This window comes from Psammomys obesus, unplaced genomic scaffold, assembly GCF_907164565.1.
Source record: "Psammomys obesus unplaced genomic scaffold, mPsaObe1.curated_primary_1811, whole genome shotgun sequence".
Lineage (NCBI taxonomy): Eukaryota > Metazoa > Chordata > Mammalia > Rodentia > Muridae > Psammomys > Psammomys obesus.
The window spans coordinates 14,445,968-14,518,056 of record NW_026596109.1 but is presented as its reverse complement, the minus strand read 5'-3'; the positions used below and the strand labels follow the sequence as shown (position 1 = coordinate 14,518,056).

Genomic DNA, 72,089 nt, shown 5'->3' with positions numbered 1-72,089 from the left:
TCTGCACAGCTAAGTTGAGTTCAGAGACTGTCTCATAAACTGTGAGCCCCTGAGGCTGGCAGCTACTGCGGCTGTTCATATTAGTGGCCAAACACTAGACTCAGCCATTCTTGTAGACCCCTTTATTAAGCCCACAAAGCTTCTAGAATAACTGTTGACTGCTCTGATGAACGGGCTTGAGACTAAGGGGTTTGCTTAAGGTCATAAAAGGAAAGGCTTAGGATTTAACTGTGAAGGTCTGATCCCAGGGTCCCTGTTCTCAATCATTATATTCAACTACTTTCTGACATAAATGTGCACAGTGTTTAAGACCAAGAACATATGCGCACATTTCACAGGCACACACACAGAGACACACACACACATAGACACACACACAGAGGCATCCTGCAGGTGGCATAATGGGTGAAGTAGGTATAAAAGCTTCTAGAGAAGGAAGCAGTTTTAACAGAGGTTTAGTCTTCTGTTCAGATTTATAGAGTGAATGAAGGCTGAAGGGCTGTCAATGTTCTCAAGAGGTCAGGGCATCTTAGCAAGGAGCCTTCGGTGTTGGAGAAGAGAGTACAGAGAACCTTCCCTGTGTTCTGCTCACAGACCTTGCCAACTTCCAGGCCTGGCTTTGGAGAATCTATGTTCCTTTGTGCTCTGCTTTCCCCCAAGATTTCTTGTGGTTGACACCTGCAGAATTGTGGCCTGAGCATGGGTCCAGTTTTTCTTTAGACAGGCAGTGCTCCAGGGCAAAAGCCCCAGCCTACCCTTTCTTGTCAGGCCTGAGGCCTAGCAGGAGCTAGCACAAGTAGGTGCTTCTTGCTCAGCAGATGAAAAAAGAGAGCGGGCCAGAGAAAGCTTTGGAAGACCTTAGCCTTGAGCAACTCTTGTTCAATTCTCCTTGTTTCCTTATAATTAGAACAAATTCCCTGTTAGCTCAGTTTCCATTCCCGAAGGTGGGAGGAATGCAGGAAATGTCTCCCAAGATGCTGAGCGTCCTTCTCAGTCTGACTGTCTAGACATACGACCCATGGGCTCCCCTCGGCGTGATGTCGTGCTGAACTGGTAGGGGCTGCAGCTGCAGCTGGGGAGCATTACCTCTGGGGCTGGCAGGGCTTCCACTGTGGGCTGAAGATTCCTCGTACTGGAACACAACAGCCCCACTAAATGACTGTGACACACACCTGGCTGGCCGTTGCCTGTGCGAGTGAAGTTGGGCTCTGGTGCATTGCCAGTCTCACCAGGCACAATTGACATGGAAGGCACAGCAGATGGCATTTCCTTTAGCTGCACACCATGTGTACCAGGCAGAGTGAGTCTGTGTGTAGCTGGCTGTCCTTGAGGCCATCTCCCCCCAGCTTCATATGATCTTGATACTCTCCAGGCTTCATTGCCTGTCCATGACCTCTGCTCAGGGTCCTGGATCCCCCTCTGTCTATTCTGCATGTAATTTGACTTCATTTCCCTTTTGCCAAATAGATCAATGCAGGGTAGATAAAAGAGTTCTTATAACTCTTGCAGGTTTAGCCTCATTTAGAAATGGGGGTGGGAGAACCTACTTACAGATATTTTTGGAAAGGTTAAATGAGACAGTATTGACAGCATGCTTAGAATAGTGCCTAGTGCATAGTAAGAATTATGTTTTACATATTTATCTTCATATGCCATAGGCCAATCCCAGGACTTGGAAGGTGGTTAAACACACACACACACACAAAACAAAACAAAACAAAACAAAACAAAACAAAAACAAAAACAAAACTGAAACCTAGGTCCGAGTCTTGTCTTTACCTCAAACATGTGGTATTTGGAAAGATCTATTGCCTTTTCCCAACCTAATTTTTCTAGTTTTGCATCTGGGGTTTATGTCAAGTTAATCCTGAGGGTCTAGTCACACCTTCACACCTTGGCATCTTAGGACTCAAAAGGCTGACCACAAGATTCAACCTTCATTCTCACTCCAAGTCGTGGCCAAGCTCGTCCCCAGCTACCCTGAGTCTTAAGGTCCTTAGCCCGGGTGGCCTGTGCCTTCTGCACAGGACTTATCTCCCCTCCCCACTAGAAAATATCATGCTAGGGAATATCAACAGAGCTTAGTTCTGGGAAATAACATTTAGCTCAGTGTCCCAAGAGAGCGTGCTTACATAGACAGGGCATCGGGGGAGGGGAGACTGGACATTCCAAGTTTGCCTAAAGTGGCCTCAAGGGAGGACTTAGAGGAAAGGCAAAGCTGGTATGAGGTGAGGGGGTGAGGGTGGCTCTTAATCTTGGGGGATTAAGCTACTGCAGAGTGGACTCAGAAGTGAGTAGGGATTTACTTCTTCCAGCCTCTGCAGGCTGCTCTGTGGGAGGGAGGTTTTAAATAGCAAAGGTGACTTTGGCTTAACTTGGCCAAGCTCACAGTTGAATACATTCTTCATTTGGTTCCCAGGACTCAGAAATAGTCTGATGATAGGCAGGGAGAGTAATGGAGGTGCTCTGGGGGAAATAAGATGATGGTCTGTTCTGGTGGCCTTTACACGGTATTAGCCCTACCAAATAAATACAGGTGGGCCTCCTTGACCATCATGAAGAATTTTAGGGTTCAGTGTACCTCAGAATTCTTCTGTGCCCCTTAAATGGTGAAACCAAGTCTTGGAGACAAAAATAGATTGGCTCAGAATCATCCTAGAGTAGGTGAAATCAATGGCAGAGTGAGGACAAAGCCTGGGTCCTTGACTAAAGCAAGGCTGACCTCCTACTATTTATACATAGTTGTCTGGCTCCTACTCTTTAGATATGCAGCTTCTGCACCAGCCACAACCAGTATAAGCTTGTGTGACACACAGTCAGTCACATGTGAGGATAAGTCTTCAATATTTATTGCATGTAGGTTGTAGACAAGGCAAGATGGAGTTGGGAAGGCTCCAGTGAACCAAGTGTAAGCCCTGATCTCCATCAGCAAGGCTGAGAGCTGCCTTGAGGAAGAATTGGGTAGGAGGTACAAATTTACTTGGGGAGAAGACACAGGTCCAGGAGTTGGAAAAGTATTCCTATTTTCTGTTTGTTTGTTTTAATTTTCATTGGTCTTATCGCCACTCTTGGCCTAAGAGAGGAATCAACACTCTTAGTGTGGCAGCTCCCTTTCTCATACACCCTTGGTGAACCTTTCCTATTTCGACAGGCAGAATGAGCATTTATCAGTCTCCAAATATCCAGCATGGTCTCCTACAAGTCTTCTGTATCTGCCATGATCTTGTATTGTATCTCCACCATCCAGTATGACTTTCTATCCGTCTCTAGTATCCAATACCACCTTTCTTTGAGTGACCCTTTAGCTTGTTCTGGACTAACTACTGACTGGTCACACTATATCTTACCGGGTATGATACTAGGCTCCTAATCTACAACCTACAGTGCTTTTTGCCTTCTGAATGGTATTTCTAGAACAAGATAATATTTTGGAATTGAATTTTGTGGGTACTTGACATCACCACTAATTCTTGTCTGGGCTGTTCAGGGGCAAGTACAGCTAAAGTGGTTCTGTGCCATCACAAAGGCCAGAGCTAGGACCAGGGGGAGGAGCAGAGGAACAGGTTCCAGTTCTGAGGTTGGTGACACAATCTATTTACCAGAGGGTTCCATGTTATAGTGGGCTGTTTGAGACAGGGAGAGACATAAGTAGTGATTTCCCACATCTTGGAAAGCATACAGATAGGTGCACCAGGCCCCTCTGCTTGCTTAGACGTTGTCAAGGGTGTTCAGAGATCAAATACAGGCCTGGGATTCCAATTCAGGTCTACAGTCTGCAAACATTGCATTCAGCCTCTATCTCCATGTTATACTCTAGGGCAGGAACACTGTGGGAGTTTGAAGGAGTCTGATTTTTTTTTTCCCAGAGATGAATACTTGCTAGGGCCATGTAGTCTCTTCCTACTGAAGTAAGATTGGACTGTGGTCAGAAAAAGTTGCCCTCTGGCTGCCAGCCTCTGAGAGCCCCTCTCTCCTACTTCAAAGAACTTTCAGATAAGAGGGGCTTTGGGGCTAGGTGAGATCCTGCCCCAACCTTCCTGTCCCCCACCCCTAGCCAAATGAGCACAAAAAAATCAGCTTCCGTATCTGACTAGGATTAGATTTTGTCACCCTGAAGCTTGAAAGGCCACGGTAGGTGGGTGGGGGTGGGGTGGGGGTGGAAATGATGGTTCATCCAAATATCATTAAAGGCCTCTAGTGGTGGACCACAGTGCAGTATTCCTTCTGAGGTTCTAATCCCAACTCCTACCTGCACGGAGGTGTGAGGCTCTGCTTGGCTAGGAATGGAAAAGGATGCTTGGAAATTGGGAAGGCAGCTGGTACCACTAAAGGCAGAAGAGCTGTCTGCAAAGGATTCCAGGAGAGAAAAGAAGGCAAGAGACCAAATGAGGCAAAGGCTCTCAGGGAAATTCCCTTAGTTTAGAATCTTTATTTCACATATGATGAGTGATCAGATGGCTGGAAAAATGGAGGACTAAAACAAATCATAGTTCACTTAAAGACTTGGTGATGCTTCTTTAAATTCCAGGAGTTAGACCTAGCCTGTGTCCGCTGTGAGCTCACGGTAAAGGCATGGTGACACCACAGTTGTCATTCAGTTTGGGGCCAGGCCTCAAAAGATGGAAAGGGTGTGACTATAGGCTGGAGTCAAAATTGAGGTGAGGTCTCAAGGAGGGGTAAGGGCTTATTCCCTAGGAATTTGAGATTTTTCAGGACATTTTATGGACCACATTGAAATGAAATTCAAAATGACTTAATATGTTGGCTGAGCATTGAATTGCTGCTTCTTAAATTGGATTTTAGTATGGTTAAGATATAATAGGCATAAAAGTTCATGAAAAGCTTATAGAAGAAAATAAAGAAAACAGATTTCAGTGTAATCTATGTTTGTGAGTTAAAAGCTTGAAGAGGAGTGTACTCCATGCAATCTCTTATTGCACACAAGCCACAAGAGATAACACACACTCTTTTCATATATGCACACTTAGGTTCAAGGAGTTCAAGGTCACACAGCCAGAGTGGCAGGGCTGGGCTTTGGTGCCAAAGCTCTGATGTGGAAACCACCTGATCTCTATTGCATCACAGGGCACAGACTGTCTTGGCGAAGGACCCCTGGGTACTCCTACTGGAATTCAGAGACCATGGAAGCAGAGATTAAAAGCTTTCAGTCTGAACAAAAGTGCTGAGGCAGCAGCCCCGGAGTGAACACCGTGAAGAAGTGGGTATTGTTTGTGATGAGTAGAAAAAGTGTTTCTCAAGGGAGGAGAGGGAGAAGAAACTGGGAGGGGAGATGGGCCCATTCAAAAACTTTGATCACTGAACCTGAGGCTGACCATATTCTTGGGCTAGAGTTGACCCCAAGAGTTATTTGTGGAAAATATTGTAAACTAAGGAAATGAACAAAGCTGGAGCTAAAAGAGGAGCTGGGATTTGAGTTATTTCTATTTGCTGTGTTCCTACAAATAAATTTTTAACTGGCACATCAGCTGTGATTGAACACCTACTGACAACTTACTTTGTGGCAGGCGCCTTTCAAAGTTTTACATGAATTAACTCGTGTATCCGTATAACATCCCTGTGAGGTAAAGAGTGCTGAGAATGAGTTAGTGGAGGCTGTAATTGTGCACCTTGGAAGACTGGCATAGAATCCCTGGGTCCCAGTGTTTGTATCTATAACAAGGAACTGAATATGTCACACATATGGAAGAGATGCTTCTGTAATCCTTAATAGACACGAAGAATGAATGAGGCAGCACGCTGAAGTTTTCTGACTCCAGACATTACTTCCTTTGCTACCCCAAGCTTCCTCCCCCAAAACTGTGCACATGGTGGGTGAGCATCAAATGTCTGTGAAGGGGGTTGATGAAATCCTTGAGAATTTCAGAATCTGGGTCACATTGGCTACATACTGACGTTTCATTCACAGGAGGGAGAGGGTGGGTTTTCCTGAGCTGGGAAGTCCCCTCCTGACAATCCACAGTGCTTCCCTGGCTCGGAGGGTCTGATTTCCGAGTGGTAAGCTTTTAGGCAGCTTCTGAGGAGGAAAGGCATCCACTGGCGAGGGTATGATTCTCTTTATGCTAGTGTCAGCCCTTGGGCAGGGTGGATTCCTGACTTCCTGGGTGGTATGTGCAAGGCTGTGTCGGCTTGTCTAAGAGCCAAGCGTGGATGCTGAGCGCGTGTGCCTCATGGTGCTGGCTGGAGGGCCACAGCTTATGTTTGTGTTAGTGTGAACACAGCGGCCTTTGCGGCTGCTTGCTGGCCTTTGCGGCTGGTTGTTCTTACATGAGGATTATCTGGTCCTTCAGGAAAAATAATCACTAAGCTAAGGAAATGTATGCTGGGAAGTTCTGATTGTGAGTGTTAGGCAGTGGGTGCTCTGCAAGTGATCTCAGCAGGCTGGCCTCTGGCACCCACCCTGGTGTTGGGGACTTCTCCATAACCTTTGATAGGATCCTTCCGGTAATGTCTACTGAGGTTCTGGACTTGCACTTGGGCCTGCTAGCAGGGAAAGGCGTGTACAGAAGGGTGACTGACTCTGGAGCACAAAGGAAATGGAGGAAAAAGATGAGAATGGGTAGGCTGATGTGGTCCTCAGGCATTCTCTCTGGCGGTGGCACCAGAGACATGGTGCTGCAGTGGTTGTCCTCGTAGGTTCCGATATTACACACTCAGGGCTTACTGCAAGACCCTTGGGTTTGTGTTGCCAGGTCAGTGAAGAGCAGACCAAGCAACATCCCTATGAACCTGGAGCAGAGGCAGGTGGTGAGCAGCTACTTTTATTGTCAGGCTCTTGGCCGACTTGCAATCAGGGTCTCAGTTCTTCTAGGCTTCATTGGGGTTGGAACTATTCTCAGGAAATCAAGCTCACCCTGACCTGTCAGACCTGCTACATCCTCTGCCCCCACCCCAACCCTCAGTGGAACAGCCCAGTTGGAGTCTGTTTGCACAGCTGGGCTGGGCTAGCCCAGTGGGTGGGGAGGGGCTGCCCTCTGGATCTTGACTTTCCAGCCAAATATCTCTAGGCCAATTGGAAATCGCCCAGGAGGATGAAAGGAGCCTTGCATATCCACAAATGGGATGTGGAATCATAGATGGGAACCACAGGGCTACTCTCTTTCTGTTGCCTGTTTCTGTGTAGTCCAGGTCCTCTGTGAGCCCCATTTCCTCATCTGTGAAATGGAAAGAACACTATTCATCTCAGCCAATTGTGGAGAGTTGGAGAACTAATCATCCATGTAAGCAACCCGGCACAATAGGGCTCTACTTGTCAGTTCCCTTCTAATTGTTCTCTGCCTAAGCCATTTCTCCTGCTCTTTGCCATTCATTAGTTTTTCCCATGTACACAAGGGCCATGGAAAGCAGGCAATAAGGATGCTCCAGTGAGTGACACAGGCCCTCCCCTCACAGCAACCATACGGCTTCTCAGGAGAAGTCCTGACTGCATGGAGCTGAGGTCAGCTCAGCTCATCACACTCAGGCTTCCTGGCCTTCCCAATAGTGTTCTTATAGCCTCTTCTGTGAGCATCCCATGGGCCCCCAAGCATCCAGTCACACTCAAAGACACAATCATTGACCACTGCTCAGAGGACAATGACATTATCACCATGATCTGCAAGTCTCTTGAGCCACACCAGGGTGTTATGTGCATTAGGTCTGGGCCCAAGTCTCAGCTCTTTTCACCAGGCTAATTTCTTCCTTAACCCCCCTTATTTTACCTGGGCTTCTTCAGCATCCCAAGAGCACTTACCACTCTGGGTCCCCATGATTTTTTTTGCTGATCTGTCCCCACCCCACCCAGGAGCTCTTCAGGAGCTGAGATCTTATCTCATTCACGCCTGTGGCCATACTCTGGCAGAGTCCCACTCCCGAGTGACCATCAGTAGATGTCTCTCTACAGCAGCACTACTCAGCAATTTCCAGACTACGAGGACTGCTGCAAGGCTGATTTGCAGCAGAGGCTCTTTTCTTTGGATTTGACCTCTGCAGCATGATTCCACCCCCCACCCCCCCCACCCCCCAGGCCTGGGCCCTTCTCTCCCTCCTTTCTGCTAAATTTCTGTGTTCTGAGTCCAACAGGATTTGACAGGGCAGGTTATGTGGTGGTCACATATGTCTAGCCAAGAGGACAGAAAGAAGCTCCTGACTCAGCCCGAGATGAGGATGAGGCCAAAAGAGAAATGCTGACCAGTCTTTATATCCCATACACTCAGTAACACTTTAGAAGTAGCAAGACTTTAGAAGCAGTTTTGGGAATTTAGGGTGGAGATTCAGAACTGCAAGAGAGATGTGGCTTCAAAAATGAAGCAGGCATGAATAGTCCTTTCAATGTCAACACATAGATCTGTCCGACATCTGCCTCTAAGTTTCTGCTTCTTCTCCTTGTCAGAACAGGCTATGTGCTGTCTGTTTGCCTGGGGCTCAGGAGGCTCTGAGGCCAGAGGAGCCTGGGAAGTAGCTCACCCCAGAGAATGACTGACATGTTGTCGGCAAGACAGATTTTCAGATGAGAACTTGGTCCAGAAATGGGATCCCAGAGTGAATTGGCCCTGGTGATGGATGCTGAGATGTTCTCATCTGCCTCTGCTCTCTCTCCCACTCACCCTATCCTCCACTCAGCTTTCTTGTTCTCTCTTTGGTCTCTGGCCAGTGATGTTGGGGGTATAAGAGTCAGCTAATCCATCAGGCAGGAGTTGCAGGGAGGTTGGGGCCATCAGTTCATGAATCAGCTCAGCTCTGGTGCTCTGTCAGATACAGAGCAGCGGCATCTGGAATATGCACCCCAGGGATGCTGACAGAGAAAGAAGATCCTGGCCCTGACAGACTTGGGCTCAAATCCCTGCGCCACCACCCACCAGCTTGTGACCTTGAATACACTACTTGCCTTCTTCAGGCTCCAGTGCTCCACTGTCAAATAGGGACAGCAGAAACCCCTTTGCTTAAATTGTAGGTTACTGAGTAGATAGACAGACAGATGGAGATAGATAGATAGATAGATAGATAGATAGATAGATAGAGAACATGGGGAGAGAGTTTCCAGGTAGTGGAAATGACCATGACTGTATGCTAGTGGGTTGATTGCAGGTCCAGCCATATCCAGGCTTTCTAACTTGTACATTTTTGTTATATCTATGCAAGCGACTCATACTGACCAGCCCTAGCCTATAGTCTGGAGGCAGAGGGATAAACCTGAAAAACTTAGACCGACACCTCTGGGTCTATGTGATTAAGCCGCAGGGTTAAAAACACAATCAAGTCAGTTTATAGTTATCTAAGTGCTTAAATGATTGGGCTATGAATGTGGCTGGCAGTGATACAGTGCAGCTTTATAAAGACCACTAGAGACCCACTCAGTGTGAAAGGTGTATTGTTTATTATGGAGCAGAAGTGAGCAGGTGTTGGGGATCAAGCAAGAAACAGAACTAAGCCCCAGTCCTCAAAGAACTTATAAGCTCTTGGAAGATAGGAGATACTCATTTAAGAGATCTTAGCCAAACATATACACAAGAATATTCAAGACACCAAGTCTAGTCAGTTCACAATAGAAATCCCAGTGCCTTATATATGCAGTCAACGTTTAACACACGTCCCATGAAGGAATAAGGAGATGAACCATTTACAAATCCTCCTGTACTGTCAGTGTACCCTTTGGGCTTTTCACACTCCTTGTACCTTTGGTAAGACCCCTACTGAGTCATAGACCGTTCAGCTGCTCTGCAGTTGGTGGCCATGTGTGTCTACTGGCCCTGATGGTGAGGGTCTGTAGCCCCTCTCCCTTTAGTCAAACCATCAGACTCAGATGGGAGACTTGGCCCTTCTCCTTTTCCCACGAAAATTAAATTACACAGAGATTTTTTTTTTCCTGAGTTTTGTCCCTCTACTGAAGATTTAATGGTGTCCTTGAGGAGGCATCACAGGTCCTGCCAACTGCATAGGTTGGAGCTAGGGAAGACTTCCCACTTCCTCAGCTCTAAGCTCCTAGCCTGGGACACTCTCCACAGCCTCTAGAGAAGTTCAGGCCAGGAACTTCCCACCAGCTCTCTTTCCACTCCAGACCGTAGCTCTTTTCTCACAGGAGGACTTGCTGGTATGCTTTCTGTTATCCAAAAGAATTCTAAGAGAAACAGTAGTCTTCATTTTTCCTCCCATAATAATTTCCTCACAAGTGTTCTAGCCCTCGGGGTTCCCAGATGAGTCCACAGAGGGCAGAGAGGGATGGAGAAGTCCTATTCAACACTGAGATCTACCCAGATGTTTTGTGCTCTCTCTGTTCTAGGAGGTGCGTTGCTACAGTGAGGCTGACAGGAAGTTTTCAGTGCAAATATGGAATCTCATTCATCCATTCATTCATCCATCCATCCATCCATCCATCCATCCATCCAATAGGTATCTCCAGTCTCCAAAGAGCATAGAATTTCTTTACGGACTGGAGCTCTATGAGCCTGACACAAGGTAGGAGAGAAAGAAGGTTAGAGGAAAATGGGGGCATAGACCTTTTTAGACTACTTTGTGCTGTTTCTTTGGGTTAAGTCCAATCTTCATAGTCAGGATATCCAGCAGTCCAGCAGTCCAGCAAATAGCAAATAGAGCAGCAAGATGAGCCAGCAGCAGAGGGCAGCAGTAGGGAGAGTAGCCTCTGCCCTCTTCCTTCAAGTGCCCCTGTCCCTTTCTGAGATCTAGCATTTATACCCTCTCAGAGTCCTCAGAATTAAACTCTCTGCACTGGCAAAGATCATGTTCCTCTCAGAGCAGGAGACAATCATAGTTAATAGCTGTGGACAAACTAAAGCAGCCCCACACCCCACGCCTGGGATTAAAACAAAAACATGTTTACCTAACATAACTGAGTTTTTAAAGAAATCAAAATGTCCACTACATTAGTCTGCTTAAAATTAAATTGCTAAGAAAAATGCCTAAGTTTGGGTACATTTTTGGTGGGGGGAAGACATTTGGCTATTTCTGGTGATGAAAAGTCCAAAGAGTATAGTGCCAACATCCCAGTAAAAGCTCCTTTGTTGGACCAGAAACATGGTGGAAAAATGGGAAGGAAACAGCTACATGCATGAGTGACTGCTTTACAGTAGTGTGCATTGGTGAGAGCTAATTGGGGTCCACACAGAACATCAGCTTTTTTTTTTTTTTTTTTTTTTTTTGAAAGCAGCATTCTCATGACCTAACTACCTTGCCCTAGGCTCCAGCTCTTCCACCTCGACATTATTTCACTGGGGACCAACTTTCAAATACATAACTGTAGGTTAACACTCAAACTGTATCCAAACCATAGCAGTCTCCAAAAACTTTTCACTAGTAGTAATTTGAGGGTCTACCATTGTTGGAGGTTGTGTGCTTGGCGCTAAGCCATAGCAGAGAATAAAAGAGACACGATAGCACTGAGTGGTATCTTCCATAACAGGAAGTTATGTGATACTTGGATGTAGTTGGGCCAGACAAGGATTCTGATGCTTAAGTAGGGATTTGCTTAATGCCAGGGACTGTAGAGCAGAGCTGGCAGTTTCCACTGAAAGGGCTGAAGCCTGTAACAGGGAGGGAGTAGCAGTCACCTAGAGGCCTCAAGCACTTTCTCTGGAATGTGAACAGCTAGCGGAGAGCAATAGGTGGGATAGAGAAGTGAGTGTGGTGTGTGAGGCTGTCAGGATGGGAAAGGCTGGCGTGGGCTGAAGCACTGGCTGACACTGTCCAAGATTTCCTTCCTTCCCAGTGCTGACTTGGTGATTCAAAGGTTCTTCAGAAATAAGAGAGATCAGTGGATGAAGAGAAGCTCAGGCAAATAAGCTTGTTTCTCTGGGTCCCGTGGCATGCCCCTCCTTCCTGTGAATACTCCCTCAGCAACTCTCTGTTGTTTGTCCTAAAAGTCTTTCATGCACCTCCTCTTCACTCAGCCTTTCCTTTTCATGTAGGATCAATTTGGTTTGACGCCAACAGTATTCCTTTTATAAAAAGAGTTATTTTATTTTTATTTTTTAATTATAGGTACACATGTGTGTCCACGCATGTTTATGTGCTTACAAAAGCAGGTGCCCATGAAGGCCAGTAGTGGATGTCAAATGTCCAGGATCTAGAGTTACAAGTAGTTATGAGCCATGTGACTTGAGCGCTAGGAACTGAACTCAGGCCCTCTGCAAGGAACAGTATGTGCTCTTAACCACTGAGCTTTTCTTCAAGAGCTGGGATAAAAAAGTGTTTTTACCTGTGGCCTAGAGTTCTTGTTCAAATACTTCATTCACTCATTTGTTCAATAGATCATTCTCATTTCTTTTCAGTCTGTGTTGGCTGTTGAGGGCACAGACTAAATATACTCTGATGTGGTTGCTGCCCTGCCTCACTACATGTGGAGAGAGACAGCCACACCCTAGGTCAACAGATAAAGGAGAGGCAGCCAGGGAACCTTCAGTGGAAGTGGCACCTCAGATTACACCTGAGAATCATTAGATTCAGGTAGGCTGGAGAAAGGGAAGGCCACCCAAGGAGAGAACAGCAAATGAGGCCCTGAAGCCAAGGAGAAGGGCCTGTTCTGGATTCTAGAGTGGTACAGAATGATCTGAGTGTGTAGTTAACAGGACATCAGGTTTACAGGCTGGTGGAGACCACATTACAAGGCAACTAGGAAGTCAGAATAACTTAACCTTCATCCAGAGGGCAGTGGAGAGCCATGGAGGATCTTGGACTACCTTACTGTAGAGCAAACATGACCATCTTTGTTTTCATCTTGCTAGCTCATCCTACAACCCTGGACCTGTCTATTGTTCCTATCCTTCTCAACACCCTCTGTCTTCCTCAAGCCCTCTCTAGCCTCAAGCCTTAGGCCTCTGAATCTCCAAAAGAAGGTGTTTACACTAGGTAAGCATTTAAAGGAGCCACTTCCATTCGAGGATATTCTATTGGATTCATTTACAAACCTGTGCCTAACATTTGATGAGATAATGTGGATACATCTTGCTGGCTAGCTAGAGCTCACTCTGGGTAGACAGATACAAAAATCTGTGTCCACAGCACAAAGAAGAATGAGCTCAGAACTGTGGGAGCACAATAGAGCAAGTGATTCATTCTCCCTCGGGGATCTGGAGGCGGCAGATGATCTAGGTCTTGAAGGATGTACTGGAGCCTGAAGATAGGCCTGCTTTGTTCAGGGGTAGTGAGTCACCTGGGCCTAGAGACCAGACCTGGGTACCCAAGAAGCCCTTGAATTCCAGGCTAAGGGGGTGCGCTCCATCCTCTGCAGGGTGTAGGGAGCACTAGAGAGTGCTGGGAAAGCACGGTAGGCCTACTCACTCTGTTGTTGGGGGCTTCAGCCGAGGTTTTGGTTTCATTCACTGTAGGTAGTCAAATTCATGTGGTGTAAGCAGGAAAGGAGGGGTAATTTCTTAACCCCAGCTATTGGCCTGATCCAGGGCTGAGTTACTGAATACTTGATTGATGATGATGTATTTATTTTATGTGTATGAGTGTTTTCTCTGCACAGCTCTCTGTGCACCACACACATATGTTGGTTTCCCAAAAGGCCAAAAGAGGGCAAAAGATATCCAGAAACAGATATCCAGTTACAGACGATTACAATACTTTGTGTAGGTGCTGGGAATTGAACCCAGGTTCTCTGAAAGAACAGCCAGCACTCTTAACTGCTGAGCTATCTCTCCAGTCCCTACTTTATCTTTCTTGTCTTAGCCCTGGTAGCAACTTCCCAAGATGGGAGTTATAATAAAGTGGAATTTAATAATAGCTTAACCAGACACAGCTGGAAGGTGGAGGAGCCGAGAAAGCATGCTGGTTTAGGCCATTCCAGAGCTGTGATATTCCTACCGACTGGCTGCCTTGCTGGCCAGAGTTCTGAGCTCAGGGTGGTTATTTTCCACTGGACCTGGTGCCTGTGTAGATGATCTGCATCCAAGATGTTTCCTGCTGGTGACAGTAGGGTGTGGAGACAAGCACGTGCAAGAGAGAAGGATAGGCAGTGCCTCACATTTGTCCTACTGCTGGACACCTTCCAAGAGCGGGCACCAGGCACCCCACTGCCCTGGGTGGGAATAAACTATTGAACCCTCTGCAGAGATAAAAAGGAGTTATCTCCTCCCAGCCCTGAGTGTTGGTAGATGGGGCCTTTCAGGCCAATCTGGAGCTGTGAGGAAAAGCTGTCTGAGCAGAGTGGGATGAGACTGACTCTCAGTCCTGTCTTTCTCTGGGGGATGCCCCAACACATCCATTCAGCTCTTCAGTATGGAAGACCTAGAGGTGACCTGGAAGAGAGATAGGTCTGCCTGCCGGCCCCTGCCAGTTCTCTGTAATGCAACTGTGGACATACCACGTCTTTGAGTCTCAGCTTCTTTTACACAATGGGCATAAGCTGTTTGAGGTAGAAGAACAGTGCTTCTAAAGGTGCTTGTGCTGATCTTGCAGAAAGAGCCCCTTGCAAGTGGAACTCACTGTAGTGATGTGATGAAGTCAGACTGCCTGTATCTACATGCCAGCTCCATCCCCTGTAGTTTTGACTCTGGGAGAATTGCCTTTACTTCAAAGCTTTGGCCTCCTCTGGTTTAAAGTGAGGGTGGTCATGAGGATGACGCTGATTACTTCATGTGAAACACACAGGATGATGCCCAGCCGAGTGAACAGCACGATATAAGAATCAGTGATTTATTACTGGGCACTTAATTCCCCCTCTGATTTCTCATCTGGGCATCTTTGGCCTCTCGTGTTCCTACCCTACTGTGGGAACCCCAGTGTTTCTCACTGTTCTACTCTTCTCCTGGCAAACCTCCTCTCCTACACTCTTTTCTGTCTTATGTCTCTAGAGAAGGGCTATCCTGGGACCTTTTCCCAGAAAGTATGATAGGGGCCAAGCCTTTCTGCCCATGCTTTAATGAGACAATGTAGGCATTTCTGTCTTCCTCACTAACTCTTGAGTGCTGTGAAGGAACCATTCTTTTCCTAATGCCATAAATACACAAAAGACACACACATGCAATTCCTGGTCCTCAGATGGCTAGGGCCTCGGAGAGCATCTTGCTTTATAATCTTTTGAGCCTCCACCTCAGTCAAGACTGAATTAGTTTCCCCCTGTTGGTAGGAATAAAACTCAAGGACCTTGAATCTGGGCCTCATGGCTCAGGCCTGTGGAAGGGCTGGCTTGTCCCTCTGCACACAGATCACAGCTGAGCTGGCTGGCGCTGAACCTTTGCTATTTGAAGGGATGTTTTGATAACCTCTAACCACACTGCCCTCAGCCTGCAAAGCCCCACCCGATCACCCCACACTGGGTCCCCTCTTATCTCCTCACCCTAAGCTTCTCATCCATTACTGTCGGCTGGCAACATGAGCTTTATCTGAGCCTCTGTGGAATGAAATTGATTTCTATGAATAATTGGAATAGCTGGCTGGTAACCCAGCCCTGTTGACACCGGGGTGGGTGGGGCTTCAAAGCTCATGTCCTCTGTTGCTATTCTCATGACTGTTTCTTGATCCAGACCACCTAACCTTCTGCTGGGATTGGGGTTATTATTTCTGTCTCTCTGCCTGGCTTATCTACCCCAACCTCTGCCAATCATTCTCTGCCACCCATCCTCTCTGTGACCCCAGAATTGATTAGGAAAAGCTCACGTTTTCTTACAGAATAGTTGATTCTTTCCTTAGCCTGTCATTTAGAGCCTTTGTGATTTAATTTCAACCCTTCAGTCCTTGTGTTTCTGAGTCCCCCAAGTTCCAGGTTGTTCTCTGGGTGTCTTGAGAAAGGGTCAGGTAGTCTGGAGTTGATTATGAGAGTCTGGAGGGTCTAGACTGGCCCTGGAAGAGATATAGAATAGATGTTGTGTGAAGGATGAGAACAACAGCCCAAAAGGCAGAGACCTTGATAGTACGACTGCTGGAAGCCTCCTCTAAGAATTTCTTCTTCATTGTTAAAACGCACACTACTCCACATGACTTTTGTTTTCACTAAGCCCCTCCTAACAAGCAGATAATCCTGCCTCACGGACTAGATTCTTATCTTTTTCTTGGGGTCCTTGCAGTTCCAGGTGGCTCTACCTCATCTCTGTCCAGAGTCAGGCATAAGCAGCACTTGGGACATTAGGAGTGGATGCAGTGAGACCTTGCTAGCACACAGTGGTTTAATCAAAGCCAGCACAGCTCCCAGAAGAAAGGGGTGTAGCCCAGCCCGCACCCACTGTAGAAATTCAGGGATGAGAGAGGGCTATGGGCAGGGGAGGCAAAAAGTCTTCTTAGAAGTCCCTCAGTTACTGTCCATTGATGATCCTACTGGCTCAATCTACTTTCTGATATCTAGCCTGCATTCAGTTTGCTGCACTGATCCCCACCTCTCTGAGCCTCCCCCAAAGCCTCTGGGCAGACGAGAGAAGCTGGGAGGTAGAATGACAGCATCTTCATTTCCCTGCTAATTGCAAGTGCTGGGAAGAAGGGTGCTAAATGCCAGATAATTACCCAGCAGGGGATGTGAGCCAGACTTCTGACTGCTCCTGGCCTCAGGAATTTTACTTTTATGTTTTTTTTTTTCCTTAGAAAATAAATAAATACACAAAATTTTAAAAAAAAAATTAAAGTTTGGAAAGAGTTAAGTCCATAGCCTTTCTGAGTTTTTATTCAGTTCTTTTTTTTTTTAATTATTTATTTATTACGTATACAGTGTTCTGCCTGCATGTGTGCCTGTGTACCAGGATAGGCCACCAGATCTCATTATAGATGGTTGTGAGCCACCATGTGGTTGCTGGGAATTGAACTCAGGACCTTTGGAAGAACAGCCAGTGTTCTTAACCTCTGAGCCATCTCTCCAGTCCCTTTTATTCAGTTCTTTTCTACTCTCTCCTAATCAGGCATCCAAATCTAGAGTTCTACGGTGGGTCCGGGGAGAGTTTGAGCAGCAAACTCCTTCATATATGGCTTAGGCTAAGGTAGAGAATGGATGAGGAGGAGGCCTATTTCTCTATACTGTTCAACATACCTACCCACTCACAATTGAAAGCATTTGTGCACATGCACCTACACACACCCACACACACACACACACACACATATGCCACCCACAGCTTCACTTCTGAGAACTGAGCTATGTATGTCTTGCTTAGGACTATAGGACATGTGGATGCAGTGAAGAGGTATTTTTTGGTCTTCTCTCTGGTCCAAGAGCAGTGGGGAAAAGAGCAATGCCACCTGGCTGCTTCATCTCATTTTGATCCTCTATCCCCCACGCTATGCCCACCAGCTTCAGACAAGGCTTGCAAGGTACCCAGCAGGAAGCTCCAGAGCTGATGAACATTCTTGTGGTCATACATGGGTACAATGATGCTCTCTTCTTGAAGCTATTGTAATCTCCATAATAACATTCTCCTCTTAAGTAAACTTGGAGTCTAGCCCAAGGAATGTGCCTGGTTTTGCCTGGGGGATTCAGAACTGGAGGCTGAAGAGGGACAAGGTGGCAAGAGGAAGGAGTAGTCAAGGCTGGGATACAAAGTGAAGACTGTGTACATCCCAATAGCACTAGTCCATGGGAGGTTTCTGTCACCACCCATAGCTTGAGTTGAGGGCAGGGGTATCCCTGCCCTCAGGGTTGGGTGGGACTCTCAGGATGATTCTAAAACAAAGTCGCTCTGGTCTACCCGGGCACCTTTACCTCCCGGAAGTTTCAGTTATGGGCCACTGAGTACTGCTTGTGTTGCCTTAAGAAAGCCACTTCACTTCTTCATGCCTCAGACCCTCATCTGAAAAACAGGGATAATAAAAATCTATGAGAGGTTTACAGGAGATAAACACAGGCAGAAGGACTCAACACATCTTTAAAAGAAATGCACAGGGATGATCATGTCTTGGGAAATGTAACAATTCTAAGCATCTTAGGCTCACAAGAAAGGAGTATTTTGAGTCACTGAGTTAAAATAGCCTTGGGATCATGGAGTAATAAATTTAAATGATAATTAGCATCCCGGATTCTCAGGTTCACAGAACTGACTATGAAACAAAATGGTAGCCACATATTCAAGCCTCAACGGCCAGACACATACTGGTTGTGAGTGCCTGCTGTCTCTCTCTCTCTCTCTCTCTCTCAATCTCTCTCTCTCTCTCTCCTCTAAGCCCCAATATCTCAGTTTGGTTTCAATTTTGATAAAACTTCATAACTAAAAGCAACATGGGAAAGAAAGGGTTTATTTGGCTTACATATTCTGGTCACACTCCATTGAGAGAAAGCCATTACAGGAACTGAAGCTAACACCATGGAGGAATGCTTTTTATTGGCTTGCTCCCCCTGCTTACTCAGTTTATTTTCTAATATGACCCAGGGATGCACTGCTCTTCCACAATAATTATCAATCAACAATCAAGAAAATGCCTACAGGCCAATCTGATAGGGGCATTTTCTCAATTGAGGCTCTTCTCAAATGACCCTATCTTATGTCAACATGACAAAAACCAACCTACACACTCAGAGTCTACTGCTATGTGGACTCAGAGACATTCCCCTGGGACATTCTTGGACCCTAAGTCTAGATCTGTCTACCTTGACCAAAGTTGGCTCTACTTCTATCTGAGACACCAGAACACATTGCTTTCTTGCTTTGGCCAAACTCTGTCTAAAATACTTCAGAGCAAAGAATAGGGGTTTATCAGAGCTTAGCTCAGAGGGAATTCTGTCATCTTTCACAGCTTGGAGGTGGCCAAGACATTGCTCTTTCCAGAGCTCCATTGCTATATTTTTTTTGTAGTGAGTACAAAGGAGTGAGTTGTATGTGCCTGTGTGTGTCTATGTGTGGGCAGAGGCTGGAAAGGAAGTTTTGAGGCTGGCTTTCAGAAGCTGAGAATACTAAGACTAACAAGAAAGGAAGGGAAGTAGCTGGCACACTCCCAATGGACACAGCCCAGGCCTTGCTACAAACAGCAAACTCTGAGGTTGGGGGGCGGGGTATGCAGCTAATGATGAGAACCACTCAATCTGTCAGTGAGTCAAATGGACATCCAGAGTCCCCCAATCCTGTCTCTTCATTTTTCTATCCCATTGTATGATAGAAGCAGCTAATAGTAGTCCTATTATGTCTCAATACAAATGTGACTATAAATTAAAGGAATGTCCTCCAAATTGAGCTATCTGGGCATCTTGGCAAGGGTTGAGCATGATGCTTGAGGCTGTGTATGTGTATCCTGCACAAGATACCCAGCTAAGGTGCCTGTGGGGGCTGAAATCCAAATCCACCTAAAGAACCTTGTTCACAGCCTTATATCTGACCTAAGGCTGTCTCCAACCAAGGGAATGGGCTCCTGCTCTTTTTAAATTTTTTTCACTTTTAAAAATTTATTTATATTTTTGTAAATTATAGTTTATTCACTTTGTATCCCAACTGTAGCCCCCTCCCTGATCCCCTCCAGATCCCATTTCCCTCCTTTGTCTCCTCCCATGCCCCTCCCCAAGTCCACTGTTAGGGGAGGTCCTTCCCTCTGACCCCAGCCTACCAGGTCTCAGGACTGGCTGCATTGTCTTCCTCTAGCCTGGTAAGGCTGCTCCCCTATCAGGGGGAGGTGATCAAAGAGCCAGCCACTGAGTTCATGTCAGAGACAGTTCTTGTTCCCATTACTAGGAACCCCACTTGAAGACTGAACTGCCATGGGCTACATCTGTGCAGGGATTCTAGGGGTTTTAAGTTATCTCCATGCATGGTCTTTTTAAAAATTAATTAAATAAATAAATAAATAATTGCAGTTTATTCACTTTGTATCCCAGCTGTAGCCCCCTCCCTCGTTCCCTCCCAATCCTACTCTCCCTCCTTCTTCTTCTCCTATCCCCTCCCCCAGTCCAGTAAAAGGGGAGGTCCTCCTTCCCTTCCATCTGACATGGTCCTTTTTTTTTTTAATTTTAAGTTTTATTGATTTTTTGTGAGTTTTACTTCATGCATCCCTGTCCTGCTCATCTCATCTCCCCAGCCCCTCATATCTGCCCTGAACCCACACCACCTCATGGCAGACGAGTGGAGTCAGCCATCTGTCCTGTGCCCTCACCCTTGGGCCCACTCACCTGGCTCCACCAGGACTAGCCTTACTTAGTGCTGCCCAGGGAAAATGCAGGCTGTGCTCTCCTGCTCTCCTGCCCCTGGGGCCAGCTCTCCTGACTGCCATAGGTAGTGAGGGTCGAGGAGGGGCAGACGTCACCCCTGCATGCATGCCACTTCAGGGCAGATGAGTAGGAGGGACGGCTCTCCTGCACTTCATGGTTCAAAACTGTGAAGTCCTTCAGATACAAGATCCGGAGGATCAGCTGAAGTAATATGGTGGTGCCGCAGAAAAGTCAGTGGTCCTCGGCACCAAGCGCGAGTCTGGAGAAGAAAAGACTTCAGTGCACTGATGTGTGACTGCAGGAGATCCTGTAGGGAGGTCACATTGAGGAGGTGGTGGAGCCTGGACGTGGAGGCCCCTGTATGTGAAGATGGTAGATGGATTACTTGTCTTGCTGGGGATGGGAACTCCTGACAAATCTGTTTTTAGAATGACCTCTCTGGCAGAGGTATGAAAGTGGTTTGGAGGGATGGATGGGTGGCACTTAGCCTTATGTGTTGTCACAGCTCTGTGACAAAGTACTCCGAGGAACCTGGCAGAAGCCTTTGAACTCTGAGGAAAGCAGAGCTGTGTGAGTAGCTGAGCTGGCAAAGCAGCTGGAGGAATGCAGAAGGAAGAAGAACCAGTGTTTCCTCCAGAAAGCAACCCTGGAAGGCACAGGGTCCTCTCTACACCACCAGCAGCATTACCTGCCCAGAACCTGAGCTTACGGGTCAGAAGCAGCTTGGGACACTTCTGGGGATCAACAGGAACCTGGAACCCAGGGCCTGCCTAAGCTGCACATCAGAGGTCTGGACCCAACTCCTTTCTCCTTTCTCCAGATGCTGCAAAGGAAAGCAATGCCACAGCTGCTGGGTTCTGAGAAGTGGCAGTGATGGCGCACCAGGACAGACGGTAGATATCAGGGCTTGGCAGGGTGCACACTGGGCATGAGGAATACAGGAGCCTGGAGGAGATAATTGTTGTCTTGAACCTCAGCTCCACCAAGTGTCTGGAGCCAGGCCACTATCAGCCCAAATCCACAGAAGCTACACACCTACAGAAGGGGCCCCCAGCTGGATAGGACTTTCACTGTTGGGATGGACAGGAAGTACCATTTTGGAAAGGTTTCTGGGAAGATTCCTAAAGCCTCTCAAGTGAATTGGAGTCTTACATAGAGCAAAGTACTGCTTTCTGTACTCTGTCCCTCCAGCGCCCTTTCTTTATCTGCCTTTAGGCTTCCTAGCTGCCTTTAGCTCAAACCTTTCTTGGACCAGGATCCCTTAGCTCTTAGTGACCTCTCTCTTGTCTTCCACCACCAGCCTGGAGCCCTACCCCTGGTTTCTCCTGACAGGAAGCATGGTTTCATGTTACATCATAAACAGTTTGCCTATGTGATTGGAGTCAGAGACTTGAAATCCTGCATTAAAAACAGAGAAAATCTGGGTGTGGTTCCTCTCTTTCAAATGGCTCTCCACCCTCACCTCTAAAATAACGCTGTGCTGGGTGGTGTTATGTCAACTTGACACAAGCTAGAGTCATCAGGGAGGAGGGAGCCTCACTTGAGAAAATGCCTCCATAAGATCTTTCTGTAGGCAAGCCTGTAGGGCATTTTCTTAATCAGTAATTCATGTAGGAAGCCTACCGAATTATGGTTCTGGGTTTTATAAGAAAGCACGGAGAGCAATCCAGTAAGCAGCACCTCTCCATGGCCTCTGAATCAGCTCCTGCCTCTAGGTCCTGCCCTGTTTAAGTTCCTGTCCTGACTTCCTGCAAAGATTAACAGTGATGTGGAAACATAAGACAAATAAACTCTCCCTTCTCTAAGCTGATTGGGTTATGGTGTTTCATTCCAACAACCCTAACTAAGAAAAAGGCCAGCTACTTTTTCTATAGAGTTCTATCTGTTCTGCCTTGCCTGAAAATGTTCTGGTTTTTCCTCTTGTCCCTGTGTAGTTATTACTACTGCTAAGTTTACTCTAGAAGAGTCCCAGTTTGTGTGATGAACTATATATTTGGTTCAACCTAAAGGCCTTCTGACTTTAGGTGATCCCATGAAATAATTTATGTAAAACTTTTCAATGGAGTATCTGGCCTAGAGTAAGCGCACATCAAATACTCACTGTTCTTACCTGACTCCCACTCCCAAACTGAGCTCAGCAAGGAAAGGACTATGTCTCTTTCAGTTACCAGAGAAGAACAGCTCATTGTGAGAAAGTTGAGAGTACTGTTGAATCCAAATATGCTGTGAGATGCTGAGGGTGCCTCTCTTCCATGACTCAAGTGCATGTCAGCAATGCCTTTAGTCCCGCCTTGCAGCACAATCTTGTGGCCCAACAGTAAGGGTGAATAGGTGGGGAGCTATGTGTCTCTTGTACCTGCTGAGTTAATTGATAGGGTCTCACACTGGTCCAGAGAGGCAGGACCAAGGCTACAGAATTGCAGCCAGTAATGAATCCTTTGTTGGGATTTAAAAAATGTTGGACCAGTGTGAGGAAGGAGACTCAGTTTTCTTCAGGGTTGCAGGTACTGAGAAGCAGACAGGCAGCACTAAATGGATTCAGTAGGTATTATGAAAGGAAAACATGAGCTGTGAGGGAAAAGTATTGGGGAATAGGGGAGGATCTGGAAGGAAGGGGATCTGGGCTAGATTTGATCAAAACACTTTATAGCAGGTTTGAACATTAAATTGTAAAAAATCAGAGTTACAAAACAAAGAAATAGGGCCAGGCTTGGTGAGAGATGGGCCTAGAAAGATAGTAAGGAACATATAACTAATAGTTTGTGAGCTATGGGAAATGAGTTTTCACTAGGATTAAAACACTGTAGGGGCCCCATCCAGGCTGCACCATTGCAGGAGCTTCACTGAGGCAGCCACGTGGGCAGAGTCCCATCTTCCTTTTAGAAAGGTCTCTTTTGACAAGTCTTGGGGCAGAGGAAACAACTGAGGTCTGAATATGTCTACCACGGATGGCACACAGTTCAGAATTAAGGCAGGTGTTCTTAGCACAGTTCCAGAAGGTTGAAGGTGCCCAAACATTCAGGAAATGGAGTGCTCCTGAAGTGGCTCTCACAGCACCCGCGAAGATATGGGCCGCCATCTTGCAAGCATGGAGGCCGCCATCTTGCAAGCTGCCACCTGACTTATGGGCATACTGCAACAGTCCTTAATACAGTGTCTGCATTTGTTCCCAGTGTCCTGAAGCAGCCGGTCAGAATTGTAGAACTACAGCGCATGGAAAGGCAAGAGAAAGACAGTAAAATCTGCCTTTGGCTAAGGAGAAAGGCTGGCTATAAGAAAACATTATGGAAAAAGTCAACTGCAAGAAAGAAGCACTTGAGGGGATCTGTGTTCTGCAGCAAGACCCAGAGCAAACTCCTAGATAAAATGACAACAGCTTTCTGGAAGAGGTATAACTGGTACGCCGGTGACCATATGTACCATGATCGAACAAACCTTCAAGTACAGTTCAGAGCTTTCACAGGTTCCCAGCTATGGACTGTGGATCTTTGTGTAAAAGTGAGTATGTGTTAAACTGTAAACTGTACCAACTGATAGGCAAGCTTTAAAACTCAAGGCATTAAACATTCCTAGAGTTGGTCATGGAACTAAAAATTAAAAAAAAAAAAGTGTTTGGCATGAGGATGAGCTTGAGTGGTATAAGGCCAGATACCCAATGATGACAATGGTCATTCAGGTGGCAGGAAATGGGGCCAGGCCAGCAACTAGAGGACTATCAGAGTTGGTGGTTCTCATACAGTTCAGTCCTACTGTTGACATGTATTTGCTATTCATACTGATTAATAATAATAGTACTTACCCATTGCGCATTACTTCATAAGGTATGAAACATCACAGCAGTCCATGTAATCTTTATCACAGGTGATATTATTATTTCTAGTTTATAAATGAGCTGGGGTAATAAAGCTTGTTACGTGGGTGCTGGAATCCCAACTCTGGTCCTTGTAATTGTGGAGAGAATACCCTTAACTGAGCCATCTGTCCGGCCTACAAATTCAGATTTTTTTAAGGCACAACATTCCGACTCCAGCATGAATCAGGCCACCACATTAGCGGTCTTGGAGGAATTCCATGGCTGTCACTTGGGGCACTGTGGAGAGAAGCCGGGTAGCCACCCTTGCTTATCTGGCCCTGGAAGAGAGAAGAGAGGCAGATGGGCCCCAAGGAGATTCCAGTATAGTTGCCATCCCCAGAAACTTCCTCACAGGGATTCAGGCCGAGACTGGCTTGGGGGAGGAGAAGAAGGTGGGAGAGACCCAGTGCCCTTCACTCTCAGGCTTTGGCTTGTGTGCTGTTAGCATCTTCTTTCTCCCAGCCCAGCTTCTTGTGCTGGAACCATCTCCTTTCCTCCAGAGACCACCATCTCTCAGCTAATTGGTGGAAAATTGGTTGCTAACTGTCAGGAAATCGCCTATTTTCCATCCATTACTGGGGGGACCAGGCCCCGTAGCTTAGGCCGACTCTGGGTGGGAAGCAGATGCTGATTAGGCCTCAGAGTTAACGATTAGGTTCGTGGACCTCCTCAGGCCGTCCTCCCAGACTGCTTATTAAATCCTTGAGAAGACCCGCTGGTAGGAGATATTGGTTACACGGCGCACAGAACTGCCTGAGTGACTATTCATTAGGCCTCGGCTGTGGCGAGGGAGGAGACCAAGGAAAAGCTGTGGCCTCCATCCAGGAATGTTAAACAGCCCCAGAAGTTGGCAGAGAACTTTATAATTGCTGCTATTAAAATATATGTATTTATATAGGTGATTTGTAGGAGGAAAGAATTTCGGTATTCTGGTGAGATCCTTGCTATGATTTCACCCAGGATTAAGTTGTTAGGGACTAGATATTAATTAAGGCTGAGGGTCACAATCCCTTCCTAATTAGCTCATGGAGTATAATTTGCTGGGCAAATGCTACTGTTACAATCACCCCAAATTTGTCTGGAGTTCTCCATTTTCCAGATGGACTGGGTGGGCTAATTTATCCAGTTGTATGAGCAGCAGGGGAGGAAAAGAGAGAAGGCTGGTGGGCTGGGGTTCATCCCATCCCTGCTTCCGATTGGTAAGGTAAGTTTCTCTCAACTGTCATGGAAGGATAGTCAAAAGAAAGAGGTAGGCTGAGGTGTCTGAGGAGACTTGTGCAGTGGGGGCTGTACTGGGACCCATGGCATTGATGATTAGTCAGCACTAATCTAAAGATGGAATAAAATGATGCTCAGACCCTGTGTGTTCTTGAGGAGAAACCTGACAGCCTTGTCTAAGGAAGCCAGAGTGTTCTTTAGATGCCCCAATCAGAGTTGTCAGTAGGCTGCTTTCTGAAGAACAGGACATAAAGGGGGCTGTCAGTGCTTTCTAAGGGCAGATCAAGCCCAGCAGAGCTTCCCTGTAGGTAGAACGTAGGTGGTCCCCTTTGTTCTCTGACCTGTCCATCCATGAATACTCCATGCCTGTCAGTATTTGCTCATGGTCTGCCTGATTCAGAAGTCCTTCTCTGATACTCACCGCCTTTATGCTTACCAAGCTCCTCTCCATTGCCTAGCATCCCTTTGTGTATATGTGTGTGTGTATGTATGTGTGTCTTCCTTAATGACTTTCTACCTTATTTTCTGAAGCAGTGGTTTCATTGAACTTAGAGCTTACTACTTGGCTAGAGTGGCTGCCTTGGACAAAGCCCCATGGATCTACCCATCTCTACCTTTCCAGTCCTGGGGTCATAGACTTCCTGCACACATGGCTTCTCCCCTGCCAGGTGCTGGACATTAAACACTGCATCAAATGAGTCATCTCCCCAGCCTTTAGGTCTTCCCAGGTTGTCCCAGGCAAGGACAGTCAGGATCTTTCCTTAATTTCTGCTTTTCATAAATTTTCTATTCAAGACTTTGGCCAATTTCACTGTGTGCAGTGTTTGTTTACACTTTGGCTTCATTTATCGGTGAACTTCATGAAAGGGGGATCGTACGTACTTTCTAACTGAACCTGAGATCTGTAGATCATAGACCAGAGTAGATGCTGAGTCCTTTGCACTCTCTCCTTGTTTGGGGCTTGTATAGAAAGGTTTTCTGGTCCCTTGCTTCTTGTGTGAAGAGGACACTAGGATTGGAGAATATCATTTGCTATCCTGAGCCTTGAGTGCTCTTCAGGGAAATAGGGTCTGGATGCTGGTCTCAGCCTTAGCTGGGATGGTTAAGGAGCCCTACCTAGTCTCTTCCCACCTCTGCCTTCTGGGCTTGGAGGTCATGGATTGGGATCTTCCTTTTTCTCCTTGGGATCTTTCTCCCAGCCTAGAGAAGGAGATAAAACTGTATTGCAATGAGTTCATCTGGTTATGATGGAACTCAAAAAAGAAACTGGAAAATCCATTCAAAGCTGAGGAGCTAGCCTGTAGAAATGTGGGCTGGGCTGGGGACTCAAACCCTAGGGAGGATAAACAAGTCCATGAAGGGTGTAAAGGGATTTCTAAATGACAGATCCTTAGTGGGTAACAGGTGGTTAATAACCATGAAAGTTGATGGGTATTATAGTAATAATAATAATAATAATAATAATGAATAATAAAGTCTAACTGCAAGACAACAGTTAGACTTTTAAAAACATTTTTTTTTCTGTTACTGTCTCAACAAATTGTTTCCACCCACCTGGGGAATGCTAGGGAAAATGAAGGGACTTGATCAATCCAAATGGCTTGCTCGGTGCAGAGCTTACAATGGCTGCAAGGCATGCCTAACTCCTTCCCCAAGACTTTCTTAGAGAGTAGGCACAGTATTCAAAGGGGCTTTTGGGTATGAGTCTAATCTGGTCCTATCTCTGAGTCCTGCACTGGCTTGCTGCCTCTCTAAATTCTTCCTTCAGTGGCCAGCAGGAGAGCAGGCTCCTTGCCCTGTTCATGTAACTCCTTCCATGTGACCTTGAACGGGAGGCTCTACCCTGTTCAGTTTCCCACTTGTGTAAGGCTGGCTAGCCTGAAAAGTTGACACGTCTTGTAGTTATTGCTTGTTTGAGACAGAGTCTCATATATTTGAGGCCTGCCTAGAACTTTCTAGGCAGCCCAGGATGACCTTGAACTTTCAGTCCTCTTTCCTCAACCTCGTGAGTGTTGGGGTTAGAAGTTTCCACTACCATGCCTACATACCAGGTTTATGTGATTCTCAGGGTCAAAAGCAAAGCTTCCTATATGTGAGGCAAGTACTCTACTAACAAAGCTGCATTCTCAGTCCAAGGTTAACTCATCTATCCATTGTTTTCTCACGGTAAAGTCAGACATCAGGGGCATGGGTAAAAAAAACAAGGTGTAGGCAACCAGCTTAGCAGTGTTCAGGGCACATACTGAGGACTCAGCATGTGTGAGCTGAAGGCAATGTCTGTGAAAAGCCCCAAGGTAAGACACTGGTGCAAAATGGCTGGGGAGAAGGTTGCTGTTTTAGGATTACATGCAGTGCCTCTGTCGCTCAGGAGTTTCCAAGCCGGGCTCTGTAGGTGCTGACCTCTCCACGGATAATAGTTCTTTAGGAAATGTTTGGTGATTTCTGGAATCTTGCTAGATTCTTGGGAGGGCTGTTTTACAAGTAGAGGGAGGCTTCCGAAGTTCAGTGAATTCACATTTGTTACATTGCACACGTGTGAGGATGTTTGCTCGGGGGCAAATTTATCTGCACTTTACCCCCTGGAGGCACTTGTTCTCAACCGAAAATCAAGGTTCCTCTTGGAGAGAGAAAGGGGACAGTGCTGCCATCTACAGGCAAAGAGGTGATTAGATTCATTTTGTGAAATGGTTAAAGAGCAAGAGGTTACCAAGCTCATTGTCTCCCTTACTTTGCTTCACACATCCCACCTTAAAAAAAAAAAAAAAAATCTACTTGCTATAATCCTAGTTCCATGTAGGGCTATCACCTGACATAATTACAGCCCATGATGGTCAGTATCAGTCATTGATTACTTCACTCTGTATTACACCATTACTTCAACATTGGATCTTGATTTGTGAAGGTCCAGTGTCTTCACTAGGTTTGTAAAGTTTTGGTTTGGCAGACCCAACAAGAATGGCATAATCCAAAGGGAGGTTCCAGGAATAGATCAGATGGGGAATTTTTTTCTTGTAGATGAATGAACTTAGAGGACTTTGCTAAAGACTTGTCTCTGGCTAGTTCCCAGAAAATGAAGCCGGCATGCTTTTAGGGTGAGCAATGCAGTCTGGTTTTTTTTTTTTTTTTTTAATGGGGAGCAAGGAGGAAAGGTCGGAGACCCTGCCCTCTTTACCTCAGGGTGGAGTGGTGACTCATTGCCAACTCTCCATGGTTTTAATATTGCAATTGCAGCTGGACAAATGAGACCTTCAGAGTGAGAAGGCAAGCAAAGGTACTGCCTCCAGGATGGCAAAACCAGTGAAGTTTTCTCCATTTACCTAGGGAGGTAATTTACCTAGGGAGAAAATTAGAACTCTGAATGAAGAACTGGCATGATCAGTGTTCCCTGGTAAGTTGAAAGTGTAGTCATGGGGGCTGGAGAGATGGCTCAGAGGTTAAGAGCACTTGGCTGTTCTTCCAAAGGTCCTGAGTTCAGTTCCCAGCAACCACATGGTGGTTCACAACCATCAATAGTGAGATCTGGTGCCCTCTTCTGGCTTGCAGGTGTACATGCAGGTAGTATACTGTATAAATAATCAATCAATCAATCAATCAGTCAATCAATCTAAAAAAAGAAAAACTAAGGAACCCTGAAAAAATTAAAGAAAGAAGGTAAAAAACAAAGAAAGAAAGGAAGAGGAGTCATGATTGGAACTCAGTCCACACTGAGGCTCTCGCTGGAGGCTCTCTGAGAAAACTTTCACAGTCAATGACCTCCCAGAGCAGGACATGGCTACCGAGCCACAGCTCCCTTCCCTGAGGGGTATGGGGGTGAAGCTTAATCTTTAATGAACTGGATGTTAGTTTAACTGGTCTTTAGTCAATGATTAATACCAGGTGACCTAGTCTGGCATGGGTGATCCTGACCAGGACTGACCTATGTGGGCCTATGTGTGGCTTGTGGAGGTTTAATAAGGTGCCAGGATGGCCTTCTACCAGGACATATACTCAGTCCTGTGTCTGTGGTTATGTCATTAGATTGTCACTCTTCAGAAGGAAAACATCCCAAATGACCCTGGCAGAAGCAGCTGGTAATGTAAGTCATGTTGAGAATACCCCTTGGGTTGTTGACGTGACAGCTCTGATGTCTAACAGTTCAAGGCATTACAGAAGTTGTGGCTTTTAACCAAAGCTCATCCACTAATGACTGGATCCACAGCAAAACCAGAAAGTATGTATCCACAGGGCCAAGACAGGGTCCAAATGGCAGGCCTGTGTGGGGCAAAGGGGCAGGGATTTGGATCCTAGTGCAGAAGCTAGCACTGGCAACTTATCTGCTGTGAGTCTTAGGAAGCCTCTTTGAGGGTCAGTTTCTTAGTCTCTCTGTGCTCCTCTGAGGAGGAAATGAGGATGGGTATATAAAGTATGTGATCTTTACAGAGACATCAACTAGAAGGAGTTTCCCTATATGCTAATGCTTCCCTATACTCTCCCATTCCCAATCTGGCCAGAGGAGACCCTTTGAGGGGCAGTAGAGGAGGTCTCACGACTGCCTAATGGCCATCACTGGAGCAGTGGAGACCCATGGGCAGGGCTTGTGGTCTACACTAAGATCACGGCATTTCTTCTAAGAGTCAGTGCTGCAAACTGGCCAATGTCTTAGTCTTGTCTCCAGACAGTCTGTTTGTGTCTCAGAACTGGCTGGCACCAGCAACAGACCTGGCAGCAGCTTCCCCCATGACTGCTAATCAGTGCTTGTGCATGTTGGCCCTCGGACTTGGCATGGGGTGGGGGCTAACACTGCACTTCGGCGTCTTGGGATACAGTGCTTGTACTCTTTGTCTTGAGGCAGGTGTATGACCAGAAGAAGCTATATTGGAGTAGTGTTGTCCCTTTCTCTCTGCTTCTATGCAGATCTGTGCCCCTTTCATGCCAGTGTCTTCATCTTCTTTCCCCTTGCCCAGAAAGCCCTGCTCAGAAGCTGTCTAGAGAACAACTCATCATCACTGGGAGTAGGGATTGCTGCTCTAAATCTCAGGAACTGAAGACCGCTCAGCCTTGTCTTCCTATCCCAGCTTTCATGCTCTGCATGTTGTCTTTCCACCTGCACATCTCTTAACTCCCTAGCCTGGGACTGGGTGCTCAGGATCATTCTTTTGAGGTCACTGAGCATTGGGAAGACAGGAATGACTTTTGTGACCTTTCCTGTAAGGATAGATTGATCTCTGGGTCAGACAGGCTGGAGCAGGTGACCATGAAGCCTCCAGCGGAAGCCATGGTCGCTTTTTCTGTTTTGGTTTTGCTTCTCTGTTTTGCTTTTGCTTTTGTGGGCTTTTCATTTCAGACGTTAATCTACTTAATGCCAGCAATGTCATTTTGGCAAGCCAGCAATTTCCTTTTGCCCTTTATTTAACGAGCCCCACCCCCACCCCAATCTCTATAATAAAAGGCATGCAGGTGGGTAATTATAGAGGTGTGAAATAGGGGTGCTGGGTCACCGCCAACTGAGCATTCTGGAGCATCCGTTGGAGAGGCTTTTGGAGAATTACCCGGCCCCACTATTCAGTTCCAGTGGGGAAATGGAATGTCAGATAGGCTGAGGAACGCACAAAAGTAATGCAATTGGACGGCATAACCAGACACTAGCCCAGGCTCCTAATTCCCAGCGGAGATCCTTTGCACTGCTTGATGTCAACCTTATCCCCTTACAGGTATTGTGCTGAGTGTTTCACAGGAATGTCATCAGTCTTTGCACGCATCTTTTGATCCATCCATTCATCTGCACACCCATCTATGTGTCGGTCCATGCATCTACATATTGATAAATATTTAGTAAGGGTCTACTATACACAAGGCACTGTGACTATATAGTCACCAGACCAGGGCTGTTGCAGCTATGTTCTCACAGAGCTTACCATAACAGAGCTTGCAATCTGATGGCAGCACAGCATGAGGACACATGACTTCAGGGCTGAGTGGCAAATGCCACAGCCGGCCTCTGCTGGGTCAAAGAGAATTCACTGAGGAGAGAATTCAGTGTCATAATGAACCATCACAAATTCTTTTTATCATTATTTTAGTGTGTGTGTGTGTGTTGCAGGTCAGCCAACTTACAGGAATAGATTCTCACCTTTTCTCCTGTAGGTCCCTGGGATGAAACTCAGATCATTAGGCTTGGTGGCAAGTGTTTTAACCCATAGGTCATCTTCCTGGCTAAATAATGCAGTGGTTCTCAATCTTCCTAATGCTGTGACCCTTTAATACTGTTCCTCATGTGTGGTGACTCCAACCATAAAATTATCTTAATTGCTACTTTATAACTGTAATTTTGCTACTGTTATGAATCACAGTGTAAACATCTGATACGCAGGATTTCTGGTTTGTGACCTCCAAAGGGGTCACAACTCACAGCTTGAGAACTGCGACTATGAGTCCTGAAGAACAGGTAAGAATTTACAAAAGGCAGAGAAAGCACTTAAAAGAATCTAGAAGGGTATTTCTAGTGTTATTTCTGGGGAATAGAGTTTATGAGATTGTCAGAGGGAATCCAAGAAGAAAAATTTTATCCCCCCCAACTTCTAAGTTTGCGACTGCTTGAATTAGAATGTGAGTATTAGCATTCTGATAAAAAAAAAAGACATTTCCATTTTGAGAACAAATACTACTGGGTGTTTAAGGGATAGTAAGTACCTTGAGGTAGAGTTAATAAATGGAAAGGAAAGAGTATGAGGCCACGGAGGTCAGCTAGGGGCCATCTGTGAAACGCTGTGTGTTTGTGCTTGAAATCATGGTGGTAAGGCAGAGGTTGCCTCCACAGGGCATAGCAATGCAAACCAGCCCTAGATGCTCAGCCGCCTGACCCATACCTAGTTTTGAATGGAAAAGGAAGTCATGTCTTCTGGAGCTAGCTAAGGTTAGCAATAGAAGGACTCTCTCCATATGTGTTGGGGATAGGAGGGCTTTCCATCGTCAAAAAAAATGTGTTGTAAAGAGTGGGGGAAGTTTATAAGAGAGGGCAGAATATTACAGTTTATTCACCCATCAGAGGAGGGTGGAATTAGCCCACATTCAGGAGACTTGGCATCAGCTGACAACCACAGGGCCTGCTGTTTTTCCAATGAGAAAAGCCCTAAGACAGACTTTCCCAGACCAGACAAAACTTTGGTGTCTTTCGTGGTCAAAGTGACAAAGTCAGGTCACCGCTATCTCTTGCCACCCAAATGCTGTCTGGTTCATTCTCTTTCCTCTTCAGCACATGCTCAGCCAGCAGGGAAAGTTTCCTCAGGTGCAATCCTAACCATGTTGTTTCCTCACCGACTCCCTCGGGATAAATCTCAGGCCCCTTGTCCCAACTAGAATGTCTCTAGACTCATCTCCCATGGTGTGTATTAGCATGCCCCAGGCTGTCCTCAGACTCCTGATCCCCTTGCCTATCCCTGCCAGCTGCTGGGGTTACAACGTGGGCCAGTAGGGCTCATGCTCCAATCCTGCTCTGCAGACAACCCCATGGCTTTTGTCTGAAGCTTCTTTCATCTCTCCGTTACTACCTGCACCCTTGGTTTTGAGTGAAATTGCTCATTTCTGCCTTGATACTCTGTGCCCAACATGCTCTGGTGTGTTCAATATACCAACCTGATTGACTCTCTAAGGACTCCTGATGTGCTAATGAGCAGAGTTCGCATATCAGTTTCCTCTACTACACTAAGCTTTTCCCTGTGCCCTGACTATCAATAGGTTCGTGATGTCAGGTCTATGTTTTGCCATCCTCAACACCTGCTACAGCCTCTGGAATATAGTAATATGCATTCAGCTTTCATTAAACATATGTGTGAATAACAGAGCACCTCTGTCACGATTTCTCTTGTAAAATACAAATCAAGTCACACGTCTTTCTTCTGTCACCTCGAGGAGGGTCCCAACACACCTGAAAGAGGTGTTGTGCTGCTGAGAAGATAAAATGTGAGTTCTGGTAGTCACTGTTTTCTACCTGAGCTGACCTCTGTCCACTCTTGACATTATTTTCCTCAGTGAGGGTACAAGTCATCATGCATCATCCCTCTAAAAGCTTAATGACACTCAGAGGTGAGACCCCAGTCACCCAATGTACAGCACCCAAGTGGGCTCAATGTGTTGGCTGGTGGGCAGGGTGGTCTGCTGGGCGCTATGCTTACGCTTTGGGGTTTCCACTCCTTTCACCTATTCAGAGACTGTCTCCTCTCCCAGGCCGTTCATGTGGTAGGGCTCAGGGGTTGTTAATTATTAGAATGCAGCCCACCTGGAGCGCCTCAGCTGAAAGCAGACTTAAGAGTATAAAGTCGAATCGATGCCCCGTGCCTGGCGTCAGCGCTTCGGCTAGCTCTCCTGGGGATGGATCATTAATCCAGACACTTAGACTTGGAACACTGGGCCCAGGAAGTCCTGAGACATTCCTGACCACCCACGGCTCAGCGCATCAGCCCCAGCAGGCAGCCAGCCTTGCTGCTGAGTTGCAGGATTTTACAATCTCGAAGTGAGATGAGACTGAGCAGCTGCTTCAGACTCCCACCCAGGCCAGAAATCCAGGCTCAGCTTTTCCAGCCCGTGCTGGCCTAGAGCTCAGGATCTGGATGGCTGTTCTTGAGAATCAGTCCTGGGCTAGAGGGACAGTCAGAAGACTCTAGACCCAATAAGCTTATCTCACCCACAGGACTGATGTTCAGGGTTAAAATCAATTTGATATTTACCCCTGAAACATAAGGGCCTATGTTATTATTAGTAAGAATAATACTGTAAGTTATAAAGGGTGCATGTGAATTTCTCCATACTTAGAAATACATTGACTTATAAGATGTTGTTTTTCTAAGTGAAACTTTTTATGATGCCTGCACTTTAAGTATAAAGCAAGGGCCTCCTTCCTTTCCCCTAACACCCTTCAGCTTTCTATCTGCATCTTGTCAATTTTCCCTATCAACCAGCTGTCTCCCAAACAGCAAAACAATCTTTCACAGCCCTTTAGCTTGGGACATCTGTGGAGACCCTCTTTTCTTCTGGGTAAATTTCTTCCCAGCTTTCAAGGGCCTGTTCCTGTGTTTCCTCTCTGGGAAGCATCCGTGTTTCCCCATTAGAAACCTCTTATGAGGTCAGCTGTGCCTCTTTGACTTCTGCTCAGGCACACCATTTGAGTTTTAGCTATTTTCCTTCTAGAATGAGTAAAGAGTATTAACATGCAACTTCCGTGGGGTGAGTGACATTCTAATCAGGGCTAATCACAATGCTACCCAGTAGGAGTCATTGGCTGAGTACCTGAAAGGTGACTATAGAATTAAAATGATCTGAATATGATTCTACATTCAACCAATTCAAGGCTGTGGCCATAGAGGTTATTTTGTGTTTCTCATTTCCTTGTTGGAACAACAGAGAATTTAACCCAGCTGATCTCTTAGCATTTTGGACAGGATTCTAGAGACAATGATATTAACTAGTACAATGTGGCTCAGACAATTACTCTTGTCTTGTTTGTTTGTTTTTGTCTTTTGGGACAGGATTTCTCTGTGTAGCCTTGGCTGTCCTAGAACTCACTTTGGCTGGCCTTGAGCTCAGAGATCTACCTGTCTCTGCCTCCTGAGTGCTGAGGTTAAAGGTGAGTGCCACTACAGTCCTGCCAGAACTACTATTTTTTGTATATGAGTTCAGCTTTGCCTCCCTTTGGTTATCTGGCTGTAAGATAATAGGGTCCAGTATCAGATTGTCTCAAGATGTGATTCTAGGTCACATGGCCTCATCACAGAGCATGGCATTCCGGGGGGGGGGGACTTTAGTGAAACACCCCATTCCAATTTTATACCTGTCTGGTTTTAAAGGCTTTTTAGGTTCTGATTTCTTGTAATGAAATTCCACAGTTTCATAAGTGAGGCAGTGACTAGGAGAAAGTGTGAGGACTAGACAGGGCAGAAGGGGCAGGTCATGTCTTGAGCTACTATTTGAGGACCTTAGGTACCTGGGGGAGGTGGAGTTTATCTTCTTTCCATACTGTCTCACAGATTATTTGCATAATATTTAGCATAGAGTAGGTGTTTGCTGTTCATCCACTGAGTGGATCAAAGGAATGTGCTTAGAATAGTTCTTCAGATAAGATATGTTGACATGATATGTTGACAGGCTAGGCCTGTCCTTAATTTATGGAAGAAACATTAATTGAAGGCACTTATCTAGTAGAGAAGATTACCAGATTTTTACTCTTCAATGGCTACCAAATCATACCTTCAGAGGAGTACAGGTCTGACAGGGTAGGAAGGCTGGAAGTGCCTCCTGCTCAGAAAAGCCATCAGAACTAGATGGCATGAAGCATCTCTGAAAGTGGTCAGGAATCTTTGAATTTAGAAAATGGTTGTAAGAACTTGAGTTTTTGAACTGCTTCCTGTATCTGTAATCCATCATTGGTGTTTTAGGTGATTCAACCTTTGAAGGGACCTGTGAGGCAAGGTTGTTTGCAGGGAATGGGGACATGGGGAGGACAGAAGTTTTTTAAGAAAGGGGCATAAAGTGATTGTGGACAAGGACAGAACTCCATGGCTGAGGAAAGTGATAGGCAGAGAAGGGGTAGGAAACACAGGAAGCAGCTCAGGAGCATTGTAGGCTACCTGCAGTTGCCTTATGGTGACTTCTGGGGGAGAGGGTGGGTCTCAGGGTGACTTTGAGGACAAGCCACAGGACATCTCACTATGGCTCCGTATCCAGCTTTGCTTTATTATGGAACACACAATTAACACTGCTTAAACTCACCCCCACGTCTCTTTTACCCTTTCATTTTAAGCTCAGACCTTCCTCTCCCAGATAGAGTTCTCCCATCTGGTTACAGAAACTGGATCAGTGGAAAGAAAAATCCTAGGATGCTGGAATTTCAGGAACGCTTCCAGGATGCCAAGAAAAACAGCTCCGTGATGAACCAATGGCATCATGATGGCAGATCTGCAGAATCCATTTGATTCTGTCTGAGTTGCAATCTCATAGTATCACAAAATCCTTGAGGTTGTCTGGCCTCTGCCATGATGGCACAGACCCAGGATCTCAGACCCTGGGAGGGCAACTCTAGCTGGTAGCAAAGACCGGCCTTGGAACCAAGTGCTGTAGGCACATACCCCATTCTGATCAGATGCCAGAACTTTCTGCCCAGCTTTTCTATGAGCTGTCTGACATGTAACTTTGCCTTATCAGCAGGAAGAAAGGATGACAGCGGGCAGTCTTCCTGGCCAAACATCCATCAGGACCCACATAAATATTTTCTCAGTATCTTCGTGGCCAGAATCTGCTGGCTGGCTTCCATGGGACAGTAAATAATTCAGATTGGTTGCTTCCTGACCACTTTCTTGGGTGTGTTTTCTGACGACTGTGTTTTCTGGAGTAAACTTTGGGGAGACCTTGATGAGGACAGTGAGCCAAGCCCTTACTGGACTCTGATGATGGCATTTTGTGGTCAGGAAGGAAGTACCCATAGGTCTTGATATCTGTGCACTTGGGACAGAAGATGGCTTTTACTCAGTCTTAAAGACCTTTCAAGTGGGGCCAAGAATGAGTTTCAGGCATTTGGGTGGGGTGAGGTTAGAGATTCTGGGACCAAAAAGTCAGAATTCAGCTCATGTGGTAAGTTGGGTAAACTTGACCAAAGGCATGCTGGGGTTTTGGCAGATAAGCCGGTGGGAAAGGGAGAGGTAGTATAGATTATTAGTTTGGGAATTCTAGGTTCAAAGAGAGAGTGGGTACACAAGCCATATCTATTCTTTTGAGTTACCCAAGGCTTCTAAGGAGATGCAGTGGGAGTCTTGGGGATAGACATGGGGGTTCTGGAAGTCAGGCTCTAGATGTCCTGCCTGGTTTAGAGCAGGACTTCAGCTGACAGTGGGAAGAAATGACAATGGAGGAGAGAGCATGGGATGTGTAGAAAAGCGTCAGGGCCAGAGTGTTTGTGCTGCTGGACCTGACCTACCAGTGATGGTGGGAATCTAATCAAATTCTAGGTCTTATTTTCTGGTCAGAGGGCTCTTAATTTTCTGTCTCAGACACTTTAGTTTCTGGATTCTGCAGAGATCTGAGTATGCAGCAGGAATGCCTTAGAACCTGTATTAGGTTGACCTTGAGGTAAAAGCACAGGTCCCTGATAGGTGTGAGGATGCAGAATTCCAGATAGTTGGAACAGAGACGACTCCTAATCACCAGGTCTTTCCTGAATCTCACAATGGGAATATTTGGGCCGTGTGTCTTGTTTGTCTTGTCTCCAGCCCCATGTGGCTGCTCAGTAGAGTTCACAGTTGCTACATCCCTGGAGTGGGTAGGGAATGAGACTTTTGAGGTCAAATATTACTTTTTTATATATAGTTGTTGATGACAGGATGGAGGTCCTTTAGTCTCCAGTGAGGATTTGACACTCGAGCATTTTCTCAAAAATCAGTGTATTTTAGTTGTACAATACAGTGAGTTTCATTATGACATTTTGGCACTTTCATTGGATGAACTTATTGCTCCATTACCCACAACTGTCCTTCCTTCTTATCGGTCCACTTCTTTTTTTTTTTTTCATAATATTCTTGTACTTGTCATCTTTTACTCTCATTCAACATCTGAAGGAAGACATGTGAGTGACATGCTTATGTTAATTACTTTTGTATTGCTGTAAAAATATACATAGCAAGAGCACCTTTAACCTTTCTTTTGGTTCACAGTTTGAAGGTACAGTCCATGGCAACAGAAGATTGAGACAGCTGTCACATTATGCCCATAGTTAGAAAGTAGAGACTGAGGAAAGATGGTAGTCATCTGGCTTCCTTATTTTTACTTTTTCATTCAGTCAAGGACCCTAGCTCATGGGAAGCCGCTGCCCATATTAAAGGTGGGTTTCCCTCTCAGTTAAACTTCTCTGGAAACACCATCATAGACATACCCAGAGCTGTGTCTTGTAGGTGATTATATTTCAAGTAAAAGTCCACAATGAAGATTAACTATCACAAGTCCACTCCTTGCCATGTTGACATTCAAACACACCAGTTTTAAGTCATGATGTTTCACCTCTAAGGCCTATGGCCACTTTGTAATGCAAAATGCTCTTAGGTCATTTGTAAGAGTACCCAAGAATCTTAACAGTTCTAACATTATTCGAAAACCCCAAGTCAAAAGTCTTTTTTGAAACTAAAGGTAATTTTTTAACTACAAGAGCCTGTTAAAAAACAATCCATGTACTCACAATAAACAAGGGTAAAAAGTAAAGATTCCTATTCTAAGAGAATGGGAAGGACTGAATCAAACAGTAAATCATAAAAGTTTTTTTATTTTTAATTTTATTTTGTCTGGAATCTGGGACTTGTGGCATCATCTGGGCTCTAGTGGGCTGCAGTAGCCTTGTCTCTCTAGCTTTGCTGGAGCTTCTCTTCTGGGACAGCTCTACTTAGTACCTTCAGCTTTCCTCAGTGGATGTCCTAGTATTGCCAACATCTTACAGTCTTCATTACAACTTCGGTCTCACCTTTACAAGTTTACACAACGTCCCTCTGGGCCTTCCTGCAGGAAATCTGACCCTTCCACCATTGGAAGCTTTCTAAAAGCTTGGTGCAAGCCTCCACACGTTTATGATGTTGCATTTTGCGTGCCTAAAAAACCATGTGGGCAGTGTTGCTGCCAGTTCAAGGTGTCACCTAGCTTCCCTCTGGCACAGCAGTAGTGATTGTGACCTGATGCCTGAGTCTGGGAGAACACTTTCCTAGGCACTTTGTTTTCAAGCAGGAAACCTCTTGGTTTCTCTGTAATGGTGCCAACCAGTGTCTTTAACAATCAGAGCTGTTTTCTCAGCATTCACCTTGTTTGTAAACTTTAAACTTGCTCACACAACTTTTTTTTTTTTTTTTTTTTTACCAAATTGCACTTTCTTGTGTATTTCTGATTTCTTTTGTCATAAAAGCCATAGCATCAACTATGCAAAAGCCTAGACATTATGCTGTCTTTAAATTTCCTCCACTGTAGAGGAATTTTAATTCAGAACATTGCTGCTCTGGCAAGAGATCACAGCCAAAGATCTTCTGGGTCTGTGTGATCCAGCTGGAATACAAACATGCCTTTAATCCAGGAGACAGAGGCAAGAAGATCTGAGTTCAAGGCCAGCTTGGTATAGTACTCTATACCAGGTTTCAGGTAAAGAGAAACTTAGGTCCAGGCATGATGATACACACCTTTAATCCCAAACCATGAAGGTAAAGATAGTCTGTAGAAGAAGGCTCCCATGTTTGAAAGTGATGTCTAATTGAGTGGCAGAAAAAGTGATGAATCATAGAAAGATTTGACAGAATAGGCTAGGCTCAACTCTCATGTGAAGAAAGAGGAAAGGGAAGCTACTTAAGGGACAATGCAGAGAGGAAGTTTTTACCCGGACAGTAATAGAGAGGTTATAGAGAGAGAACTCCAGTGAAGCAGCACGAGCCAGAAAATGAGAAGGTGCCAGAAGATTAGAAAATATTGCTGGGGTTATTTTGAGGCCAAGCAGAGAGAGAAATTCAGGGACCAAGAGAGAAGCCAGATTAAATCAGTCAGCCTGGAGAAGAGTTTGAGCCAGAACAGCTGAATTGATCCAGCCAGCCCAGCATTCAGAAAGGACAAGAAAAGGGCCAGGTTATAAAGCATTAAATCTCAGAGGCTGAAAACATTCTAGGCCTAGGTTAGCCTCTAGCATTCATCCTACAAAATAATTCAGAAGGCTTTAAAAACAAAACAATCAGGTCTTTCTAAGCAGCAACCCTACTCCAGTACCAGTTTTCTACATTAGTTTTAAAAATATTTGTTTTTTTGTTTATTTATTTATTTGCTACTGTGAAAAATACTCTGTAAAGATACTTCAGGAGAGAGAGATATGTTTGGCTCAGTTTGACAGTAGAGTCTTTATGGAGTGTTGCGGCAGGAGCTTGAGGTAGCTGGTCACTTTGCATATGTGACCAGGAAGCACTGAGAGGTGAATGTTGGCACTCTACTAGCTTTCTTTAAAAAACAAAGAAAGAAAGAAAAAACAACTTTCCAGTCAATCTAGCACCCCAGCCCGTATGACAGTGATGCTCACGATCAAGGTACGTCTTTCTTTCCCAGTTAGATCTCTTTGGAAATCCCCTCAGACATGCCTTGAGATGGGATATCTTCTAGGTGATTTTCAGTGAAGTTGAATTGACAGTGAAGGTTAACTGTCTGAAGCTTTTCTGGGTCTAGCTTGCTTTGATCACCAAGAAAAGGGACAGACCTGAAGATGAACCTTTTTGAAGCAGATAACAATCTAAGCCTTGTATACTATCAAGCCACAGGAGTTCTTAAGTTTCTCTTATTCTGTATCGTACTGCAACACATTTTTTCCTGATTTTGGAAAGAAATGCAGAATTGTTGAAAGATTATGGGCATTAGAATGAGATGGGTTGACCAAATTTGCCAGCATTTCTAAATCTCATTTTCTTCTAAAAAATGGAGCACTGACCACTGAAAGGCTACATGGAGACTGTGCATGAAGTCCTAAGCTGTCAAAGAGACAAAAACAGGTACTTGAGAAATGCTATTAATGTACTGCTCTGTTTGAAGCAAATGCAATTTAAGCCTTAGATCTACCAGGCAGCTGTGTGTACTTCAAAAGTTATCTCCTCCAATGGGCCTCAGCTGCTTCACAAGCGATCTAGAAAAAATTGTATCTGCTTTATAGTGTTGTTGTGAGTTTTTATTAGATGGTCGTAATAATATTTACCTTGTATTTATTTCTAGGTTTCAGGTAAACTACATCATTGTGTAAAATATTAAAAATTTGTGAGCTCAGTCTCCACATTCTGATGGGCGCAAGAGGCTCAGGTGATGAGATGGACATATAGTCCACTCCTTCCTTTCTTTACTCTCCCCTAAGTGAAGACTGATCGCCTCTCAGATATGAATTGATATACCTCATAGCAGGTTCCTGTAGTGTTTCTTGTCCCAGTTGATTTTCTCTTCAAAGGAAAGTTCACATAAAACAGAAGCCCAACATTCTGCTTACCTGCTCAAATTCTCTTAGACACAGCATTGTATTGGTCAGCCTAGTCTCTTTATCCTGTGTCCAGGTTCTTTCCTATAGCCCTCTAAGTGAAATTTGAAATGTACTCATCCATCATTAGGCAAGATCCTAAGACTCAGAAGCAGCTGGTGTAAACACTATTCTGGCTTTTTATTTGTCTGTTGGCTTGTCTTATGGACCTTTCCTTGAAACCAGGGTTCCTTATCTGGGACATTGGAGAATGAACTAGACTGATATTCCAGGGGGTTTTATGGCTTTAAGGATGATGTACCCTGTGAAATTCCCATTGGACTCAGTCCCCAGGGCATCATTGAGAGGTGTGGCCTTTGAAAGGTGATTAAGAAATGAGGGTCTGACTTTATGAATGGGATTAGCTTCTTTATAGCTGGACTTTTACCTTTGTGCCTTCTGCTATGTGAGGATTCAACATGGTGCCATCTTGGAAACAGAGAATGGTTCTCACTAGACTTCAGAGTTGGTGCCTTGTTGTGGGACTCTAGCTTCTTGAACTGTAAGAAAATGACTTATGTTTTTAATGTATTACTCAGTTTGTGGTATTTTGTTTTGAGCAGTACATATGGCTAAGCTAGAGTCTTTTAGCTCAAAGGCATTTTAACAGATTTAACACCCTGCACTGTAACCGGGGGTTCTTTTACTCTTCTCTTTCTCTCACACCCAGAAGCACTCAGAAACCTACCAATTTACATTCAGTTTCCAACACATGTACATGCCTCTTCATATATCTGGGCATGCATGTTCACAAGCACACTCACCTATACACGTATAAACACTTACAGATCCTTGTGTTTCCATGAACACCCTTGCATTTAGGCAAACTCAAGTCTTCCTTGTTCTCAACTGGAATCCCAGCATTTAGAGAGCAAGGAACATCTTCAATACTCTTCTGTAGAATGAGGAATAAATGAGCTCTTCCCTCTTCTATTAATGCACACCAATCTATAAAGTTCTCAAGTGTACACACTCCAGAATATTTGGCACATGCTGAAAGACATTAGACACAGTATACTCATTCCCACCACATTTCAGATGTCCTCAAAGTCCCTTCTGGCAGCTAAGGGAAGTCATTTGCTGAATGGAACCTTGCAGGCTCCCTTGCGGTCTTGTTTGGGCTCCAGGGATATCCAAGGGCCTTGGGACAGGTGCAGGATTAGCTCCACAGCCTTAAGTTTGGACAGCACTTCATGAAGGTCAAATCACTTTACCAGAGGATATCCCACTTGAGTCTGTGATCAGTGTTTACTTTCTCTATGCTCTGCCTAGAGAACAAAGACCTGGATAGTTCAGGCTATCTACCCAAGGTCAAAAAGCCAGTTGTTTGTTTCTTTCTTTCTTTTTCTTTCTTTCTTTCTTTCTTTCTTTCTTTCTTTCTTTCTTTCTTTCTTTCTTTCTTTCTTTCTTTCTTTCTTTCTTTCTTTCTTCTCTTTCTTGGTTCTCTTAGAACCAAGTGAACTAGCAAAATGGGGGAATGAATGAAGTTAATATCTCCTTCAGAGAGCAGAGTAAGGCCTCTCTGATGATATAATCTGCCAACTGATTAAAACATTATTGGCACTGCTTTATGGTCCCCAAAGCTATGTCATTTTTGGCTGATTTGGAAAGAGCTGGTAATGTGTGATACTATTTCAGTTTTCTTGGTTTGAGGTGGCTGGTAAGCATATGGGTCAGCAGAAACTGGTTCTTTTCTACAAAAATGGTACTTTGAGAAGGTTGGGGATCTCTTTAGCATTCTGAGCACCTAAGCTGGGTTCTTCTTGACTACAGCCTATGTTAGAAAGATGGTAGCATGACAGGACTATTGACTTTGGAATCAGACTGACTGGGTTAATCCCAGCTTTGTCCCCATACTGTCATAAGACTATAGGAAAATCACTTAACCTCATAGTCTCAATGTTTTCATTTCATCCTACTTTGAAAAGTTTAGTTAATATTAGAACAAGCTAATCCTTACGTGGGGACTGACACATAGTAGAAGATTATTAAATAATAGATATATCATTGGTCAGCTTACCACTAGTTTCTAGCCGGTCTTAGGTTTGGAGATTGAGGCTGTATAAAATAATGGGATAGGTAGGAAGAGAGAGAAAGAATGGAACTTTTCCTCTGTCTGGGTCATTCTCTTTCTTCCTATTCATTCCATATCCCCAGCCATCATTTTCTTTCTTTTTGTTTTTTAAATTTGGGAAGCTCTTGCTCTGAGGAGCAAGGTCTTTGCTCCTCATCTAGATGTATCTAAAGGGGTTTCCAGTCCTGAAGATTGTGTGGACCAAAATTTAAAACCAAGTTTACTCCCATCTCTGCCAATGGATGGGTGCATAGGTGAGACACATTAGCTGCTCAAAGATACCTCAGCTGATTGGCTTTGTTGACTGATGGTCAACAAAGGCTCAGAAAAACAATGGAGGCTAGTTTGTGGTACTCAAGGCCAGTTGGAGGCAAAGGATGATGACATTTCATGTAACTGCTATGCAGAATAAGCTAGATGCATAGGAATATAATCAAGACAAATCTTCAACCTGTTATTCTGCTCAATTGCTTCTTGCCTTCTTTCATGAAAACTGGGACTTATCTTACAAACCTTTCATTTTCTCTTGGGCAACAAGAGATATTTTATATCATTTATATCCATTTATTTTATAAATTTTCTATTCAATATTCAACCCATTTCCTTTAGAATGCTATGATTACTGTTTGTCCTAGTTTGTTTTCTGCTGCTGTAACAGAATACCTAATATTGGATAAAGTGTAAGGAATAAAAATTTATTCCTTACAGTTCTGCAGTTCATGAACTCCAAGATTCAGTAGGTGAGCCCTGGTAAGCACTATTCTGTAGCATCTTTTGTGGCAGAAGTCAAAGAGGGAGCAGAAATGGGCAAGAGATTAAATCTATAGCCCTGAGCTATTTTATTTGTTTATTTTCTAGTGTTGGGAGTTGAACACGCATGCTTATACATACTAGGCAAGTGATCTTTTAAAGAGCTATCCGCAGATAAAATACTTTTGTAATAAGTATTCTTGAGGTCGAACCCTCATTGCCTAATCATTTAATTATGGTTATTCTTTATTCTTAAAAATTTCATATATACGTACAATGAAACATAATATAACATTCATTTTCTCCTCTATCCCACCCAGTGTTTCCCCAAAGTGTTCCCCTTCAAACTTTATGCCATTTGATTTTGATAACCCACATAGCTACCCGTATGTGCATGAGTGTGGGGCCATACACCCATGTGACAAAACTTTTGCTGGCTTGCTATTCTGTGGGTCTTGTGCAGGTGACCACAGCAGTTGTGTGTTCATGAGGGCAATGGCCCTGTAATGTCCAGAAGACACAGAGCTGCAGTGCTCCTCCCCATCTTTTGGCTCTTAAATTCTATCTATGTCCTCTTTCTTGATGCTCCCTGAGTTTTGGCATGAAATGAGTTGAACACTCTGTCTCTTACTCTCGGCACTCTGGCCAATGCACATGTCAGCAATGACTGCTTTTCAATGCAGAGAGGAGTTTCTCCGTTCACAGCAGCGAGCAGACCAGGTCTATAGGTATAAACACAACTATCTAGAAGGGATTTTGACAACATGACCTTCTAGCAAAATAACAATAGCTGGTTATACTCTAGGACCTATGACACCCCAGTCATGGGCTTTGGAGCAGAATTACTAAACTAGGCATTCATTAAATTCCATACTATGGAGAAGGTCTCAAATTCTATTAGAAAGTGATTAGTTAACCTGTAATAGGCTTGGCACTATTGTACCAGTGGGCACATCTTGTTTGACAGGTAGGTATTTTGACATTTAAGGACCAGCTCTGGGTAAGACTATTGATGTCTTTTCTCTCCCACCAGCATGCAGAGTACTTTCTGGCATGATGAAAGCTAGTTAATAATGGGGACCTTTCCCATTTGGTTTGAGATTGATGTTCTATGTCTTGCAGACAAAAATGTATGGTGTCTTAAGCAATAAGTTCTTACCATGTAGTTACAGTAGGCGACCAAAGTCAGTGACAACAGTCTGTGTTGTTTTGAGACCTCTCAGGCCTTTTTGATTTATTACTTAGGAAATATTCCACACCTTGCCTGGGATTTTTATTTAACAATCCATGTCTTCCAGAAGCAGAATTGTCTACCCATGTAGGAAAATTCAATTGAAACTTTTTTTTAAAGCTGTATTTTGAAAACAGCTCACCAACAAGTGGGTTTCCACAATACTTTTTCACATGCGTCTATTGTGATTAACCCACTATACTCTCCCTGAATCTCCTCCCCCCATTCCTGATTACTCCGTTAATCTCCAGAATTTCAACCTCTTCTTTAAGATCATGTGTGTTCTATTAGTCCTCCAATTATACTTTTAGTTGGATTGTGACATAGTAAGCTTTCCTATGTCTTTGCAAGTACCCCTCCTTTGGGTTAGCCCTTCCCCATACCTCCTGGTTCCCCCACCCCCACATTACGCCCCCATGCGTAAGTTTTTTCATGCCCAGTATTTCACCTCTCTGCTTTAGTTTTCATATAATCTACTATCTGTCCCTTAGCTATCCTTCATTTTTGTTGGTGGGTGAGGGAGTGGTTAGGCTCCATCATGCAACAATGTTGAGGTACAAACAAAGAGTTTAGCCTGTGTATCTGGGGGACACAATCAAATAAAATAACATTACTACCCCCAGTAATAACAATAGTGAACTCCAGAATTCATTTGAATGCTATGGTTTTCCTTGCTACTTACCTGGACCCAGAACTGCCACTGATCAGTCTCCTGTGGTGAAAAGTGTGTGTGTGGGGTCAATTTCTTCTTGTTCTCTTAGAGCATTTCCTTATATATTTTTAGACCACAGTGGATTTAAAACAAAACCTTTTTTTTTTTTTTTTGCATTGGCAGAGGTGGTGGGAGAAGGTAAGGGAGGGCAGGTAGGAGAGCGCATATAAATCAGTGTAGACTTTGTAGATCCAAGGTCTGTCTGTGCCTGGCAGGCATTGACTTTTACTTGTTCTTTCTCAGGGTGCTTTTGCTATTTTGGAGTACTATATCCCCAGCCTGTGCAAGAGTTCTCCTGATGTGGGCATGCTGAGTGTTTCAGACTCCTTCCCATTGGCTAGGCCTCTGCTAGCACCTCCAGACCTTTTCATCCAAGGACTCGGCTTCTCATGGTCCTTTGTCAGGGCCTCGCAGGTCTTAGACCATCTCCCTTTCTGTGTGGTCCAGATCTGGAGTTGAGAAAAACACTTCTGCATTCTCTGCCTTGATGAACTCTGAGAGTGCAGGTTGTCCCTTATGCAGCAACCTCCTTTTACTCTGAAGTTAGAACATCTGGCCAGCTACCCTCTAACCTCTCCTATTTATCAGCGGGAGTCAGATTCCTGCTCACCATATCTCCTGAATGGAGAGAAAACATCAAGCCTTCCAAAGATCCCATTACAGCCACTTTCCTCAGGCTGGAGTTAAGGGAGGGAGAGGATGAAGATGCACAAAGCACAGCTCTTTCCAGAAATCCCCTGTCTAACTCTCCACGCAGTGTTGGCCTGTTCCCCCTCCTTTATATGCCAGAGGTGGGTGGTCAGCAAAGAACCGCAAAAGCAGTTTTCAACACCACCTTTGGCATTCCTTGCATGGTGGTCTTCTATTGTGCTAGTGGATGTGTTATCTATTATCTTGGGACCTTGCATGAAATCTAGACTAATGTGGTTACATTTTAAAGTTATCTTTGTTTTTTTTTTTTTTTTTTTTTTTTTGTCTTCAAGAAAAAATGTTGAGGCTGGTGTTACTGTTTCTGTTTAATGGATGAGAAAACAGGTCCAGAGAGGCTAAGAAGTCAACTCTAGGAGTCCAGTTAAGATTAGATACCTGGTTAATCGGATTCTCAAACTTCTGGCTTCTTTCTTTCTTTTTTTTTAATCCTACTATACAGACCGAGGCTTTGCTCTTGAAGTTGGTAGATAATATTCACAGGCTGATCACACAGCTGAGTATGGACGTTAATGTTCAGTCTGTGTTTTGGATGCTTATTGGGACATATTTCTATCCAAGAGCTCATTTGCTAGGTTGCTATCCAGAACAAGAGCAGTCCTTGTGAGCTGTGAATTGCTTTCGAAGAACCTAGCAACTAGATCTACTCCTTTGTGCTTGACCTCAGCATTGTCTTTGCTCTCCCTCTCCATTTCTTCCCAAAGCTTTTATTTATTTATTTTATGTCTTTGTTTGGTCATGCTGATTATTATATTGGATAGAGATCTTTATCATCACCAACAACACACATTTTAAAAGAGTATATTTGTTTTGGGCATGTGCCTTTATTATGTTCATTTCTGTGTTTGCAGCAGTTCTTAGTAAATACTGTTTTGCAGCAGAGGTTAGTTGAATTGACTCATTGGCTGAGAAAAGTTAATTTGAGGGTAGGTTAGGCGCCAAGGGAGGGAATGAGAAGGGAAATGTGTACCTATAGGAGCTGTAACATCAGCCAACAATGGCTCATTCTCTCCATTCCCTGGGTGATCCTGCATGAGTCACTCTCTGTCAGCTTCAATTTTCTCCTCTGGCCAATGAGGATGAGGGTCCCCATCCTGCCAGCCTCACCGGGAGTGTAAGACGAACCTCTGACAAGATCTTAGATGTGGAGAGAATTGACAAAGTATCAAACATGTGGGTTTGGTGTGGGAAAACAAAACTTGTGAGTCAGTCTGGGTCCCCGCAGACAGTAGGCTTGGAGGACCCAGGGAGCCACCCAGCCTGTGTAAGTGGCAAACAGAGGTCTCTACTTTCTGGGATAAATTATCAACCAGGCAGAGGCGTCAGGGCTGCTGCACTCTGTCTGGCCTCTTTGGCCATCTCGCTCCATGAGACATAAATCCCCCAGACTCCCTAGTCACTTCCAATCTTCATCAGTGTTTAGTTTTTAGCTTTGTCCCCCCTTTTTCTTTCCTGCTTGCTATTTTATAGGGCTGTAGGTCATGAGGGCAGGATCCAGCTACAAATCTCACATATCTACCTCTCCCTGAGACTGAGGGTGTGAGTTGCAGTGGTCTGAGGCAGAGAGCCCTGAGGCAGGGCCACAAGGATTACTTTGGAAGCCCTTGGGAAGACAGGATCAGGAATTTGCTATCCTGATGTGCCCAGAATTGAGAAAGACCAAGGAAGATGTCAACTTAAAGAGAATCTGAGGAGTGACAGAGGACTAATTTCCATCACATTGATCTGGGTGCCAATGACTAGGCTTGCTAATGGCACCTACTTTCACTTTTCTGTTCTTTCTTTTTCTTTCTTTCTTTCCTTCCTTCCTTCCTTCCTTCCTTCCTTCCTTCCTTCCTTCCTTCTTTCTTTCTTTCTTCCTTCCTTTCTTTCTGTCTATATTTCTTTCTGTCTATATTGCTTTTTGTTTTTTTAAGATAGTTTTTCTTTATATAGCCTTAGCTGTCCTGGACTTACTCTGTAGACCAGACTGGCCTCGAACTCACAGAGATCCTTCTTCCTCTGCCTCCCTGAGAGCTGAGATTACAGGTGTGTGCCACCCCACCCAGCTCATTTTCCTGTTCTTAAGACTTCTAAGGTCATGGTAAGGCCCAACCAGCGTGTCCTAGGCTAATGTGTCTCTCTCTCCTGTGACACATCTGCTATGTAGTTTCCTCCTTTCTTCACCATCCATGATAGAACAATTTGTGACATGGTCTTCCTTGAGTCACTCTCTATCAGGAGTCTAAGCAGAGACTTTGGGGTCTGCACCCTGAACCTCAGCAGTAGTATGATGTTTGACTCATTGTCTGTGCTCAGTAAGGGCAGGCTGGGGGAAGAAGCCTAGTTGTCTGCTACAGAGATGTTTCTGTATCACAGAAGACTGCCACATAGGTATACAGATATCCAACATGAGAAAAGGGCTTCGGAACAAATTGCAGTCCAACGTCTCCTCTGTTGAGAAAAAGACAAGTTCAGAGAGGAAAAGAAACATGGCTGGGCTCACCTAATTTACATCCAAAACTGGATACAAACGTGGCCAACAGTCTGTCTCGCCAGCATTCTAGTCATGTGTGAATGAGGGGAGGAACTAGCAGTGCAAAGCCTGGACATCTTGCTAGGCCAGAGCTTGGCACCATCAGTGCTTATGCAGCTCTGTTTTGGATGCCACCTTGGGTTCACTGATCTGAACAGATATATCCATCTATTCAGAGATGTGTCCTGTCCCACTCCTCCAAGTCCGCAGTTAGCCCAAATGTTTTTCTGATTCAGGCCCTGTGAAAGGACTGGGAATATTGAGATGAGGAGTGTGGCCTAGTGGGACCTGACATCAGAATGACATGTTCTAAGATGGTGCTTTAAGTATGAAAAAGTAGTTGGAGAAGGACTCTTAATGAAGGGAGGACAGTTGAGTTGTGCCCTAAAGTTGAATGCCATCAGAAGCAGGAAAGGGGAGCAGAGTATGTAGACTGAAAGGGGTGGAGAGATATGGGATAACGGAGGAGCCTTGGGGTTTATAAGAAAAGAGTCAGCCTGTTTGACTGCGGAAGAGCCACAACCATGTTGTAACACATGTGAAGACTAAACTGATGATTGGCTTTATCCTGGATAGACTCTTCCCACAAAGGACCCCCTTGTCCCCCACATTGGCTGCTGAATTTGGGTGGATGCCCAGCAAAAACAGATGGTTTGGCTAATAGTGGACTTGCTCAACCTTTCTCAATACCACTGTGGCCCTCTCCACCAAGGGCCCAGCCCTGCTGCACAGAGAACACGCTCTTCCACCCTTCAGTTTTTCCCAAGCTGAGATTTCGCTGCTTCTGGCTGCAGATGGGGATTCTGGCTTTGGGGTGTGTTCAGACCAGAATTTCTGTGAGCCCCATGGGCTTCTTACAACATCTGAGATTTGGGCCAGGCCACAGTTTCTAAATGTCTAAATCACTGTTACACCTTCCCATCTCTCGCCACAGCCAGAGGCATCTGTAGTGAAGTTGGGAAGAATAAAAGATCCCAAACACCAACCCTGGGAGATGTGGGGCTTGGCCCCTGCCTGCAAGAGGTGAGAGAGCTCACTCTAAGCCTTGGGAGAAGAACTTCCCAAATGTATAGCCGTAAAAAGCTTTAACAACTCTGTACATAATGTCTCAGTTTTATTTTTCTATTTATAGTTACTTGTTAAGCAAGTAACAGACTTGATTAGAGGCTATGAAACTTGCCCTAACTGCTTGCCAAGGGTTCGGGAAGACTGTAAGGTGTGGTCACTCTTGGTGTTCTACCAAAAAAAAAGTTTGCTTTCTCTCCGTTTCACTCTTGCCATACAACCATGTTCACACCTGAGACCTGTCACTTCCTCTTGCAGGCTTGCTTATAACAGGCCTCCTTGAATTCTTTCATCCTGAGCCTCTGATAATAGTTATTTTGGCATTGTTCATTGTCTTGGAATCACAGTGTTTTAGAATCTAAAACTTAATCAGCCTGGATTATTAATGCCTAAAATCATAAATTATGAGAAACTCAGAGTCCTCCCATTGTCTGAAAGTTGGCAATGAAGAGAACTAAGATACTGAATTATAGAAGTATTAAGCAGTGCCTGCTCAGCATGCATGAGCACTCTGCAGTGAGGCTCAGATCAGGCCCAGCGTATTCTACTAACTGGTAAGGGAAAGGGGACTGAACAAGTAATCATTGACAGGAGTGGCAGCCAGACCCCTGGCAGAAGGGTGGAGAAGGGAACAGAGATGCTGCGTTTTAGCTGGCCACACATGCTCACAAGTCACCTGTCATGTCTGAGTCTCTTGGGCACAGGGGCCAGTGAAAATTTGAGTTAGTGCTATTATGCAAACAGACAAATTAAAATTCGAGTCTGGACTCCCAGCTTTAGACTTTAAGATTTCTAGAATTTTAGGCTACCAGATACTTAGATGAGAACTTAAGGGTAATATAGATTATCAGAATGATAAAGTTTGAAAATTGTAGGCTATAATAACTGAAGAGAACTATGATTTTATCTAATTATCTAGTTATCCCCTAGTAGAATACGTTGAGGTTTGGGGAAAGTCTGGGTTCTAGAAAGCTTGCTGGAAGCCACTGAAACTTTTATAGAGCATTGCAATATCTGAAGTTCTAGCTGTATGTGGCAAGAGACAGGGAAGGAGAAGCTACAGCAGATGACTGTGATTGGATGTACCAACAGCATCTCAAATGAATGCTTCTCAGTGTAGCTACCATAACATCAAGAGATGCCCAGCTTGGTGTTCCCATTTGTAATATCCAATTCTCTGGCTCTAACAGAATATCTGGATAATTTATAATGAACATAAACCTATTTAGTTTGTGGTTCTGAAGGCTGAAAAGTACAAGAGCTTGGGCACTGATATTTGATAAAAGTCTTACTTTGCATCATCTCTTGGAAGAGGGCAGAAGGGCAAGAAAGGATGAGAAGGAAAGAGCAAGAAATCAAAATAGTCAGGCTTACTTACATAACAAATGCAGTGTCAGAATAAGTAGCCCATTCCTGTAATAATGACGTCAGTCCATCGATGGATTGCTGCAAAGCTCTTATGATCTGGCTACTTCTTACTAGGCTTCCCTTCCCAGTTCTCTTGTTTTGGGGATCAAGTTCCCAGCACATGAACTTTGAGGGACATATTGAAACCACAGCATCATGCTATGCTGAGGAATCACAGATCTGGAAAAGGAAAGAAATTTGCATATTTTGGACCAATCAATACACGACAGACCAAACCTGGGTTCATCCATATTGCTCAGCTTCCATCCAGCTATTTTCCTTTCCCTGGTGTCATTCCCAGACTGAAGACTCTCGTCTTATCATCCTGATAGCTTTATGGGAACGAGTTTCTATATCACTTGCATGCAACATCAAAGGACAATGAAGAAAGGAAATGGATTACGTGATGAGAGCTCCATACAGAATTCATGGTGGGGCCAGTGTGTGTGTGTGCGTGTGCATGTGTGTGTTATTCTTCTCTAACCCAGTTCTGGTTTTCTGTCACAAACCATATTCAATGTGTTCTTCATTGGCTGGCACAAAGAACCTTTGCACAGAGCAAGGCTTCAGGGGAGCCACAGAATAACCCTTGACATTGTCCAAAGATGGAGACTTGGCTTCAATAACAAAACAAGCTGAAAACAATTAATGAGAGGACAATTGGTCCAATACGTCCATTGGACATAGTAGGCTACAGTGGACCAAGTAGGCTATAGGCTACTTTTTGTACTAAGCCAAACCTGTGGCATGAGAAAAGGACAGTAGGCACTGGTGCCCCCAGAGCCCCAGAATCCTGGTTACACAAGGAGTGATTCTGCAATAAAAATTGCATTTAAGGTTTCTTTGCCACTAGATGAGAAGCGACTTAGGTTACTGATAACTTTAGGTATAGTTTTGGGGCATACGGAGCACATTCTTCTATTTTCTTTATCTTAAGGACTATCTCCTCACAGGAAACCCCAAACCCACTTTCTTCTGTGACTCTTTGTTGGCAAAGGTGGCCTCTGTTCCAAATCCTTCCTGCCTGGCTGGATAAATGTTTACTTACGGGGATAATAGTCACACTATATCAGTCAACATAGACTAACTTTTGAACAAACAGCTCACAAATTTCAGTAAAGTTAATTTCTACCTTATGCCGCTGACAAATGTGGAATTTACTCTCTTCTACACAGTCATTCGGAACCCAAGTTTCTTCCATTATGTGGCTCTGAAATCTACAGCAACGGTTTTCACCCCGGATGATTATTTTCTCTGTGTCCCAACCAAGGCTCATCTGGACATGTCAAGAGACATTTTCATGTTACTTCTACCAAGAGTGGAGACACTATTGACATCTAGTGTTTAGAGACCAGAGATTTTGCCTGACACCCTATACTGCACTAAACAGCCTCCATCAAAGACTTATCTACCCCAAAGGTCAGTGGTGCTGAGGTTGAAAATTCCTGAAGTGTGATCTTCTTCAGTCATTGAATAAGAAGATGAAGAAAAGACAAGACTGCAGAATTATATGTGACACAGTAGGCTGGCTAGTTTTAGGTCAACCTGACACAAACTATAATCATTTGTGAAGAAGGAACCTCAGCTGAGAAAAGCCCCCAGCATACTGTGGGCAAGCCTGTGAGGCATTTTTTTTCAATTGATGATTGGTTTGGAATACCCAGATGTCTGTATTTAGCGTAGGTCTAAGCTGGTGTTCCCGAGTGCTATAAGAAAGAAGGCTGAGCAAGCTATGAGGAGCAAGCGAGTCAGTAAGCAACCCTCCCTAACGACCTCTGCATTAGTTCCTGCAAGGGCCTCTACGAGGTTCCTTCTGCTGTTTTAAATTTGCATCCAGAACTCTTTTCAACTAGAATAAGGTTCCCTGTTACCCTGTTCCAGAAAAGAAAACTTCATACTCATCACATAACTCAGGGAGGAAAAGACAGTATTTGCAAGGTTTTCACTCCTGGATTAGCACAGTAGGATTTTGAGAACCTCTTGGTTACTCAGAAAGTCCCCCAGACCTTATAAAAATGGCTGCGGAAAAAGAGCTTTGGTTAGGGAGAAAGGCACTTGTCTTCAAAATTGGGGCCTTCTTCCCAATAGTTATGTACACCTTGGATGCAATCCCTCTCAGGATCTTATGGTCCTTGTTAAAAAGTGGGAAAGAGGATTTTCCTGATAAGTGAGTTGATAGAGGCATAGTTGCTGCTTACTCCTCTCTCTCCATGCCTCTCCACCTATGTGTTAACACCCCTTTCTTGGCATCAGCATCCCTTTAAAGAATGGGGTCTTATTTGCTAGGGAAGGGCACAGTGGAGGTGGTTGGTTTAATGACCATCTCCTCTCCTGGGGAGCCCAGTTGGCACAGGGAAGCACTCGGGAGTTTGTCATAAATAAGTAGGTCCTTGTTCTCACTCTGTCAGGAAGAAGCCTGGGCCTTGATTGATGTGGTCCATTTGGGCAGCAATGGGAGCCCGGAAGAATGTTCACTGGCAGATGTGCTTGTAAAGATTCACATAAACCCCAGCCTGGCTGGGAGCCAGGGTCTTGGTCATCCTTGCAAGGCTTGCTCAGGAGGAGTCTCTAAGAGGAGAGAAAATTTTCTTTCTTTCTTTCTTTTTTTTTTTTTTTTTTTGCCAGGTGAGAAGTAAGAGGCCAGTCTGTGGGATGCACAGTGAAGAATAGGCTTTCTAATGTTAGGGAGAGAAACTACCAGGCTTTTCTGTGGAATTCTTAGGAGGCTCACTTTCTCCTTCCTCCTTCTTTGTGAGAACATCCAGGCTTGGACTCAGCCTAACCGAGGCATTGTGAGAATCTGCTTGAACTGGCACGAACCGTACAGGGGTTGAATATTTAACTTGTTTTTGGTCAAAGCTAAACAATTGTGTGTTAAAAATTATGTTCTCCCTGGAAAAACATTACACATGAGAGAACTGTCTGTATCTCTCTGGTCAGCAACAGTGGATGTTGAAAGGAAGAAGAAAAGAGGGCGGAAGGATGTGGGGGATGATCCCAAGACAAAACTCTGCTGACTTCAAGATCTGGCTGACCTAACTCTTAATTCCCTGAAGGGAGAAGTCATTAAAGCTTTGTTAACGTAGCTCAAGATACAGCTTGAAGCTTTTTGGGCCCATGCCCACCCCTACCCACTCTCCACTTGTGAAGCCACCTCAAAGCCTGAGTCCATCCACAAGGCCCCTTTTCTCCGCCAGTCTTTCTTTCTAGCTGAGCTGGAGGTTGCCTTGCAACTGTCAGCAAGTGGGACCTGTTACTTCCTGAGGAGGGAGGTAAATATTGCGGCCACACATAACCTTCACCACAGCGTTCAAGCACTCCACCTCGGCATCTGTACAAGCAGGCAAGTCAGGAGAGCTAGGGAAATATGTCATTACGTGTGGGGGAACTACAGATGCTCCAGGAGAGAATAGCTCTCCTCTCCCAATCTTTTCCTGACTTGATCACTGTGAGAGAGGAGGAAGGGGGAAGGAGAGGGAGGGAAAGAGGGACAAGGAAAGAGGCTAGAAGCACCTAGAGAAAGGGGGCCAGAGCGAAGTTCACTCCTGGGTCAGAAGCTTCTGGTATGCTGAACTTGCTTGGCCATCCTAGACCTGTCATTGCAACATAACAAAATTCAGGGACCTCTACAAAGAGCTCACCTTCTGTCCCCTGGGATTCAAGGGTGTGCATGAACTTGAGACTGGTAGTTGCTGCAGCTTATTTAAAAAGAAATTGACTTTACAGAGTAGAATTGATTTATTACACCCAGTGAAAGTGCCCAGTTTTACAAGTGCTAACATTGTCTACAGTCATGAAGCTGTTGCCTCGGTGGAGATAACAAATAAATCTATCAACCTGTAATTCTTTTGTGAGAATTTAAAAATTATTATTATTTTTCATTTTGATGAGATTGTATTTATGTCATCCCCACCTCTCCATCTCCCCCTCCAACTCCCCGTGTGTCCTCTTCTTTTGTAAAATTTGCCCATGACTCATCCCTATACATATATGATCAAAACAATTTTTTAATCTCGCTTCTTTCCTCCAGCAGGAACATTAAGATATCAGTCATGCTGCTGCTGTATCATTAATTCATTTTTTTTCTGGAATAGAGTTTTATAATGCATTTATACAACAATTTATCTGCTCACCTATTGGTGGTCCTTTGGATTATATCTGGATTAAAATTATTACAAATGAAGTTGGATATGACCATTCATACCTAAGTCATTATAGGGACATTCTTGTATCCTCAGTGGACTATACTAGTTACCAAATGAATTTTTGACATGGTTCTACTTTTTCATGTTCCCCTCAGTAGTGTATAGAAATTCAGCTTCTCCACATCCTTGCTAATAATTAACATTTTAATTATAGCCATTTAACGTATGTGTAATGTTTTTCTATCACAGTTTTAAAATCACTAAGATGGCAAACATGATTCTATATGCATGGTTACCATGCATCTGTAATTTTCATGAAATGTCTGTTCAAATGTTTTTCTCACTTTTATTTTTTATTGTTTGAGAATTTCATACACGAACATAATCCATTCTGGTCAAACATTATCTTCCATATAATTTCTTCCCTATCTCTTACTACCTTTCCCTCCAAGCTTTATGTGTTATTTTTCTAAACCTACTGAGTTCGCTCAATGCTGATTGTATGGGCATAGGTGTCTGTCTTTCTCCTAGAGCCCGGGTTGCTTATCAGAATCCATGCCGCTGAAGAAAACCAACCTTCTCCCGGTAGTCACCAATTGCCAGTATCTCCTAAGCTAAGCAATGGGATTTCATGTGTCTGTTCCCCGTGCATAATGTGAGTTAGCTTGGTCTGATCCTGTGAAGAGTGTATGGATGCAGCCATCAGTACTGTAGTTCATGTGTGCAATGGCGCTGTTATGCCTGACAAATAATGTTTCCTGGAGATGCCCACTACCTCCGGCTCTCACAGTCACTTTAAGCCCTCTTCCAGCATAGTCCATGAGCAATGAGGAGATGGGTATGATACAGATACCCCATTTAGAGTTGGGCACTCCTGTCTCTCTATTAATCACCATCTGCTACTACAAAAAAATTCTATGACGAAGCTTGAGAGATGCAATAGTTTGTGACTATAAAGATAAGGTCTCAGAAGGAAGCTTAATACTATGTCCATTTAGCATAACAATACTATAAGGTTCTTTTTAGAACCCATGACCTAGTCAGCAACAGGTTTTTGGCCCAGTAGAGGGTATGGGACATGAGTTTCAAAAATAATCATAAAGTGGTTGTTTATTTTTATAACATTTATGCCACTATTACACCAATGGGCGTATTTTGTCAGGCACATTGTTATTGTAGTTCAAAGGGTTCACAGCTGGGTAAAACTGCTTACTTTTTTCTCTGACAATGGCACATAGACTCTTCCAGCATTGTGAAAGTTAGCCAAAGGGATATAGCTCCCTGGTTGGTAGCAGCTTGATGTCACCATATCCTACCACTCAAGTATGTGGTGTCTTTAGCAATAGAGCCTTCCAATAAGTTCTGAAGGGTAATCAAGATTATTGGAAATAGTCAAGAGAAGGAAATTAGAGACATAAAAATAGGGAAATAAGTCAAGCTATCCCTCTTTGCAGTCTAAACCATTTTTCAGTGTACAGCTCAACAGTATTAAAGTATATTCACATTGCCAAGTAGCAGATCTCTTCAACATGCATTGAAATTTGAATGTTATACTTACTCTGGAAAATCTCCACTTGGCTCTGATACATCATACTCTTAATATATTGAATTTTATTTGTTATATTTTAATATGGATTTGATTTGCTAAAATCCTGATTTTGCATCTGTTTTTGGAAGACATTGGTTTGTAGTTTTCTGGTAATGTCATTATCAGGTTTCAGCATCAGGGAAATGCTGGCATCAGACAATGAGTTGGGAAGCATTTCTCCTTCAACCTTCTGTGTAGGAGTAGTATTGTTCTTTTCCTTAATGCATAATAGAATTCAGCAGTGAAGAAAAGAGTGTTTTCTCTGTGGAAAAAATTAGGCTATAAATACTATATCACCAATAGATACAGAAATATTAATCTTCATCTTAAATTGAGTTTTAGTAGTTTTTGTCTTTTAAGGACCCCAGTCCATTTTAGTTATCCAACTAATAGAACATTTTTAATATTTGAGGCATCTGTGGCAATATCATTTGTCTCACTCCAAAATGTGCAATTTGTTTCTTCCTGGCTGGAGATAGGAAATACTCATACACTTAAGACATCTGCTCTAGGTTTTACAAATTGTTTCTGTTGTGTAAGCTTCTCTTTTATTAATTTATGTGATGCACTTTATTGTTTTATTTCTTCTTATCTTTATTTTGCTATCTTTATTGCCAAAATTTAATAAGAATATTTTCTCCTGTCCTTATTGTTATATTCTAAATTTATTTTTTTATTTCTAGTTTCTGTTTGAGTCTTTTGAAGTGTCTACTGAATTAAAAATATTTCTTTTGAGCTTATAAAATAATTATATAATTCCCACTCCCTTTTCTCCTTCAAAATCCTCTCATATATTCATGCTCACTCATTTTCAAATTCATGACCTCTTTTTCACTAATTGCCATTCTATATGTCCTGTTCAGAACACAGAATGTTACTTGTATGCATATTTTCAGACCATTTGGCACTAAGACAACCAATTCATGTCCTCCTCCCTGGGGAAGACCACCTCTCCTGTGCCTAGATTTCTTCTGTTGCCTTCAGTTCTTTGTGCAGGGTTGAGGCCTCTTGGGAATTTTCTGTTTCACTTTGTCGTGTCCATTGGTGTCACTCTTGTTTAGCTCACATTTCAGCAGTCATGTTGGTGATTGTTTATGGGTGTAACTTCCAATATTACTAAGAGACACAATCACACAGCAAACTCCATGATCTAATTTTTACAGCCTCTCTGCCCTCTCTTCTGCAGTGTTCCCCGAGCCTTCCATGTGGAAATGTTTTGTAGGTGTATCCCCTGGGACTGAGCTCCACAGCTCTGCATTTTGATTGGTTGTGGTTTCTGTAATGGTCCCAGTTCTCTTGCAAAGAGAGCTTTCCTTGAGGGGTTAGGACTACCCTTATCTGTGAGCATAAGGACAAATATTTAGGGTATAGTCAGGGATTTTGCTCATTTAGGAAAGGGGTAGCTATAGGTTCTCCTTTAAGATCCATAACTGCAGTAGCAGTGAGTGTTTAACTTTTGAACAAATAGACTAAAGCCATTTTGACAGCCTAATTTGCTAATTATAAATCTACCTCATTTATGAAGTGTTTTGTTTGATTGTTCTCTCCCTTTTCTTGCTTCTTTGCATGCCTAGTAATCTTTGATTAGATGCCAGAAACTGTGACTTTCACCTTGTTGGGTGGTAGATTTTTTTTTATTCCTATAAATCTCTTTTAGCTTTGTTCTGGGATATATTAAACTACTTAGAAACAGTTTGATCTTTCTGTGTCTTGCTTTTATGATTTGTTTGGCATGTCTGAGCAGTCTATGGGGAATTATTCCCTACCACTGAGCAAGACATTTCAGTACTGTGCCAATGAATTATGAGACTTTTGCATTTACTGGGGGAGGAAAAAGATTCAATATTCCTATCCGGTGTGAACATCAGTGTTACCCAATCTTCTCAGATTTTTTCTGTCCTCTAGTGTGCCCTCACATGTATGTTCTATATAGCAATTCAACATAGAGGTTCCCTGCAAACCTTCCTACAGGTAGCTCCTTAATACTTGGTGCTGCCAGCCCACTTGACTTCCCCAACTCTTAGTTTGCTCTTCCCACTTTTAGAGCCTCTTGGCTCTACTCAGATGTCCTTATGCTGCTGCCGGCCTAAGCGCTTTCTTGAGACAGCATGCTGGATGTTCCTACTGCTTGCCTGATTTGTGGATGCTCTCTGGAGGGCCACTATGTTTGTTTTCTGATGGCCAGGATCTGGAAAACCAGTGTTTCTGATACCTTGTCTGCTTGTTGCTTATTTCTGGTAGGAAGGTAAGTCCTATCCTGTCATTTCAGACAAAGTGAAAAAATGTCCAATGTCACTTGTTTCCACAGATTTCTGCAGCCTGGGAGAGTGGTGGAGTAACCCACTAGTGAAAAACGACAGGAGGAATTCCAGTGAAGTTCTCTAGGAAAGAAGAAAATGTTATTTGTGCCTATGTCACCAACTTCCCTTCAACCCCTGGTGGACAGATGATGTTAATGAGTGTCAAGACTCCATTGCACAAGAGCAGAAGTCAAAGAAGCAGGTGGATGCTTGGATGGCTCTGGACCATATAAGGTGACATCCAGCCAGAAAGGAAGCCCACAGTAAACACCTCTGGTGGGACAAAGAAGGGGAAGGCTGCTTTTTCCTGTGGGGTCTTCAATAATAGAGGTGGTAATTTAAAATAAACATCTGTGTCCAAAGGCACATAACTCTATATGTCACATTATCTAATAGGTGACCTACATATGGAAGACCCCAGGAGAGGGCTGGGATGAAAGCCGTGGGGGGCAGGGCTCTTCCTCCCATCATAAGTAGCTCTTGTGTAAGGTGAGCCTCTGGGCCTCTTATTTTCTCTATTGTCTCAACCTAAAAGGTGTTGGGCATAGAAAAGAAAAAGACAAGACCACACCCCTTCTCATTAAGTCTACACCTCTCCTCATTAGGACACACCCCTTCTCATCCTTTCCACTCGAGTTTCTGGTTGAGCAAACAGGAGAGGAAATGTGGGGGAAATTAGATACAAGAGTGGAATTGCGAACTGAGCAAGAGTGGACTTTGGTAACTGGTAGGGAAGTAGTGGGGCCTGTCTGGAGATACTAGGAGATGAGGTTGAGGGATCTGACAGATCATGGTTAACTGAAAGAGCTAAACAAAAACAAAAACAAAAACAAATTGAGCTATTTGTCTTTAGACTCCAGTGAATTAAGGCTTCTTAATAAGCTGGTCTGCTTCCATAGTGGCTGGGTACCAAGGAAGCCTTGTGCTGAGAACATCTTAGTCCTCACTGTTCTAAGGACTACTGCTGTCATTAACCACCCCTTATTATGATGAATGGAGAAAAGCCTCAGTGAATCAAAACATTTTTGCTTCATCCACTGCCTCTTTACTGCCATTCTTTCACAATGTGCCCCTTTATTACCTCAAGAAGTATATCTTTGCAGATCAAGAGACACTTTTCCTAGTCAGAAGAGAAAGGAAGGTTTTGTTGTTTTCATTCTCATATGGGAGAATGCCCACACTTGACACAGATATATTTCCAGCTTTTCAAAACACGTCTCTGGATCCACTGATGGAGGGTGTCAGAGTGAAGATTTAAACACATCCTAGTCTGAGAGCAAGGTCCCCAGAGGAGACACCAACAGCCACTTTCCCTCTGCCAAAAGGGAACCTGGGTACCTTTAGCACGCCCTGTAGTACCTCTTGTGTGCACCAGGGGGCAGGTGCTTGTTGAAATGGGGAGAGGCAACTACACAACCTGTTCTATTCTTGGCTCTGAAACCAGGTCACCTGGGAGAGCCATAACACAGATGCTTAGGCCCTGTCCTGAGATTCTGACTCCATGGGTCAAGTGTCCGGCCCAGGCATATGCATTTTAAGTATGCAGTGTGCTTTAACTATGAGTAAGCTTGTGCCAGGCACTCGTATCCTTGCTTGAACATCCAGCAATCACCGGCAAATGTGAAGCCTGGAACTGTAGCACAGCTCGCCATATTGGTTTCCTGGAATTCAGGGGGTGGGGATTTCTCAGTATGTCAAGCCCCCAAATAACCCCAAACTGTGTGGAACATGTTTCTGCTTGGATCAGGATTCACAGCCCGGCAGCCTGTCACAGAGGCCTGTAATATGCCTCTGGTTGTCACGGCTTCTGGACACTTCTCTTGAAATTCCAGCGCTGATGCATTTCTGTTCCCTCTGCTACTCTCTGTCACAGTCCTTGGGCAAATCAAAACCTCTTGATTCTGCCAATCCTCTGAGATGTCAAAGAAAACCGGAGTCACACAAGAGCCAAAATGGTGAAGAGATTTTGTTGCAAAAGTGAAGGAAGATCCCAGAATAGATTTGGGCTCCATTCTGAATGCATTGGGGATAAGTGGAGATGCAGATAGAATGAATAGGGCAGCAGTACATAGAAAACATTATGAGGAAGCAGCAGGGCTCTCTCTCTCTCTCTCTCTCTCTCTCTCTCTGTGTATGTGTGTTTTTCTTCTCTGTGTGTGGCATGGGGTTCTGGCTGAACCAAGCTACCAGGCTTCTTTGGAAGAACCATCTGAGGTGATAATATACACAAACAGGCGAGGAGTGAGATTTGATCAGACGTTGATGGTGATTAGGGAATAAACGTGGAGGATTCTTACTAAACTGCCTTGGCAGCATTATGTACTAAAGTTGGAATTTACAAGATAGTTCACACATGGGACTAGGAGAAGGTTCATAAGTCTGACTAAAGTTTAGCCAAGCAGAGAAAATCAGTGAGCCAGGACAACAGTTACAGGAGAATACACACAACACTTCTGTCTGGAAGGGAAAAGTGTACCTTTTCTTTGTGTCTTCTTTTTTCACACTATTTTTACAGAGGCCACAGACTCTGAAACCTTAAAGCTTAAACACTTCCAGAGAATGGCAAAGGGGGCTCAGTGAGTGTCAAAGGCGTGTTCTCGGGTTGCCTGACTTCTGGTCTCTGCATTTCTCTCTACATCACACCCACACAGTGTAAACCTCTCCCTCTTTTTGGCATTTTTCTAAATACCCTTGGCTGCCAGCTGCCTGTCTCCTCTTTTCCTCCTCTCTTTGTACCAGCATTGAGTATCACTGGTCTTGCTATGGGACATTGCTAAGTTTCTGTTAGAGAACTTTATCCATAATTAATATGATGGCAGTTTATACAATCACAATTTTTCACATATTCAACAACAAACAACTACTTTGTGCTAAACCATTTCAGTGATTCTACAAGAAAACCAAGAGAAGTGGCCTACAATGCTCCCCAAAATGTTGACAGAGTTTGGGTAGAAGGGTGGGGGGATGGGGAGAGTGTCTGTACATGCATCCACACATAGACACACAGATTGACACAAACTGACACACAGAAAGACAGACACAGATACACACACACCCACACTCACACACATATCATGGTGGATAACCAGCACAAGACCTCAGCTTCTGATTTTGGTTTTCCGCCAACTTCCATGAGTGTACTGTCCCAGTTTAATCCTTTGATTCTCTTTTGGATCCCTAATGTGACAGTCCTCTCGGCTCTCTATCTCAGACCTGCTCTTTTCACCCTGTGTGGCCATTTGTGTGCCTCTGTGATTTTTATCTTTTGATGACCTTTAGGCCCGTATTCCAGAGGGATGTACTTTAGACTTGGGTGTCCATATGTCTCGATTGGATAGTTATCACAGCTTTTGTTTCAAACCAAGACTCTTTCCAATCTGCCCTTTCTCCTTGTGTTCAGTTGCTTAACCAGGGACCGGAAGCCTCATCCCCTCCTTCCTGCTCCTCCAACATCCCAGTAACCACCATGGTCTTTGAACTGTTGAATCTTGAAACTGTACCAGTTTTTACCAGAAAACTCACCTTTTCTACCATCAGATTTGAGGTGTGATCTAGACTCACCCTCACTCCACAGCAACTTTTCACCTAACTAATCTTCCTACTTGTGGCTCAGGCCAACCCTCCATATTAGACCCTCACATTATATCACAACCACTGGAACATACATGTGCGGGCTTCATTGTGTTCCCTCTGCTCACAGAATGAGCCTCATACTTCTGAAGGTGCCCTTCGGAACCCACGTCATGGAGTGAATCATATCTCCCCAAAGGCATGCAGAAGTCCTAACCTTGGGTACCTCCGAAAGTATTTTTACTAAGGAAAGGGGCTACTGAAGTGTGACTGCTTAGGATGAGGCCGCTCAGGAATGGGATTGGCTTGAGCCTGCATGACTGGCATAGAGGTAAATTGGACACAGGCAAGGAATAAAGGAAGGATAACCTCGTAAAATAGTGGGAGACTGAGACGTATTGGCCCAAGTCAAGTTGTTCCTGGGGCTCATACAACATCTGGAAGAGGAAAGGAAGGGTCATCTACAGAGGCCTTGGAAGGGGCATCACCCTGACAGTACTTTGATCTTGCATATTAGCTTCTACAAGTCAAGGCATTGCATTTTGTGTGTGTGTGTGTGTGTGTGTGTGTGTGTGTGTGTGTGTAATTGGTTATGGGAGTTTGTGTTAATCTACATGGTAGCCTCAGTAGTATGATCCCTTATGATCCTAGTACGAGATCTATTATCAAATGTCTCAGTTTCCCCCGCTATCTCAGACTAATTGTACAGGATGCAGTAGAACCCTCTGAGCGTACTTATACCTAGCCAGTTCTGTGCACACAGGGCCTGCATCTGCTGGACTCTTCTGCAGATTTCTTCCTTCTGTTCCTATAGAAGCTTCAGGTGAACACATACTATATGTTTCCAATTTGGTCATGGCCTGCTTCCAGCCTTCAGCATTTAGCACTGACGCTGACCTATGAGGCTAGAAGAACCTGAGTTTACTCACGTGTTCTTCCGTGGTTTATGCTGGTGAGCGATGAGAGTTAAAATGCTCCTTCTTGCCTCCTCATTATGGTGCCGGAGAGGACGTCGACCCGAAGCCATCGACTACAGCTCATGGTTCTTCACCTCCCAACTTCTAGATGGATCTTATAGTTTGCCAAGGCTGCTTAGTAGGCCTGAGGGAGGGCGACCCACAGAAAGGGGTCTCCCATGTTTCACCGAAGCCAGCATCTAATAGCTGTCCCTCTTCAAATGAAAAATGGGAGAAGCACTACCTAACTGTTGTTTAGTGACCCCAGCCCCCACTCCTTGGAAATAAACACTCTTTCAATTAGGAATATTTGTCACCAGGGACAGTAATTCTGTGTCCTACCAAAACAAACACAGTTGTAATTAGTTTTATCCAGGAAGAAAATTAACTCTGTTTATCTTGGCATAATTAATCATTGACCTCTTTCTGTCCAGGCAGCTTGAGGGAGGGGAGGGAGTTGGGGGTTGTGATCTATAGCAAGGGGGCATTCCAGGACCCATCTATTTCTTCTTGTAGTCACACAGCTGTCCACATGAGTTATTTGAAATAATATTCCTAGCCAAGAGTTGTGGAGCTGCCTCTGAGCTGGGATGGGAGGGACACGGAATAAAGCTGTGGTTTTATGTGTTCTGTCTAGAGAGGTTTGGATGGGAATGAATCAGATAGGCTTGAAAGCATGTGGAACCCAAGATTTTTTTTTTTTTTTTTTAAATGTCTTTCACCTTGAACTTGCAGGAGTCCTGAGATTGGAGAAATAAACCCCTGGGAAGGAAAGAAGTTTATTTGTTTTTATTTTTATTTTTATTTTTATTTATTTTTGTTTGTTTGTTATTGCTTTGGGATTATGTATATGTGTTTCAGTCTTGATTCTGATATCCTCTAGTTGTGTGACCTTGGATATACATTCTGAAACCGTCACCTTCCAAGTTTAAAAACAAATGAAAAAAAACCCAGCCAAACAAAAAAACGTGGCGTAGGATCAAGGTTTGGGTACTCCATTCCTGTAGGGACGTTTTGGAAGTGAGGTGTGCCATGCCCCTAGCGTAGGGCCCTCCACTGACTATTCTGTAAGTGCTGGCAATTTTTGTGGGCTTTGTATGATCTGACTGAGCGCCCAGGACTAGGGGTCTGTTCTCTTCATTTCCTCAGCCCCACCATTCTCAGAGGCTCTGCTGTGCGTCAGCTTTGTCTGAGCGCTGGAAACACACAGAGGTATTGATTAACCATGACCCTTGTCCTCATGGAGCACAGCTCAATGGGGAATACAGAAGAAAGCAGGGAGAAAAGGAAGGGTTGAGGTTGGTCGGTGACAGATAGATAGATCTAGACAGATAGACCTCTTCTTGGTGTGTCACAGAGCAAGGGGAGCCGCTGGGAGACTCCCTAGAAGAGGTGCAATTAGGAGACTGCAGGGAGTCTGATTAGCTGAGCTCTGGACTTCTCAGTGGATACTTTAGTAATACTTAATCCTCAGGATAACTCTAAAAATAGGCATGAAGGAGGGGGCCAGCAACAGAGCAATTGAAGCTCACAGATGGCAAGTCATTAGACTTCAGCTGCATGACTAAATGGTGGTGCGCCTGGGATGGGAACCGGGTTTTTGGGATCGATGCGGAAGTCTGTGCTTTGTCAGCTTCTCCTCAGAGGTGCTGGCTGAGATTTAATGGCTGGTGTCCTGCCCCAAGATCCCGAATCAGGGCATGAAAGCCGTAGAGTCCCCAGGGCAAGTTTCCAGAGTTCACAATGGCTCTTCCGAATCAAGACTTCCTGCAGAGGTCTTTTAAACAGCTAGTCAGGCCGATTGTTGCATCTTCTCCATCTGCTGGAGCCAGGAGAAGGCTACCTTTGTGTGATGCTGTGCAACTCCGTGAAGACAAGCTGCCGTGCCGGGCAAGGAGCTTGTGCTCTGGATGGCGGAAGCCAAGGAGGCCACATCTGGTGCTGAAATTCTCTGGAAGGAACCTGAAGAGCTCACGCTAAACAAAAGGACAGGCGGGCTAGGCAGAGTGAGCTGCCCGATTTAAGAGCAGGGTTCCTCCTGTCCTTGGGTCAGAAACAATGGGCTTCTGCAACAGTGGGCAGCGGTGGGGGTCACACCTTGAAGTAGGAAAGAGAGCCAGGCTACAGACAGCTCCTTCTGCCCACTGGAAATAATGAACTCATTGGCTTTGCTGCCAGTGGCAGGATGTTGGGCTTTGCCCTCTCCATAACCAGACTGGGAACTGGCAGCTAGGAGAGTTAGACTTCAGTGGTGCAAAGAACTCTGGAAAAGGAGGCAACCACAGATTCTAAGGACACCAAAATCGTTTTGTCCTAGCCACAGTGACAGAGTTGCAAGAATGGGCGCTCAGGTGGCCATGGAGACTGCACATTCCAGGAAGCAGCGGGAGAGAAGGCGTCAGGCAAACTTTTGTCTCGTGTCCCAGCTCTGCCAGCGACAAGCTGGACAAACTTCCTCTCAAACACCTCAGCATCCTCCCTGTTACTCTCAAACTGACAGCTGAGGGGGAGTGAGGGCTTCAGATAACTTGCAGGATAACCTAGTTTCCTTCCTGGCAGGATCCAGCAAGAATCCCAGTTTATTGTGATTCTGGACTCTCTGCTTTGACAAGAGTTTCTGTCCTAGGGTTTAAGGACTGAGTGAAAGAAAATCCCCATGTACCAATACCCAGCCCCCTGGGAGCTTCGCTACCACGGCCCCTGCCACTTGGGGTGCACCTCCTTGTGCTCAAGCCCCCTCATTCGCTATAGGGCTGCAGATCCTACACCACAGAGGTTTCCAGCATGAGCCCCGGCCAGGCACATCTGGGTTTTAGACCTGTCCAGGTAGACTGATAGCAGGGTTCCTGGCACATAAGCTTCTTAGACAGAGCTAAGGAAAGTGCCAGAAAGCGAATTGAAGGCTCACCCACCCCCAAGAAGCTGCAGCCCAGAGAGAAGTGTGTATGGCACTGGCGTGCTATCTACAGTCTAGGCTTTGTGGGAGAGGAAAGAAGGAGGGTCGCGGAGACGCTGGCACAGTTTAAAGTCCTCCTGTTAGAACTTTATATGAGGGGTTTAACCAGCAGGAAATCTAGACAGGAGTCATTTTTTCCCATTTCTGGATGAAGCGGCTGCTCGGCCTGGCTCCCCTGTGGCTCAGATAAGCTCAGCAAACATTTATTGAGCACATATACTGGGTGGTAGACATTTTGCTTTGGATTGGTTCTGCATACTCAGGGGAGCTGTTAGCTCTCCGAGAAAAGTAGTGTCCATGTGTGCCTCTCTCTTTCTCTGTATGCCTTTTGCTTGTTTTGTGGCTGAGCGCGTGACTTCATGTGTGCATACCTTTGCGCGTCTTCCCGTGTTTGTGTGATGTTTCTGTATATTTGTGCATGTGTGTCTGTGCTTATACATGAGTGTCTTCATGTATGTCTGTATGAATGTCTGTAGGTGTTGGGAAGGACAACGGTAGGGCAGTCTGGATGCATCAGCACAGGATGCTGCCAATTCTCACTGTCAGCTTCTACTAGGGTCAGTGGCAACTCCGGTGGAGAGGAACTGAAAATGGGATTGTTAAGATATCTTGACATGTTGGGGGAGGGAATGATTGCTAAGGTCAAAAGTAGAGAAATCTGCCTGATAAGCTAACGACAAAAGGCTTACAGAGACACATTCTTACCTTCAGACGTGTTCAGGGTTCTTGACAGAAAGCACTCCTGTAAGATGGTGAATTTCAGACGTGGGAGTGTTCACCAGGGGCTGGGGTGGCTTTTCAATGAGACTGGACCATCAGTCTGAGTTGCAGAAAGGCCTGGAGATGGAGTATTTTGTGGAATGGGTTTCCTGCCTCAACCCTTTGGTTGAGTAGTGGGCCACTTGCAATGATCATCTTATAATTGTAGTATGCCACTTTAAGAGTTTAAAGCTTGTGGGACGGTTTCTGCAGGGAAAGCTACATAATGCATTAGTACCTTTCTTCGAGGTGTTGCATGGAGGTGGGAAGCTTTGGGCTCAGGCTTTCCCTGTGTTAAGCAGCTTGTTGGGAAAAGGAAAGGCAATAGGATGATCATGCAAGGAAGTGGCAAGAGAGGGGGAGGTGGGGACTTCACACATGGACTCACTAGGCTCTCACTATTCCAGTTGCAGTGTCTGACGGGATGCATTCAGTCCTCATACTATCTTCTCAGAATTTATGGATGATGGTTGACAATAAATTCAGCCTAGGAAGGCCCAGGTATGCCTGCCTGCGGTGCCAGCTCTGTTTGAAAAGCATTATTACCTTCTTCAGGGTGACTAGAAAAGTCTCAGGCATGAAAGGTGACTTGGGGGACATGTCTAATGATCCCCACTTAGCCAGCAGCCTGGCTTCCTCCTTGTTCCCTGCTTGATTTTTCCAACCTGTGGGTTTATGAAAACAGAGGGCGGTGTTTGGCTCCCTCTGGTGGTCAAAAAAGTCTTTTATAAAACTAAAATTAAAAAAAAAAAAAAATTGACGGAAGCCTTTCTTCACTGCCCAGGAATGGTCCATATGGCACTGTTCTTGATTCCCATCTTAAGGAAACCCTTGTGTAAGAGAAACTTACACAATGTCCGGATCCCTTGATGTCCTGCAGATAAAAGAGGAGGATGCCCTCAAATTCCTTGCCGCAGGAACCCACTTAGGTGGCACCAACCTTGACTTTCAGGTGGAGCAATACATCTACAAGAGAAAGAGAGTTGGTATTGACATCATAAATCTGAAGTGGACCTGGGAGAAGCTGTTGCTTGCAGCTTGGGCTGTTGTTGCCATTGAGAGCCCTGCTGATGTCAGCTTCGTCTCCTCCAGGAACATTGGCCAGAGAGCCGCGCTGGTTTGCTGCTGCCACTGGAGCCGCTCCATTTGCTGGCCGCTTCACACCCAGGACCTTCACTCGCCCGATCCAAGCAGCCTTCAGGGAGCCACGGCTTCTAGTGGTGACTGATCCCAGGGCTGACCTTCAGCCCTTCACAGAGGCCTCTTACGTCAACCTGCCCACCATCGCTCTGTGCGACACAGATTCTCCTCTGTGCTGTGTGGACATTGCCGTTCCGTGCAACAACAGGGGGCTCATTCGGTGGGCCGATGTGGTGGATGCTGGCCCGGCAAGTACTCCAAATGTGTGGCGCTATCTCCTGTGAGCCCCTGTGTCTGATATTTACTTCTGCAGAGACCCAGAGGGTATTGAGGAGGAGGAGCAGGCTGCTGTTGAGAAGGCCGTGACCAAGGAGGAATTCCAGGGCGAATGGACTGTGCCAGCTCTTGAGTTCACTGCTGTTTAGCCTGAGGTGGCAGACTGGTCTGAGGGCGTGCAGGTGCCCTCTCTACCCATCCAGCAGGTACCTACTGAAGACTGGAGTGCCCAGCCAGCCGCTGAGGACTGGTCAGCAGCTCCCACAGAGCAGGCCACTGAGTGGGTTGGAGCCACCACTGAGGGGTCCTGAGCTGCTCTGCAGACACCTGAGCAAAGGGGGAAAAAGGTGGAAGGAAAACAAAGTTCCTAAAAGCTGAAAAAAAGTTTGACAGAAGTAATTGTGCATGTTTATGACTGTACTATGATGTGACACCATGCATGCATATTTCATGATCATAGCTGAGGAATTTGCGTGTCTGCTCTCTCATGCTTTTGCTTCAGTTAGAATAGTTCAGAGGGTAGGAGTATTAAAAATCCTATCGGACCTCCCCCATCAGTGGACTTAGAGAGGGGCAGGGAGGAGAAGAGGGAGGGAGAGTGGAATTGGGAGGGAATGAGGGAGAGGGCTACAGCTGGGATACAAAGTAAATAAACTGTAATTAATATAAAAAATTTAATTAAAAACTCCTCCTATCTAGCTGTTTTGGAATGTACAACTCATCACCATTAAATTCTGTAACCTTTTTGTGCAGTAGTTCACCAAATAACAATTATTCATCTAGTCTGTTTGCAATGACTTTCAATAAAGGAAGAAAAAAAAATATCACCGCATGGGAAGGGTGTGGTGGATCCAAAAGTTAGAAGGCTGTTTTAGGAATGGGGTTTCTGGAGTGCTGTAGGAGAGCCACATAACTCTAATGACTTAGGGGATGAAGCAGAGACATGGAAGCTAGATGGAGTGAAAAGGATAGGTGTGAGCTAGACCCAGAACGCCACCACATATCTGAAATTATGTACAGCCACCATCAGCTGAGGAACTTCCAAGCCTCTACTCGTGTAATCATAGGGTTGGGCTGCAGTTACCAATCATCTGGGGGGTTAAAAAGTACTGAAAACTGGACCCTGTCTCAAAGAATGCCGTCTTAACATGTCTGAAGCGGGGTGTGTACTTTCTTTTTTCTTTTTGAAACTTAGGGCCCTTGGGTAGATGGCTCAGCTGTCTAAGGTGTCTGATGCCCAGTTTGATGACATGACTTCTATCTTGAGGACATAGGAGGTGGGGAGATCTGACTCCTGTGAATCGCCCTTTGACCTTCTCATGAGGGCCATGACACTCACAACCCCTTCCCTAACATGTGCACATAAAAAGTAAATAAATAAGTTAAAGTGTAACAAAATTTTCTTTTAAAAAAGCTCCTTAGGTGACTCCAGGGCGGCAGGAAGGCTTAAAAGCGCTTGAACTGTTTTAGGGCAGACCCCTCTGGCTGTTATCACCTCTAATTCAGAAATTGCTTTTTGAGGAATTTGACTACACGTAACCTGTGTTCTATAGCGGATGGTGTTATTTCACCGTCAGGACAGTGTGCTGACATTCATCACCCATAAACCTAGACACGGATGCGGATGTTTCCATCCGTAAGGACATCTCAGCAATGGGCCCAGGGGATCTGATTTATTCTCCATGGCCCTAATGTAATTAAGTGTGCATTATAAGAAAGCTGCACTTTGGGCAGAGAGAATGGCAGCTCCACTTTTCTCTTAACTGGCCATTTTGCCTAGGTTGCCATGGTATTGTCTCGGCAACAATTGTGGGGCAAGCGTGGGCTTGCTGGAGAAAGACACCCTGGGGAGATGTTTCCAGGCCTCTGGACTTTGTCACTTTCTTAAGCACTATTACTGTATCTCCTTCTCTATTCCTCCTCCCTGTTTCCTTGCATGCAATATAACACCGAGGGAGAAAAGACAAAGAAAAGGCAGGCTTCAAAGTGAGCAGCTATTCTTAAAACAAGCAGAGATTTGTAGAGTGAGCTGCTCCTATTAGCATCGTTCAGAGGGCAGGCATTGTTCGGAGGTGCTTTGGGGAAACCATGTGCAGAAAAAGGAAACGTGTGAAGCACATTTTAGACTTCTGCCCTGAGTACTCCTGAACTCTCTCAGGTCATTGAGTAAGCATTCACAAGAGATGGCTAAGTGAGCCCAGATGGGCTACAACCAGATGGCACGAGCTCTGGATCAGATTAACAAGAAACCACATGGAACAGTGTCCGCAGTAAGAACCATCCCTGATTGAGTGCTACCCAACACCAGATGCCATGCTGCAGACACCTGAGCATGAAAACAGGTTGCATGACCTCTTCTATTTATTGCTCAAGGCCTAGCTGCCTGTGATACCGCCCCTTTCCGACTTTTCCAAGAATTTTGTTTGGCAGGAAGAGTTTTGCAATACCCTCAAACGAACTCAGTCTGTAGGGTCTGGTCTTGATTATTGTTGGGTAGCAAGAGATAGGTTGGACGCTAGAGCAATTCAGCTTCTCCAGAGTAAGTTACTGTGCAAAGGACACTCTGTTGGCCTCAAAGAATCCCATTAGAGTAATTTTACTTCCCAGTGTGCACCCGGTCATTGTTTGCAGTAGCTGAAGGATACAGCCAAAGTGTTAGGAGCAAAATCAAAGGACTGTATCAAGGTAATAGGCTATCCGAGAGTTGTCAGATTACAGCAGCAGGAAGTTCCTCTGGGTGAAAAAAATATGTTAACTTCTGTCTCACCTATCATACATGTGTA

At 44.8% G+C, this 72,089-nt stretch overlaps 1 long non-coding RNA gene and 1 pseudogene across 1 annotated transcript; both read left to right on the top strand.

The window, feature by feature from the left end:
* Positions 1-29,039: 29,039 nt before the first annotated feature.
* On the top strand, positions 29,040-60,012 carry LOC129692617 (uncharacterized). The gene is made up of 2 exons (XR_008722725.1): positions 29,040-29,208; positions 59,658-60,012. It is a non-coding gene; the product is annotated as an uncharacterized LOC129692617 (long non-coding RNA).
* Positions 60,013-68,743: 8,731 nt separating this feature from the next.
* On the top strand, positions 68,744-69,831 carry LOC129692609 (40S ribosomal protein SA-like; annotated as a pseudogene).
* The last annotated feature ends 2,258 nt before the right edge of the window (positions 69,832-72,089 follow it).